The 72,089-nt window shown below is 35.7% G+C and overlaps 1 pseudogene; it reads right to left on the bottom strand.

Moving 5' to 3' along the window:
* Positions 1-21,647: 21,647 nt before the first annotated feature.
* On the bottom strand, positions 21,648-57,348 carry LOC138857041 (uncharacterized; annotated as a pseudogene).
* Positions 57,349-72,089: the final 14,741 nt, after the last annotated feature.

Here is a 72,089-nt window from a genome sequence, read left to right as displayed (position 1 = left end):
GTCTCAGCTTTAGACCAGCCCTAGCTATCCTTTGGCAAACCTCTTCCAAATTCTTAAGGTGTTCATCGAAGCTTTTACCCAACACGACGATATCGTTGAGGTATACCAAACAGGTCTTCCAGTGTAATCCTTTTAATACCTGATTCATAAGTCTCTCGAAGGTAGCAGGAACGTTACATAATCCAAAGGGCATTACGGTAAATTGCCGTAGACCATCTCCAACGCTGAAAGCCGTCTTTTCTTTGTCTTCTTCGTTTACCTTCAATTGCCAATAACCACTTTTAAAATCGAGTGTTGAGAACCATTTTGTGCCTGATAACGAGTGTAGCGTGTCATCGATTCTGGGTAGTGAATAACTGTCTTTCTTCGTAATATCATCAAGTACTACAGGTGAGCTCCATGGATTCTCTGATGGTTCTATTACGCCGCTTTCGCTCATTTCACGGAAGGTCTGTCATATAACTTCCCTTTTTGCCAGTGAAACGCTTCGAGGAGCCTGGAGAATCGGTCTTGCATCACCTGTGTTAATAAAATGTTACACAACTTTGGTTCATCCTGGTTTGGTATCGTCTTTATCAAACATGGATGAGTATCTGAAAAGAAGTTGTTTAGCCATATTTTAATGCTTTTGCTGTGGCATTTCCATATTTGTATAGGTCGTGATCCTATTCTTCATGTCAATTTTTAATCTTTGATTCGCTAGAAAATCTACTCCAATTATGACTTCATCTACGATATATGCCTCTATAAAATTGTGTAACACGGCTGCTTTCAAATTACGATCTCACACGTTAGTTTTCCGACAACATGGGTATCTTCAACAGTTGCAATACACAACTGAGTAACTGTGCCTCAGGTAATGATGTCTCTTCTTTATCAACCAGATCGGATCAAATTATGGAATGTGCTGCACCCGTATCCACAGTCAGTATGCGATTTTTGCCGTCTACACATTTGCTTGCGGGAGCTAGCCCGTCCCCTTTTCGGCTGGCTCGCTTAAGTTTAACGATTGGTTGAATTTGACATTTGCTTGATCTTCGTCGGCTTTGCGGTTACGTCCAACTGGATTATTGGACTGGTCACAGTTGCGTGCAATATGGCCACTTTTTCCGCAGTTAAAGCATTTAACCACACCATCATTTTTCTTACGCGCATCTGCAGATTTTACTAAAGCTTTTTGCATGTTGTCAATTTCTTCAAGTAATTGGTTCACCAACGCAGCGAATGTCTATGATGTATTCCACAGATTTATGTGCATAAATTAAGTGAGCTAACCTCTCAATCTCTGTAGAAAATTCCTGCAGTGACTCATTGGCTTTCTGGCAGCGATTTCGCAACTCGATTTGGAAGACCTGCTTCCTATGCTCACTCTCATACTGTCTTTCTTATGCAGTTTGGAATGGTCTGTAATATCTCCGCTGCAGATTCTTTTAATGAAGATTATTTAAAGATGCGGTTTTTTCGAATTAAAGCTTAAAAACATGGAACGGAACAGTGCCATCAAAGTATGGAGGTTTTACCTTGGCAGAAGTTGTTGACGAAATTGACCGATTTAATTGTAGCTCGCGAAGACGATCTTTCAATTCATGTATGTCAGTTTTAATTTTATTCCCTGCTCTTATAAATCTGTGACGACACTTTTGCTATTTGTGAGGTCACCTGAAATGTGTTGATATATGTGCATCTTACGCTGCGAACTGCTCTTCCAAACGCATTTCAAACGAGGATAATTGGGATTGTTGTGCCAACATTTGTGATGGCACCTATGCTATTGGTTAAGTTATATGTGCATCCTGCTCCTTAAATTGTGTAGACATTTTTGTCGACATCTGTGATATAGGTGGATCCTGCGCTTTCCCCTGTGTCGTTCTTTGCGTTGACTTTTGCGATATTCCAGCAAAAGTCATGTTCATATTCACAATCTTTGACGAGCATTGAGAATCTTCTTTTTCTTCTATCTTCGTAGTCTCTTCCTCTAATTCCAATTGAAACACATATTCGTCAACATTAATGTTTTCTGTTTCTATGGCCTCTCCATTACTCGTTTGTTGCTAAACCACGTTTTTTCAGCTCCTTTTTCAGTTGTGGCCCTTGGCATTTTAAAACAATTCTCGCTTTGGGAATTTATTTGACAACCCCACTTCTGACACCAATTGTAACGGATTTCTCGATATATCGTCTACCTTGCCACTTACTCTCGAACTCAATCACTAGATTGTTAAATTAAAGTCCCAATTTAATGTTATACACTTATCTTTTTTTATAATTCCAACAAATTTACACTTATTGCTCGCTATTCGAGTTTACAATTTATTGCTTATAGCTTAATTGCTCTTTACACAACACTCTAATTAGAGCTGTCTTTGCTGCACAATCTGGGAGCCCTTATATAGTAAAACTTTAACAAAAGTTCGCTACTTAATATTCCGCCAACTACGCATTCGCCTTCTAGTTGCTTCTGGCAATTCATCGTCGGTTCGAGTTTGTTCTATCATTCGTATTCGTCACAATATCAATGTGGAACATATCTCTAGCAGTTGATGGAATTGGGGTCACCCCAAGTGTTTGTTTTTTGAGATGCGGTCGTATTTTGTCTTAGTGCATATTTTTTATTTTATTATTCTTCATTGGCTAATCTCAGCATTTTCGGGAAATAACGAAGTATTTGCTTCACGTTTTCCCGAGCGGCGCTATGCGCACGGTTATGTTCCGTGGTGGTGACTCCGATCTGTTCATTTTTTTCGGTAATACCTATCACGAGATTTTCGCTATGCCAGAATTTTGTTGCCGGAAAATTTAGTACCCAATTATGTTGTTTACTGACTAATGTTGGTAAATCGCAATATATCGCCTTTACCGTGTCTGTATTAATTACTGGTTTGATCGTCTGGAATAGTGTTTTTATCTGCGAAATTTATAAGATGGTGTATTTTTTAGCCAAAAAGTGTAATGTTCCGTTTTAATTCAAACTTTGCTTATTTTAGAACAATCTGATTTTCAATTCAATCATCTATGTTAATGATAGTTCGCTGTGAATCGTTGCAGCGTCTGACTGACCTCATTCTCGAAAGTGTTTACATTTAGTCGGGGCAGGGCATCTGCGAAGTTTTCCTTGCCTGGTTTGTAAAATACTTTAGCATTGTGCTCATCAATGTATGATTTCCATCTTTAAATTTTTGCATTAGTGTTTTAGTCTGAAACTGCGAATGTTAGGGGTTGATGGTCAGTGAAGATATTTATTTCTTATGACCCATATAGGTAATTTCGCAATTTGCCTAAAGCCCAGACATTGGCAAACAACTTCCTTTCATTTGTGACAAAGTGCGTATCACTTTGTTGCTCGTGAAATCCTGGTAATGGGTTGGCCCCCTTGGGATATCAGTAGTTAAGTCGAGCGGCTGTTTAAAGTCTGGATGCATGAGTGTAACACCTTCTGATGCCAGATGCTTTAGACTTTCATTAAACTCGATCTCAAAATTTTTTGACTTATGCTTGCTCACCGAACCATTTTCATTTTAAGAACAGTGGTCAAAGGCCTTAAAGCCTTTAAAAAACCCTTTGTAATAGCTTGTCGTCAATAGTCCTTTGAAAAATACTTCTCGCATTTCTCAAACCAAAGGGCAACCGGCAATAATCTGATTACACACCGAGTTTAGATCTGAGGGGTTGTGAAAAATTTTGTTGTCCCTGGATTCGCTAGAATCTTGCTGGCTTGAATAATTCGTATGAGTCCATGACCGATTGTTTCCATGCCATGTACTCATCTGATCTGCCACTAAATTCAGAGGTTGATTAATCTATAAGGAGTGGGATGTTGCACACGATATCTGGGTTCTATCAGTTTGAAATGAATGATGTTTCTTGATTAAATTAAGTGCATTAAATTGCAACTAAACTTACTCCAAAACCAAAAACATTATCTTATTGAAAATCTTTCCGCACCATTTCTTCTAACGTAACCAACACCTAGTTAAAGTGAAAAATTAGTTGAATTTAATCATTTGTACATTGTGTTAAAATTTTCTGTACTTACGAGTTTAAAACCACATGCGCGCTGCCTACCTATCAGCCAGAAAAATTATCAATCAACTACTTTAAACAAGTTGTAGTATAAGAGGCGGTTTGTGTACTGAACAAAGCATACACCGAATCTAGGATGCTGCTTACAGAACATTATGTAAAGCTGCAGCTGCTCTTGAGTTGTTCTTTCAATTTTTGTAAGCCTAAAAATAAATTAAATTATTACATTTACATCAAAATTATTAAATTTGAAAAATGACTTACTTTCCATTTCTTTATTTTGATTTGTTCACTTAAAAAAAATGAAACTGTTTGACAGAAAAATGCTTTTCACCTTATGTGGTGACTTTTTTAAGCGTTTTAGGCTTCTATAGTCTTTCTTCCCCCATCGGCGTTAGTTTCAAACTTAAGATCAAACGGTTATCGAAGATCGGTAGTAAAAACCGATAAGCTATCAGGAAAATGATATATGGGTATCTCAATCTCTTTGGTATTTATTTACTACTTTCATATCATATCAAAACATATTTGTTTCCTAATATACTGGTGAGAAATGAACTGGCTATATACATGCCAATTTCATCAAATGATGCATCCGAATTTCGCCTCAATGCACTCAGCACAATTGGCAATCCAGTCCTATTGATCTATTAAAAACTGTCCTTTACTTTCTCCAAGGTTTTCGTGGTTCCAATGTACCCTCCACTCGGACCATTGTAGAGCTTGTTGAGAGCTTCACGAATCATTACTTTCGAAACAATCATTAGAGTTGGACAGTTTTGCCTATCTTAGATTATCTATACTCAAGTAAAGCAGCAGACACTAACTTTAAACTCTTCCACTGTGCCCAATACTCGTATGCCTTTACAACTGGGCTTTCTTCTTTTGTTTATTTCTACTCCATGGATTCCCGTTTCAACTGTCGACCTTCTTGCTAAGATTTTCGTAGTTCCTTCGGATCCCAATCTTGTATCGTTGTCATTGTCATTAACCGAATATCTATAACGTCTTCTCTGGCCTGAGCCTCTTTGAGCAATGTCTGCATTCCAAATTACAGGGACAGTACTCTACTGTTTCTTCAGAGTTTGGACAGCCACTTACTATTCTTTATTACACTCATTGGCTTTGTTCTTTTTTGACGTGAGTTCATAGATCCTTCAAGCTACGCTGAACAAATTTGCAACGAATCGTCAAAAATAGGTGCACAGTCAATGGAAACTAGACAATTTATGTAAACTTCTAGGAGTGTTGAGAACGACTTTGTCCCTGATAATCGAAAGTGTTATCGATTCTAGGTAGTGGATAACTGATCTTCGTTACATAACTTAACCGTCCAAAGTTCTTTACAAGTATTACAGGCGAACTCCACGGGCACACTGATGGTTCGATTACGTCTGTTTAAATGAGCTAAGCCTCAGTACCACCACTTCCTCAGGTAACCACTAATGAAACACACCACACAGGACAACACAACATACCATACACGGCACCTGTACACCTAAAAAAAAAAACGGGATCAAAGCCCACACTTCATACGTTTTCGTCTACGGCTATATTATATTAATTTGTATATAATATTTACAATATTAAACATAAATTTTTATATAGATTCTTATAGATATATCCAATTTATAATTCTTTTCTCCTTATACTATTTAATTTCTATCATATACAATATTTATACAATAATGTCTTATATAATAACAAATTTCTCATATAATTCAGATTTTCTTAATTAGATTACTTACATATTTTTCTAAAAATTGGCTTAAAAACTACTGTCAAAATTGCTATACCATTTCTTACTATATATTTAAAAAAGTAAATGAAGAACCATTGCAATAAGTCTGAAAACTTTAGTTGGAAATAGAGACACAAATACTGTCATGATAGCTGTGTACTGTCCCAAAAGTAATTGCATTAACATGGGAAGGATCCATGTTTGAAAATGCCCAATCAATTTGTGTACCGGCAGGTGTAGTTGAATATTATACACCAAGCAGGGAACTAAAGTTTTTTTCTTGGAGCAGACTTCCTATTGAATTCTTCGTAGACATTAAACAAATGTTAAAATCTCCAACAATCAGCATTTGGTTCTATAGAGCCAGCAATACTATGCTTTGCATATATTATAATGCCCCGTTTATTCCTGTTGCTTGTTTCCGTGCTATCTATCCTCAGCTCGTTAATTGGAGTAAATCCTGGTATATCAAAATTTTCGCACGGATAACACCAAGTTTCTACAAAACATAAAATATCTGAAGATAGCATCAAACAGTCGCTTTTTATATCATTAATGTGAGCATGAAGACTCTGAACATTATGGAATAAAATTTGATGTCCTGATGTTCGGGAATGCTTAAAACTGAAACTTGTTGTCAGAGCTTTATTTGTGTTAAATTTCCTCAGTTCCTTAAATACAGGATCCGATTCAGAAAATTAAAAGCAATAAAATTTCCTATGATGAATAGACCTTCTGCAGGAGTAGCTCGACTGCAAGCGACATATATTGAAGCTCTAGGCATTCTGGGTCGAGTATGAACTACAACTTTATTATATGTGGCACTCTGACTTTTATGAATAGTTATTCTCTCAGCCGGAACAACTGGAAACTGATTTCATTAAATTGAAATTTGATCATTTCTTTTATATTGAAAAGATTTTATAACTTTTTCAATTGGTGTCCAAGAACTTTCTAGAGGATGAGGCTTTTTTGATCGTGCTATCAAACCAACAGAAGGTTCCAAAAATTTAATCCACAGAATTGTTGGAAAGGAACATTGGAATTCAATATGCATAAGTTGTCCAGCTTCCCCATTAACCAAGCCATCACACGTGTTTATTTCACTGTAATCATATATTTGGCTGATGGTTTTAGTGTAAATTCAAAGGGCAGTCCCTGCGTTTAAGAAGTTTTGAAAAGTTTAACTCTTTCCAAAATATTCTCATTTTCACTTATGCCAATTCCTTTAACTGAGTCTTTTGCAGTTCAAAGGATAGCTTCAGTTGGAATTCGACTGAGCTTAAAGGCATTGAAATTATTTGTCTCTTCGTTTGACCAAAATAAATGTATGGCAACTAAAGTGCTGTATGCATCATTGGGATTAGGAGAGAATATCCACCTATCTCAAACAGGTGAGGGTTGCTTCAAATCACCAAACAAGATGATCGGTATACCACCGAAGGGGCTGTCTGTTTTGAAAATTTGTTTTAATCTCGCATCAACAGAGCTAAACATACGAGCACCTACCATCGATATTTCATCAATTATGATTAATTTTAAATCGATAAGTCTGGAATACAATGAGTTAACTGTGTCATTGCTAAGTGGCCTCAAATCGCTATTTAACTGATTAACAGGTAAAGAGAATATTGAATGAAGGGTCATTCCACCTATTCCGAATGCTGCTTTACCCGTAGGTGCGCAAAGAAGAACTTTTAAGGAACTTGGATTGGAGCCAGGTGTAGAATTTTAACGTTGGTTAAGTGCTTGATATATTGCAGATATCAAACGACTCTATCCTACACCTGTGCCGCCGCCAATGGACTCATAAAATGGGCGATTTATTTTTAGCTGGTGCGTCGAATGTGTCAAATAGGTTCTTTGCTTAGTACTTAGACTTTGAACTAAAGAAAATAATTCCTCAACTGGAATTAAAGAGGGTAGTTTAATAAATCTAATATTGCAATCAGATTCAGTGCCATTATCTGTTGAATCTTCACCATGCAAGTCCAGCAAATTTATATTTTGGTTTACTTCTGGAAGTGCCAACACTCTGAACTCATTTCCCACTATAGGTAGTTCATTTTGAGCACCTTCCCCTAAGTCTATTTCATAATAAAGACTTTCTAGAAAATTTTGAAGTTCTCTTTGCTCGAAAACATCATATATTCTTTGATTTCCCTCAATTACAATACGATGTGTTATGCAAGTCTGCTCGTTATCGTTTACAATGAGATCTTGCTGTTCATTCTGCCAAGGATAGTAAAGCATTAACATTTCGCGGAAATACTCAACTCTGGCCAATTCTGGGTTAAACCTTCTATACCGAATAATGCAAGGTTTGGTACGTTTCTTTACAAAACCACTACCGTCTTTAAGAGGCATGACAACCCCGCTTTCTGGTAAATTATCGTTTTCCCTCTCTTCTCCCTCTCTAAGCAAAGAGTTTCTAACTGATCGGATCTTTAAACATAACGGTCTAAAGTACCGGCTACGAATATTTCAGTCGAACCTGAAGGAAGGTTCTGAAGTTCTGCTCTAGGTTTCACCATTCGAACACGTTCCTCAGGTCGAGAGGTATTTATAAATATTTCTGCATTACGTGCTTCCGAAAGATGGAGCCCAATGCAGCAATATACTGCTTCTTGTGCAGATATTTCTGTGCCTGATATAAATTTGTGACCTATATGTTTAAGTTTTTGCTTAACAGTATAATTTCCAGCATTTACCTCTGATATAGCTTCATTGAAGAGCCAAGAAATTCCTCTGTTAGACTTGTTAATATAATTAATTATATATGAACAGCAAGCATATGCATCCAGTATATATTGGATATCCATATTTGCTCTATGAAGTTCCAAAATCTGAGGATTATAAGCGTTTATAAAACGATCCTGTAATTTTCTTTTTAGAAAAATTTTGGGTTTTGTTAAACTTGACCGAAGGGCTAACAAATAGTCATCAAAAGACATATTTATTCTACTATCAGACAGGAAGTGTTCAAAATCGTTTAAAATAGAAATGTCTTCTGTAGTCATATTTGAATTTAAAACGTTTTGAATTTTGAAAAAGTTTTCCTTGTGTCTTTCTGAATTTTCACTTGTTTCTGTAAGAGGTAACAATATTTGCGTTAAAGGCATTGGTGGATATGGTATACCAAAACGACAAAACTGTTGTCCTCTTATTTCTCTAGTACAAGACCGACTTTGGTTATGCTTTTGATAACCCAATACATATCTAAGTGGCTAACCGTACCATCTGTATAATATAATTGTCAATAAAACTAATGACATCAGGGAATGTCTGAGGATCTTGAAGGTTGATCCTGGGAGCATTATTAAGCCAATACATGTCATGTACATGCGGGGAACCTCTCTGTTGAAACTCCACTCTCCAGTAGAAATTTGTGACTAAATGCTCTCCAAAAATACCGGCATTATCTATATTATAGCGGTAGTCAAAATATATGACCGAGTTAAGCGATAGATATCTTGGGTTGTTAAACTGTTGGCTTCCTCTTCCGAAATATCTTTAGAATCAACAGTTTTAGAGAGGATGACCAAAAGCTCAACCCACTGAGATTCTGCAGCCGCTAAAATGATAAAGAAGGTTGGAAGCCCAAATTGGCGAATCATAGCGATTGCCTTTTTCTTCTCAACTTCCCAGTGCGCAGGAGAAGATCTAACGCCTTTCAAAACCTTGTAACCATCATCGTGTTAAATCAAGTTTTGAACAATGTTTTCGTTTAATAGATTTTGGGCCGTAACTCGGCTAATTTTTTAATGGTATACGCTCTTTTGTCAAAACGGCGAATTTCAGGACGTATTATTTTGCTATATGTTTCAGCACAGGTACGTTTCTGCCAAACGTATATTGTTCCAAATGACAACTCTTCTGAATTATTATCTTGAATTATGTATTTGTCCATCACCTGGCGCTATAACAAAACGGTTATAGTCTAAGTTTTCTAACGGAATATCATGATAAGTTTGTTTCGCATAAAACCAATCGTGAATCCACTGCAGATGCAACAAACGGAACTTCTTCTTGGTTATTAAATTCTGAAATCCAGTTCTTATTAATATGTATATTGTACTCACGATACAGAGGGGTATGTTCTAGGAATTGCAAAGCTTCCATAATCTTTGCGGGGCGTATGGTATCGATCATGTAATCATGATTGTACTGCAAACGCCTTCTTAAGTGAATTTGTATCACATGAGCCTCATCAAAGAAGCTTGGTAGAGGTGTCACAATATTGTTAACAGAAATTGGTATATTAACAACAGCACCTTTGAGCAAACTCTGCCCTTGATATCCTTATGGACGGATTGTCAGTAAAGGCAATCTAGTGATTATGAGACGTTCTTCAATTGGGGTTAAGTTTTTCAAAAAATCCGGTATAAGGAAAGTCTAGATCGTTAGCTAAACGTACTTGTGGAACGATCTTTTTAACAATCGCATTTTGCAAGTAGCACAAATATTGTAATTTCCATCTTCCGAAGGAAATTTTTGCATTAAATAGAAGGCGGATACAGAATTCGGGTGATCTTGCGCAATAGTTTTGAAATTTAATTTGCGAACTTGGTGTGAAAACCATAATCCGCCGCAGCAAATACATATTTCAGTAGGGCCCCCTATATATATTTTGGAAATAAATGTTTTTGAAATCTGTTAAATTGCCACTATAATCATTTTCTATAACATTAATTTCTCTCGTTAATCGGATTCGTTGGGACTGTCTTTCGTTTTCAATTTGCCTATTGACCAGGTTATCTCTACAAAGGCGAACTTGACTTTGTCTAAGACGTCTCTGATTCAAAATTTCTTTCCTTATACCCCTCCTACTAAGCTCTCGACGTTGTGTTTCTCTATCACGCTCCTCTCTCCTTATTTCAGGATTTCTTCTTGCATGTTCTCTTTGCATTTGGTCACGATTGCCCTCTAAACTCCTATACTCAGGATTTCTTGCGCGAAATTCTCTATGATCCCTAATGTTCCTACTTTGCTCATCATAGCGTACCTCGGGAGTTTCTCGACGAGATCTATGACCTCGAGTATTTCTTATTTATTCTATTTTATTTAAAACTTGTTCAACAGATCGAACCTCGGGGTCTTCGCGCCGAGATCTATGACCTCGCGTATTTCTTATTTGCTCTTCAGAGCGGATTTGGGGACTTAGACGTCTTGCCCTATGTTGAACAGTATTTAAATTTTATTCAAAAGGCTGTACCTCGAGATTTTCCCGCCTGGTTCTATGTTGATTTGTATTGATAATTTGTTCGGACAGGCATACATCGGAATCTAATCTACGATTAGCGTGACTTACAGTATCTTGTGACTGCTCACTATCTCTATATAAATAGTTTGCACGAAGAACTCTCATACGTCTTCTATTCTGAAGACGACTTTGTAATACAGATTTTCTACTTAATCTAAGCATGATTAATAAATAACAAAAGGCTTAATATATAAAATACTTATATATAATACTTATATAATTCCGTCCGTCCGGGTCTGAAAAGTTAGATCCTAGGTGCTGCTCTCTTTCACTGTAATTGAATCCTTGCGGTGTATAGGTACTATGGTATACTGGTGCACATATGTATATGTGTTTGCTCGCCACCGTATATAATACGGTTTTGCTTCCCACTGTATATAACGATAGTTTAAACACTATATAACTATTGTAATACACTGAAATTAGTTTGAATACAGCACTTTGCTGGTCAAGAAATCTAGTGTAACTGAAACAACAAACACAGTGTACTGATATAATAGTTTTATTATGGTATATTTTTGTACACACAGCTTACGTACTTTTGTATATCTATATATTACATAGATATTCACTAACATAATAATACAGATTATATAGATATATTTATATTTTAGAAATTAGTAGTATATTTCATTGTATTGAAATTAAGTGCTCAGAAAACCCCTACGTAAATTGCTTTTGTCTAGCGCTTTTTAAAACAGGGATCTATGGTACCTATTTTGAAAGGTGTGCTCATGAAGGCCAAATTAACAATAACTTACATATAATTAAGTATGGTACACACATATGTAGAGCAAGTATGTATATTTTCTTCTTTCTGTCTTAATATCTAAACAAAAAGTACTTAAATGTAATTTTCTTGAGTTGACAGTTCACCTCATGACCTTCATATTAAAATGTGTCGCAAAACTGAAATAATAGATAATAGAATTTTAACCGATGGGGTCGCAGTTTATCTATTACCACATTAAAAGGATCTTTAGCCTTTTTGATACTACACTACTAATATTTATCTCACGCGATTTTTTTTAGAAAGATATTTTTGCTCTGTACAAAGTCCAGTACTCTAAGAAACTTTTTTACATTGCTGTCTGGTAAATTTTGTTATAAGTTCAACATGATGGCTGAGAGAATATACTTATCCACTGATTCTCACCAAATATTAGAAGAAATATATGTATATAGAAATCTATATCTATCTCGATTAGTTTTAGGTGATACAAACAACCGTTTGGTTAACAAAACTATACTCTGTTGCAACATGTTGCGAAAGTATAAAAATGTTGCGAAATAATTCAACATTTACTATTCGATTATAATTTAGTATCGTATTAACTTATGTTATTGATCATAGATTTACTATTTTAGATAGATACTATCTTTTCTCCGAAATGTTAACTTTAACAAAAAGAAGCTATTTAACTCAAACATGGTATATGTGATACAAACTGAACCAAAGGGGTTAGATTTAATATGTGGGGTATATGAGGTTGCTGTTGTACGAAAGGAGCGGAAATCAGTGTATTAGGGTTATAAGGTTTAAACAAAGGTCTAGACCAATTTCATTCAGATGCAGCGATTTCACACATTTTCGGCATTAAACTGTTGTATATCTAATATTTTACGTTTATATAAAGCCAAACGGAAGTTTGAATTTTTTACATAAAGTATGTTGGAGCTAGGATCAATATATACCTGATAATGGGTACTCGGGCGGAACCAAGAATTTTATACTCTTGTAATTCGCAAGAATCAAAGGCCAAAGAATTTTATATTCTTGTAATTCGCAAGAATCAAAGGCCTCAAAGTTGAGAAAGAATTAAACATCCATTATTAAATAAAATCGTGATTAAATTGCAATCAAATTTGGTATCCTCTTGACTTATATTAAAGACCATAAACTTTGTCTCAGTTTTATTGCTGTAAGTATGGAGTATGAATGTGATATTAACTCCATCAAAGTGGCTAAGTTTTATATTATAAGCTTGTCTGGAAAACGTCAACCAGAGAATCGGAATTAATTATATGAAGGTGTGAGGTTTAGATCATAGTATATACTATTTTCATTCTAACTCAGCGTCAAACCACATAATTTTTAAGAAAACTTATCCACTTAATTACATTCAAATATCACATTTTGATCTACCGGAACGGTTCAAAGTCAAGAGGAAAGACGGAAATCATATATAGGTATATTGGGGATAGAGAAAGATATTAGTTTTTACATTGCTCAGATATACTCGAGTAAAGAGAACATATTTTGAAGCAATTTTATCTATAAAAAAAATTTTAATACTCACTGACCGAGATACGAGAAGTAATATAAGTAGTATATGGAAGTAGAGGGTAGCATTAACCCAATTTTATCAATTTTTGCCAATACTATATACTACTAACATGCCACAAACTAATAAAATGCTCCCACTGTTTCATTAAGGTACCTCACATACCATCACCAATCAAATGGAGTAAAGTCAGACGAATGTTCGAAAATCTTGATATTAGTTACATGGGGGCCAGGTAAAATTTTCACTCGATTTCATCCATTTTAGGCACAAAAATACCTTGTTAGGAGTAAAACACGCTCTCTCATTTTCATTGAGATAACTCACATATGCGGCATAAAGTCACGCCGAAGTTCAAAAATAATTATATTAGATATATGAGGGCTACAAGAACTATTGGTCCGATTCAACCCATTTTTGAAACAAAGACATACTATTATCGATAGTTTCTTTTATTTATTCTATTATATGAATTTCAATTATATATCTTACACAATGACCGATATTTTCGGTAGAAGGTCAACTAACTAACGAATAACAAGTAAGGATGGGCTAAGTTCGGATGTAACCGAACATTTTATACTCTCGCAAAGTCTAAGTATACTCGTTTTAGGTTTCTTTGTGGATCTTGCTGCCTTGTTCTATGTTGACCGATATATTCGGTAGAAGGTCAAATATAGGCACTGGGGTCCACATATTTAGTACTTAGGGGCTTGAACAGTTTTGGTTCGATTTAGACAATTTTTGGTCACAAGGTGGCATACTTTAAACGTATTATTCACGCAAAGTTATACCCCGATATAATCATTGTTTCTTGATATGCATAGTGGTAAGTGAAAGAATCAGATGGAATTGAAAATGGTGTTATATGGGAAATAGGCGTGGTTGTCATACGATTTCGCCCATTTTCGCACTATAATATAGATATATGAAAAGAACGTTATGCACCGAATTTGGTTGAAATCGGTTAAGCAGATCCCAAGATATGGGGTTTCACCTAAAAGTGGGCTGTGCCACGCCCGCTGTCTAATTTTGAACGCGGTTCCTATAAAGTCATCTCATATCATCCCAGAGATAAAATTTAATGTCTCTGGCGTGTTTAGTACTTGATTTATCGCGCTTTTAGTAGTTTTTAACAGTACCGTTATATGGGGAGTGGGCGGAGTTGCCACCCGATTTCAACTATTTTCACACTGTCAATAGAAGTGCTAGAAACAGTTGCTTCCAGTGAAGTTTGTTATTATAGCAGTGGTCCGATTACGCCCATCTGCAACACCAACCGTCTCACGGTACCAAGAAATATGTCTACCAAGTTTCATACAGATATCTAAATTTTTACTCAAGTTAGAGCTCGCACGGACGGACGGATGGACAGACGGACGGACAGACAGTCACCCGGATTTCAACTCGTCTCTTCATCCTGATCATTGATATATACATAACCCTATTTCTAACTCGATTAGTTTTAGGTGATACAAACAACCGTTGGGTGAACAAAACTATTATACTCTGTAGCAACAGGTTGCGAGAGTATAACAAAACAAAAACAAAGGGGTTTCCCTTTCTAATATTTCCCAGCAATACCCCTTATGTTCGGAAAAAAAAACAATAAGCAGGATTGCATAAACTAAGTAAGCAAAGGTACAAGTATAAATCAAAATTCTTTATAAATATTTTCACTATACATATCAACATATACGTATATGTATACATACCAAAAACATTAACAAAGTGCATAATAAATATAAAACATTGCTAACTTATTACAAATTGACAAACAGACTATATCCAAAGTGCATACGGGAGAATACCATAATATGCACTTCGCTTTCGTGCTTTCTTCGCTGTGCGAACATATATACATACGTATATATACACGTTTATGTAAACAAACGGCAATTAATATACCTGTAACTTTATACCCTAATTTGGGAGCTAGCAAAGTTATTTAATATTCATTTAAAAAATAGAAACAATTATCATAAATTTCGAAAATTATCAAACGGCGATAAAACAAATATTATAATAAATTAAGAAAATATAATTTAAAATCGGAATAAATAATAAAAATATACGCAATTAAATAAAAAACAGTATTATTGACTCTACATACACGTTGTTAAACTATAACATTCGCCAAAAATTATCATTTATCACTTCATATATTGTACATAAATCAGTTTACACTGAGAAAAATTCAATTCGTTTTAACAAATATTTTAACATAACAAAAATGGTTAATGACGACAAAACTCAAATTACACCTGCAGAAGCTACACGCACAAGACAGTCATCAAAATAGTAAATCAATGAACACGCAAAATAAAGTTGCGTACATCGCGCATCAATACCTATGGTAGATCAAAATCTATATCGACTAAAACCAAAATCGCTTCTTACACTTAACATTCTGCGCCCTCGGCTACTCTACCAGCAAGCCGAAATACTATCAACATTTACCGTACCACCACTCCCTCTGGTAACCACTGGCGCACTCTAATGAAACACACCACACTTGAGAACATTCCCAGGTTCTCACCACCCGATGAAACCACACAGGACAACACAAAATACCATACACGGCACCTGTACACCTAACAAAAAGGACGGGATCATCGCCCACACTTTATTCGTTTTCGTCTACGGGCCTGAGCGCCACATCAACCTTAAACATTCGAATCTGAGCCACGTCAACTTCTTTTTTTTCCGAGTACGACTTTCAACGATCCTTTTCCGAATTCCCTTTGGATTGGATTGGATAAATTTAAATTTGTTTCGGTTGAAATGATTAGTGAATTTAAATGATTAACTCAATAAAAAGAAAAGAGTGTACACAACAATCACAAGCGCATTTTCCTTCAAGATGTTCGTAGTTCTAATTCATAAAAGCTCACAAAGGGCGGTTAGTGTTCCCCAATGTATTAGATACAAATTGTTCAACGTCGCTTTCACTCATTTCACGTAAAGTCTGGCTTACAACTTCACGATTTATTAGTGGAACGCTACCAGGATCCTGGCGGATTGGTCTTGCATCACTTGTTCTAATAAAATTTTTCACTACTTTGATTTGGTTTGGAATCGTCCATGGATTTTTTCTCAGACTTGTTTCGCAATTTATCAGGGCATCAATCCTAATATTGTTCCTTCCGAAAGTGTACGAAAGTACTTTTACTGTATTGTCTTTTCATAGTCAAGAGTTTTCCTATAAGTAAGCTTGGTGTAGATTCTTTTTCTCTAGTTGTAGTACAGAACTTTGTCCCAACTAATAGTCTTACCTCTTTATTTACCAAATCAGATCGAATCATGAAATATGACGCCCTCGCATCCACAGTCAGTATTTTTTAGCCAACATGACTCTATAAAACGTGCTGCTTGCTCTTTCAACTGTGAGGACACCTGCGTCGAAATTCACGTTGACATCTGCTACAATGCCAAGATCGTGTTCGTGTTCGTAATCTTTGATAACATAGAGTCTCTTCTTTTTATACTCTCGCAACTTGTTGCTACAGAGTATAATAGTTTTGTTCAACCGTTGTATCACCTAAAACTAATCGAGTTAAATATAGGGTTATATACTTGATATAAAATATGATGATATATAAATGATCAGGATGAAGACACGAGTTGTAATCCGTGTGACTGTCTGTCCGTCTGTGCAAGCTATAACTTGAGTAAAAATTGAGATATCTTTATGAAACTTGGTACACATGTTTCTAGGTACCGTAAGGCGGTTGGTATTGCAGATGGGCCTAATTGTACCACTGCCAAGCCCACAAAACGCCATTAATCAAAAACAAATAAATTGCCATAACTAAGCTCCACAACAAGATACAAAACTCTTATTTGGTATATAGGAGCACATTAGGGAGGGTCATCTGCAGTAAAATATTAAAAGCGCGATAAATCAAGCACTAAACAAGTTAGATACATTAAATTTTATCTCTGAGATGGTATATTGCGAGAGTATAAAATGTTCGGTTACATCCGAACTTAGCCCATCCTTACTTGTTATTCGTTGTCTTTTCCGCTAATTCCAATCAGAAAACATATTGGGCAAAAATAGTTGTTTCTGCTTTAATGTCCTTTCGTAACCTGATTGCAATTGGGATTTTACTTCATTTGTTGCCAACCTACGTTGTTCCAGTTCCTTTCTTAATTATTGAATGTGCAGTCTATTGAACTAAGCTGTTTTAAAAATAATTTTTTATAGGACTTAATATATTAAATTCACTTCTGACACAAATTGTAACGGATTTACCAGATAAATAGTCTTTGTTGATATTTTACCTTGATATCAGTCGATTATTAAATAAAAGTCATAATTTTATAGTTATACACTTCGCTCATTATCAAAACATCGCCACACGAACACTCTGGCAACTACAGATTTCTTTGCCTATTGACAAATTATCGTTGATTCTGTTTTGTTGTGGCATTTGTGTTCGCCACAGAATGCTGGTTTTTTGAAATCATTTGAAGAGCATCTGTAATGTAATTTTTCTGTTGTAAGCGAGCTCAGGCCTGTATAGCAGCTCTGTTATCGGAGTGGATGCATACCTCCCTAACAGAAGAAGCACTTTGAAGAAGTACCTCTGCAGTCTGAAACAAGAGTTGATTGAAATCTCCCGATAGAAGACTCCCGCTACTACGTTCGCGTTAAGCTTGCATTCATCCGTGAAAAACTGTCTGAGTATCATTTACAACGACTCCGCCCCATCCACATATCTTTCGGAGGTATGAGTGCGAAGAAGATGCCGCTAGCAGTAGGTTCCGTGGCGAGAGAGGATTTCACAATGTGCTTCTCTGGGATCCTTAATTTGTCCAGTTTCCCCTAGTCTGTTGGTGTTGTACGCAATGCACCATTGATGTCAATGAAAGCCCCTAGCAGAACAAGGTCCTCACTAAACAAAAAAGTACGTGTGGCACTCGGGGACTGCCGCGGTAAAACTATTGCATAGCATTTTTTGTCAACTTATGCAATTATATTATAATTATTTTATTAATTAATTTTATTTATTATGCAGTATTTCTTTTTCTTTGATATTAATTAAAGTTCAAAAACATTGAATGTTACTTGTGTTTTCGAAGGCACCTTTGTGTTGGGAAGTGTCTCAAATAAACCCTGGGCCGCAATATTCAATATTTCTTTCAAAAATATACCTAAAACCATAAAACAACATGAAGAGTTCAAAGAGCCCCAATCCTATGGCTATTTGAGAGATCTAAATAAAAAACTATACAAATTCTCCGTTAACTCTTAGAGAAAAGAAAACTAAGAAAGTAAATGCTGAACCGGTTGACTTATTAAAAAAAATTAAAAAGGATTTGATACTTAAATAGGAAACATCCTAATAAGATTATTGATATTTTAAGCGTACTCCCCGAACATGCGTTTGCATACAAGCCTCTTTTCGTGACGATGACAAAAGCGTAAATTGAACAACTTTCTAACGTTCCTTCTGGAAGGGAAAAGTGTCTACCCCGCAAACCTGCAAACACAGAAAAAATTTACAAATTTGGCAACATAGTTCTTGTTGATTTAAAATATTTTACAATTCAAAAATATTATATATAATATTTCGCATGAATAAAAAAATTGTCTCTTAAATGTTATTATTTTTAAATCACCCTGCTGTCTCTTCAATTGCTTTGTTTCGCTTGAAATATGCGAAATACGATACGCCTAAAAGTATACAAACACTGAGCGCATAAGCATCACTTCCGTTACGGAATTTGTTGATTTAGTCCCCGAGCTCAAAACCTGCCATAGAAGCTATGCAATAGCTTAAATAAACCATAGAACAATATTGGCGCGAATACGGTTTTGTAAAGCCAAAGCACAACTTTTGATAAGAGACCCACCGCTTCCTAATAGCTCTTATATAAGGCACCTAATACCTTTTCTCCCTCTCCTCAATATTTCAGGATAACTTTCTATCAAAGATGAGCCCCAAGTGCTTAATTTTATCGACAGAGTGAAGTCGAGAGCCCAAATAAAGGAAGAGTTGCATCCGGGATTTTATACCTCTTGGTAAATCAAACAAGTTCAGTTTCATTTGTATTGACAGATAAGCCCCTTCTTTCCACCCAGCTGGCTACCACATTGTACCTTTGTGTTAACTTGTAAATGGTATCCAGTAATTTTCTTTTAACCATGAGAGCAACATCATCGGCATAACCTATATCCCCACAACAGCCTTTCCAGTTCTTTAAATAGGTAATTTAACACTTAGATCCAGAGTGAAAGAGACAGAACCCAATCTTGCGTGGTGCACGCACACTGCCCCACTCCGCCCCAATAGTGCTGTCGCAGAAAATACAATATATAATATGCTTGAGATTCGTTTCGACCACAAACCTATCCAAGGCTCTAAAGACTACTTCCGACCGCACATTTTGAATGCTCGACATTCTTATCAATCGTAATGGCTTTGAGCACTGAGTCCCAACCTAGCACGACCGGAAGAGCTGATCGAAGCTTCCTGAAGTAAAAGTATTTCAAGTATCAAGTATAATATTTCAAATTTTTTTCCATGGTAAAATGCCTCAGACAAACCTTTCGCATCGCAAACAAACAGCTGCCAAACCTACATTAGTTAACATATAGAGATAAAACTTCGCATGAATATAAAAAATGTTATATCACTTTGGAAAAAAATGTATCGATTCGGCATGCGTGTGCTGTTTTAATGGACCCATCCGCTATGGACATACATTGTAAAATCCTTTTATAAAGAAATCACAGATAAGCAGGGAAACTGCCGACTAAGCAAACTATTATAATTCACACAATTCTTTAGCCAGCTTGGTAGCAAAGACATATGGAGATAAAATTTCACATAACATAAACAAAAGCTGGACCAACCTAGGAAAAACATAACGCACATAATATGAGCACGTACAAAACGCTCAATTGTTGTTTTGCGGGGAAGATATCATGGTTTTTTAATTTATAAGGAAAATAAGGTTAAATTAGTGCAAGTTAATTAAAAACACAAGAATGCATGGTTTTTTAAAAAAAGTTGAAGGTGAAACCTTTTAAAAATTGTGAGCATTAAATTCCACATTTTTGGAAAATTACTAGATTTAATGTATTAAAGTTTTTAATATTTATTGAATCTTGTTTAAAGTCTAACAATAAGTACTAAATCTATTTTAAACTAAAATAGCTCAAGTTTATGGTTGAGCCCTTTTGCTAATACATTGCTCTTTAGAAGACTGGCAAATCTCTATTTCTCGTGCGGGTTTGATAACAAGATTGTAGCATGGCATTAGCTAAGGGATTTCGATGTTCCCGAAGTTTAAGTTCGTATTTCTTTCTACTGCCTCCTACTTCTTTCTTTGCGATAGGAATACCAAAATCTTTGTAAATGTTTTCATTTCGAATGTACCATGGTGAACCCATTATGGCTTAATGTTAATGTTAGCTGCACAGGTAGTGCTCCATAATTGAATTGTATACATCCATATCGGCTTCTATACCACGTTGTATAGCAAAACTTTGTCAAGGCTAAATCCAGATTTTTTTTTAAAAAGCCAGTTTAAACTTGCTGTTCTTACTTTCGTGCTAGTTATTTTGCTTGAAATGTGTTTTGTCCAAGTGAGCCTTCTATCGAAGTGAATGCCAGGATGAGTAACATCTTTTTCTTGTGGTTATAAGATGTTATTAAACATATTTTTGAATTTGGCAAAAATGTAACATGCTAGTTGGCTAGGCAATCTTCCACAAAAACTAATATCTACTTTAGTATTTTTGGCACACTGATGGGGAACTTTCACTAGTTTTACAAAACAAAAGCTACAGGAGCAAAATGACCGAGGAATCGAAGTCTGTCTTGAATATGAGGTAATTATTTTTGATAAGGATTAATACCAAGGTACAAATATAAATTTTACAGAGGCAAAATTTTTATTATTATTTTCTAAATAAATAAACGCTTATTCTGACATAACTATTGTATAATAGTTAGACATATGCTGTCACTATATTTTTGTAGATAATTATTGTATAAGTTCTGCAAAGTCGTAGGACATTATTTTGTTCTACAACCAATAGTATTCGCAGCGCACACGATGAAAGGAATTTTTTAGGATGTTTTATACATTGGGTTACATTATTGGCGTTTTAGTAAGGATACCTAACTTATTTTTACACTGGAGATAATGTATCTTCCCAACGGTGAAGGAATTTTTAAAATCTATCAAATAGTTTCGGAGCCTTATGAATTCAAACAAACAATCAATTAAATTTTTCCTCTTTATAATAATATAGTACAGATAATGTGATATATGTATATAATAAGGAACTGTGATATTTATTTTTATTTTTTAATTTAACTTAAGAATAGTCCCTAAAAGGTGGCACTAACCAATTTATAGCTGGTTAAGCTGAGGCACACAAAATAAAAGCATTATTTGTAAATAAATTTTCAAAACCTGACTGGCCATTTCTGCGAAGAACTCTGCTGTCATTGAGGGAACCAGATTCGCAACAAGTTACATCTGTGAACCTTTTATCCGTATCCATTATTGCTCGAAATTATTTTCCGTATTTTCTCTGTGTCTATGTCTCAGTCTATGCTACCGATGATATCTGGTAAACCACTCCTTGCGTCCTTTTCTTTTTATTGCAATTACTTCGGCCCATTGTGGCCATTTGATGTACTCGTGGCCTATAGTTATATAACATTTAAATTTCTGAATATTATGTAAATATTTCTTTAAAACCGAGTGCTGTTGCAACCATGAAAGGAATTTCAAAATGAAAAGGAATGTCGAATTGCGTAGTAGCGAGCTATTACGAAAAAGAACACAGAGCGTACCACCCGAGTCCCTTTGTCTTTTCTCTTCGTTCCCTCGCCTACGAAAACCGGGTTGGGCGGTAAAAAGAGTGCTCGTCAGAACATGCACATACATGGCTCATGACGTTTAGACAGTTTTGCGTGTTCACAATGTATGTTTTGTGAACTGTTTTCTCCACAATAATCAAACTGTCTGTAGGTAAGCTAACCACAACTAGGTGAAAACGGTTCTGTCCGTTAAAGCTATCATCCAATTAAGCTACCAGCGGTTGAAAATAAACTTAACCGAATATTGGGAAAACGGTCCTTAAGATGATTCGTTTGGTATTTTGAACTGTCAAACAGATCGTTGGGGCCAAAAATAAAATTTCTTTAATTTCTTCAGTGCTGCCAATCTGTTTGAGCAGCTGGCCAAGCTGAAGGCTGTTAATAAACATTGAACTCGCTTATGCTTTGATAAATATCTCTCTCTGAGTTTACTCTGTAATCAGTATTAATGTGGCTACGGATATATTTTTATACTTTAACCAGTTGATGTTATGGGTCTAAATCCACTTTGGTGATACAACGAAGAGTTGTTCGTGATGTATCTATATTTTTGTTTACAGGCTTGGAGCTCTGGTTAATGATTTCAGTAACTTCGCTGCGCGGAATATTTAGCATGTGGTTAGGACGAGCTTAAATTTCAAACGACAACTTCGATTTCAGGTCTTTATATACAGGACAACACCTATGACCAGCGGCGAGATTTCCTCTACAGTTTCTACATTTTTTGCACTTGTCCGCTGGTTTTGTGGGACAATATTTTATTTTTATGTTAATGTATGGGCCAATGACAAAATGAAGTAATGTTCCTTTTTTAATTGTACTCTCACTGTCGATACTGTTTTTGGTCGCTGTCCGTGCTTGCACGCTTGTTGGCGCCTTCATATTTGTTGTTGCTCGATTGCTGTTTAATTCATAATGTTGATTCTGTTGACAGTGTCTTCTGTTTCGCTTCGCCTCATGCATTTTTGTCACCGTTTGATTTTTTTGTTGCTAGGAGTTGTTTTTGCTTGCTTGACGAAACTGAAACATGCATTCACGAAATGCCTTCGGCCTTGTTGGTGAGGGTGATCATTTTTCTTTCCAAGATTATATACTTATCTCAAGTATAGTGTTTGGAACAGATTCAAATCACCAATAAAATAACAGGCAAGGAAAGTTTGTACCGGCGATCTAGCAAGTGGAGCTAGATGAAACCCCACAAAAATTCATGATATCATTTATTTGTTTCTCACTTGAATTACTAATACAAGTTTTAAAGTTCATAAATAGCTACACAAAAATATTCCACAGTAGATACGGTTCTGATTAAAGTCCTAATGAATTATTATTGTTTTTAAATATACATAGATTAGATCATACAACAAAAAGTGGGAATATCGTATCAACGTATCATTAAAAATTCGAAATTGAGTTGTTTACTGATTACGATGCACAACTGAATTCCCTTTGGACGAAAATGACGGACTGCAAAGCATGGTAACGCTGCACTATCCAAACCCTCTTTTCGGTATCCCAAGCAATCATGTAAAAAAAAATTAAATAACAATCTGCCAAATAAAAATAAAAAGTAATTCGATTACTTACACAGAAAACAAGTTATTACGGTTTGTTTTTGTAACACGATTTGTGAGCCACTCTGTACATAACTTTGGTTTGAGCTAACCTCTTTAGGTTGTAGATAAGTATATACATTGCCAAATGCAGACAATATCGAGTAAAAATCGTTCATCCATCATCATGTATAAAGGAGTAGCTGTTAGTTTCGTCAAATCGGTCATAGGAACTTTAGCAAAGGCTGGATCACGGTATCATACGACCCAAGCTGAGGATCAGCCTGACAGGGGCTCTTAAATAGGCCAGTCTCGAACGGAACTTACGGATACCTGGCGCCCTCTGTAACAAGATAATCGTACTTGCATAGAGGGGGCTATGGTCGTTGGTCCAGAATATGATGCTTTCGCTCGAAAGTAGCCAGCACAAAGACGTGACCTAAGCTTGGTCTAGGTGCAAGGGCTGTAATTAACCCTAGAGCCGATGCTTAGCTGGAATTACATTTTTTAATCTTGAAATGGCAGTCGAAGATAAATAATAAGTTCGCATTTGTTTATGTTAGTGAATTGAGAATGAATTAAGATTCGAATAAATAAATTAACTGTTTTTTTCTTTTATTACAAAATGTGTTGAATGTTTTCATTACAACTCATCCACGACCGTGATAGCATTGGAAAATAAAATGCGCACTTAGCTGTGAATCCGCTAAACCATCTCCAGCAACATCAACATCGTCATCAACCATTCCTCTTCAACCAAATAACTAATAAATAAATAACAGGTACTACGAAAATAAAATTAAAATTAAGAAACAAAAGCTACAGAAGCAAAATGACCGAGGAATCGAAGTCTGTCTTGAATATGAGGTAATTAATTTTTATATATATATAGGTACAAATAGAGATTTTACAGAGGCAAAATTTTTATAATTATTTTCTAAATAAATAAACGCTTATTCTGACATAACTTTTGTATAATAGTTAGACATATGCTGTCACTATATTTTTGTAGATAATTATTGTATAAGTTCTGCAAAGTCGTAGGACATTATTTTGTTCTACAACCAATAGTATTCGCAGCGCACACGATGAAGGGAATTTTTTAGGTTGTTTTATACATTGGGTTACATTATTGGCGTTTTAGTAAGGATACCTAACTTATTTACACTGGAGATAATGTATCTTCCCAACGGTGAAAGAGTTTTTAAAATCTGTCAAATAGTTTCGGGGCCTTATGAATTCAAACAAACAATCAATTAAATGTTTCCTCTTTATAATAATATAAGATATAAGATAATGTGATATATGTATATAATAAGGAACTGTGTTATTTATTTTTATTTTTTAATTTAACTTAAGAATAGTCCCTAAAAGGTGGCACTAACCAATTTATAGCTGGTTAAGCTGAGGCACACAAAATAAAAGCATTATTTGTAAATAAATTTTCAAAACCTGACTGGCCTTTTCTGCGAAGAACTCTGCTGTCATTGAGGGAACCAGATTCGCAACAAGTTACATCTGTGAACCTTTTATCCGTATCCATTATTGCTCGAAATTATTTTCCGTATTTTCTCTGTGTCTATGTCTCAGTCTATGCTACCGATGATATCTGGTCAACCACTCCTTGCGTCCTTTTCTTCTTATTGCAATTACTTCGGCCCATTGTGGCCATTTGACGTACTCGTGGCCTATAGTTATAAGCCAACAAGCCGTCGACTATAGTCCAAGCGGTTGACGAAGACACACAAAACTAATTACCAAGTTGCTGAAACGTGACGGTGTTACTAATGTACCATATATAAATATACACCTATTTTCTTGGTGGTACAGTTTCTCTTCCAACAGAATTTGTTTTGGACCCAGTGCTGTTTGCATGTATCTCCGTAAGTGAAGTATTCGAATAACATTTTATAGTCTAAAAAATTGAAATATATGTGTCCATAAATTCCAAATAAAATCAGAATATGAAATGTCCGCTGTAAAATTGATAAGAGGTATTATTACATATTATGCATATTTGCATTCATATATACATATAATAACATTTAAATTTCTGAATATTATGTAAATATTTCTTTAAAACCGAGTGCTGTTGCAACCATGAAAGGAATTTCAAAATGAAAATCAATGTCGAATTGCGTAGTAGCGAGCTATTACGAAAAAGAACACAGAGCGTACCAGCCGAGTCCCTTTGTCTTTCCTCTTCGTTCCCTCGCCTACGAAAACCGGGTTGGGCGGTAAAAAGATTGCTCGTCTGAACATGCACATACATGGCTCATGACGTTTAGACAGTTTTGCGTGTTCACAATGTATGTTTTGTGAACTGTTTTCTCCACAATAATCAAACTGTCTGTAGGTAAGCTAACAACAACTAGGTGAAAACGGGTTCGTCCGTTAAAGCTATCATCCAATTAAGCTACCAACGGTTGAAAATAAACTTAACCGAGTATAGGGAAAACGGTCCTTAAGATGATTCGTTTGGTATTTTGAACTGTCAAACAGATTGTTGCGGCCAAAAATAAAATTTTCTTCAGTGCTGCCAATCTGTTTGAGCAGCTGGCCAAGCTGAAGACTGTTAATAAACATTGAACTCGCTTATGCTTTGATCAATATCTCTCTCTGAGTTTACTCTGTAATCAGTATTAATGTGGCTACGGATATATTTTTATACTTTAACCAGTTGATGTTATGGGTCTAAATCCACTCTGGTGATACAACCAGAGAACGTAAATGAATAGAGAAGGAGCAAATGTTAGCTGTACTAAAATGTTAATTACGATAAGGGAACATCGAAAACGCGCAAGCTCGAAAATAAAATGTCACCATCCTATCAAGCGGCGCAACGAACTACACCACTCTAGAAGCAAAATGTATACACAAACATATGCACAGATGTTCTTTGCTATGCGCATAAACAAAAATTGAAATAATAAAAACGAAAGTAATTGACTTCTGACAAGAAAATATAAATAATAAGGGAAATAATATGAAAATAAAATTAAAATATCATTTAATAAAAAATAGTTATAAAAATAAAAAAAAGGAGTAAATAAAAATATCTGATAGGATTTGAACTTAGGCAAAATATTTCACATTGCAATAAAGAAGTGTGCTATACAAGCAGTACCACAGACAATATTTAAGCCACTTTGTCTAATCTTTGAACTCAAAAAGCTTTTGTTGTTTACTTGCTTCAAATGTTCATATGTCTGTATGTGAATATTCTTGAAATTTCCTTCCTTCATTCGCATGTCCAAATATATTTGCATATATGCACATATGTATGTACCTCAATATGTCTTTCGCAAAAAATCAAACATTCGCGCAAGTGACAAAAAAACGTAGACGCCATCATCGGCCAATAATATCCAAGCAAACTCGCGGCATACTTTCTAAGTATTTCATATTACAACGACAACAAATTCATTCATAAGGAACGTGCGCTGCTTCAAAGAAAAGTGCGTTAGTTCATAACTCTGCGCCGCGCTATTTTTTCTGTGCGCCTGGTAAACCACATTTGGTTTTCATATAGAATTCCTACCGCAAATGCGTGAAAATAAAAATGAATGAAATTGAATTTGAATGTCTTCAGTAAAATTGAAGAATCAGCAAAATTTCAATTTTACAATTTGTATCACTGAAAATCCTACCATCCCCCTCTCATTTATATGTTGCCCACAAGCTGCTTCCTCATAACATTTGCTAAAAATCAGAAATTGAAGAATTTGTCTGGTGTTCCCTTCAGAAAGGAGAATTGGCAACATGACCTCTTAGCGATTTGAAATATTGTTTTATTGCCATTCATATGAAATCATTAACTACTTCTTTATATTCTAAGCACACTGCATATAGTACTTTTATATGTTTACTTATTATCATTATTTCATAGTTTGTCGATTTAGCCCATTTTATCTAAATACGACGCTATGAAAATGCAGCCCAATCGGTAATCGCAATATTTCAAAAGAGCATAAGTCAACTTTCAATAGCAAACTACTGTAAAAAGGATAAACGAGACAACATAGCCGACCGACATTGTCGCAAAATTGTCGATTCAAACAAATTTTGTCAACTCCGCGACGATTCACACAATTTGGTGTCAATATGTATGCGATCTCATATATGTATGTATGTATATACATATGTATGTTTGTGGACAAAGTCGTCATTTGGTTTTTTTCTACAACACAATGTCCGCGCGAACTCGCCGATATTTCGTTGACTTGCCACCATACACAAAGGCGTTTCAACTGAGGGCTCATAGTAATTATTATGTTGCTTAATTTCTATTGAAAAATACTGATGCATAACGGCTAATTTTCGTAATACAATAATAATATACGTAAAAATATAAATACACATAAATTCACACTTATATTTATATTTTAAAATAAATTCGATTAAAAAAAATGTATCTGAAATAATTATGTGGCAGTGCGCCCCTGACCCCTTCTTGCTTGCGATCGTTCAACTTGCTTCTCGCAAAAAGCAAAAAGTAAAGACAAGAGTCATTGTATGTGTGATTATCACATTTGTGTAAATACGCATAATAAGGGAATATGCAATAAACCCAAACATATGAACATATTTTCCCGATATGTTTCAATTATATCAGGAAGTAAAATATACTATTTAAGTATTTGAATTGAGATATGCTAAGCCGCTTAGCCACCGTTTTATTGTTATCCTTTGCTCAATAAGCAATTGCTCATGCAACGCACATACATAAGTTAAAAACTAGTTTATTAAATGTTTATTTTATTATGAATTCTAGGGTTTTTACCGATAATACAGATTTTTAATTCAGAAAGCTTTTCATAATTATAATTTTGTCATATCATAGAAATTGAAAACATAAATCTAAATAGGTGTGCGCAACGATTTTTCATTTAGGAATATTCGTTGTGTCTATTTATAAAATTTCGCACATTGTGTGGTGTATTTTTCTTTTTCGAAGTTATATTTTTCGATGTTCCCTCATCTGGAATTACAAATTAGTACTCAAATAGATTTCAATTAACATGTGCTCCTTCTCTATTCATTTACGTTCTCTGATACAACGAAGAGTTGTTCGTGCATTTCAAATGATCAGAAGTCAGTACATGTATCACCATTTATAAGCGATATATCTATATTTTTGTTTACAGGCTTGGAGCTCTGGTCAATGATTTCAGTAATTTCGCTGCGCGGAATATTTAGCATGTGGTTAGGACGAGCTTAAATTTCAAGCGACAACTTCGATTTCAAGTCTTTATATACAGGACAACCCCTATGACCAGCAGCGTGATTTCCCTTACAGTTTCTACATTTTTTGCACTTGTCCGCTGGTTTTGTGGGACAATATTTTATTATACTCTCGCAACCTGTTGCTACGGAGTATAATAGTTTTGTCCACCTAACGGTTGTATATATATAAATGATCAGGATGAAGAGACGAGTTGAAATCCGGGTGACTGTCTGTCCTTCCGCCCTTTGTCCGTCCGTCCGTCCGTGCGAGCTCTAACTTGAGTAAAAATTTAGATATCTTTATAAAACTTGGAAGACATATTTCTTGGCACCGTGAGACGGTTGGTATTGCAGATGGGCGTAATCGGACCACTGCCACGCCCACAAAACGCCATTAATCAAAAACCAATAAATTGCCATAACTAAGCTCCGCAATAAGATACAAGACTGTGATTTAGTACACAGGATCACATTAGGGAGGGGCATCTGCAGCTAAATTTTTTTTTAAGTGGGCGTGGTCCCGCCCCTAATAGGTTTAATGTGCATATCTCCTAAACCGCTGATGCTATAATAACAACACTCACTGGAAGCAAATGTTTTTAGAACCTCTACGTACAGTGTGAAAATAGTTGAAATCGGGTGACAACTCCGCCCACTCCCCATATAACGGTACTGTTAAAAACTACTAGAAGCGCGATAAATCAAGCACTAAACACGCCATAGATATTAAATTTTATCTCTGGGATGGTATGAGATGACTTTATAGGAACCGCGTTCAAAATTAGACAGTGGGCGTGGCACAGCCCACTTTTAGGTGAAAACCCATATCTTGAGATCTGCTTAACCGATTTCAACCAAATTTGGCACATAACATTCTTTCTTTATGTCTATGTCATAGTACAATCGAAATCGGGTTACAACCACGCCTACTTCCCATATCTGATTATTTCACTTTCCACTATGCAAATCAGGCAACAATGACTGTATCGGGATAAAACTTTGCGTGAATAATACGTTTAAAGTATACCACCTTGTGGCCAAAAATTGTCTAAATCGAACCAAAACTGTTTAAGCCCCTAAGTACTAAATATGTCGACCCCAGTGCCTATAGTTGACCTTCTACCGAAAATATCTGTCAATCCACAAAGAAATCTCAAACGAGTATACTATTTGACTTTGCGAGAGTATAAAATGTTCGGTTACATCCGAACTTTGCCCTTCCTTACTTGTTTTTATGTTAATGTGGCGGCCAATGACAAACTGAAGTTATGTATCTTTTTTAATTGTACTCTCACTTTCGATACTGTTTTTCTTCGCTGTCCGTGCTTGCACGCTTGTTGGCGCCTTCATATTTGTTGTTGCTCGATTGCTGTTTAATTCATAATGTTGATTCTGTTGACAGTGTCTTCTGTTTCGCTTCGCCTCATGCATTTTTGTCACCGTTTGATTTTTTTGTTGCTAGGAGTTGTTTTTGCTTGCTTGACGAAACTGAAACATGCATTCACGAAATGCCTTCGGCCTTGTTGGTGAGGGTGATCATTTTTCTTTCCAAGATTATATACTTCTTTCAAGTATAGTGTTTGGAACAGATTCAAATCACCAATAAAATAACAGGCAAAGAAAGTTTGTACCGGCGATCTAGCAAGTGGAGCTAGATGAAATTCCACAAAAATTCATGATATCATTTATTTGTTTCTCACTTGAATTACTAATACAGTGTTAAAAGTTATAGTTTTAAAGTTCATAAATAGCTATCCGGTTCTGATTAAAGTCCTAATGAATTATTATTGTTTTTAAATATGCATAGATTAGATCATACAACAAAAAGTGGGAATATCGTATCAACGTATCATTAAAGATTCGAAATTTGAGTTTTTTACTGATTACGATTCACAACTGAATTCGCTTTGGACGAAAATGACGGACTGCAAAGCATGGTAAAGCTGCACTATTCAAACCCTCTTTTCGGTATCCCAAGCAATCATGTAAAAAAAAAAATTAAATAACAATCTGCCAAATAAAAATAAAAAGTAAATCGATTACTTGACCAGAAAACAAGTTATTACGGTTTGTTTTTGTAACACGATTTGTGAGCCACCCTGTACATAACTTTGGTTTGAGCTAACCTCTTTAGGTTGTAGATAAGTATATACATTGCCAAATGCAGACAACATCGAGTAAAAATCGTTCATCCATCATCATGTATAAAGGAGTAGGTGTTAGTTTTGTCAAATCGGTCATAGGAACTTTAGCAAAGGCTGGATCACGGTATCATACGACCCAAGCTGAGGATCAGCCTGACAGGGGCTCTTAAATAGGCCAGTCTCGAACGGAACTTACGGATACCTGGCGCCCTCTGTAACAAGATAATCGTACTTGCATAGAGGGGGCTATGGTCGTTGGTCCAGAATATGATGCTTTCGCTCGAAAGTAGCCAGCACAAAGACGTGACCTAAGCTTGGTCTAGGTGCAAGGGCTGTAACTAACCCTAGAGCCGATGCTTTAGCTGGAATTACATTTTTTAATCTTGAAATGGCAGTCGAAGATAAATCATAAGTTCGCATTTGTTTATGTTTGTGAATTGAGAATGAATTAAGATTCGAATAAATAAATTAACTGTTTTTTTTCTTTTATTACAAAATGTGTTGAATGTTTTAATTAGAACTCATCCACGACCGTGATAGCATTGGAAAATAAAATGCGCACTTAGCTGTGAATCCGCTAAACCATCTCCAGCAACATCAACATCGTCATCAACCACTCCTCTTCAACCAAATAACTAATAAATAAATAACAGGTACTACGAAAATAAAATTAAAATTAAGAAACAAAAGCTACTGAAGCAAAATGACCGAGGTAATTAATTTTGATATATATATAGGTACAAATAGAGATTTTACAGAGGCAAAATTTTTATTATTATTTTCTAAATAAATAAACGCTTATTCTGACATAACTTTTGTATAATAGTTAGACATATGCTGTCACTATATTTTTGTAGATAATTATTGTATAAGTTCTGCAAAGTCGTAGGACATTATTTTGTTCTACAACCAATAGTATTCGCAGCACACACGATGAAGGGAATTTTTTAGGTTGTTTTATACATTGGGTTACATTATTGGCGTTTTAGTAAGGATACCTAACTTATTTTTACACTGGAGATAATGTATCTTCCCAACGGTGAAGGAATTTTTAAAATCTGTCAAATAGTTTTGGAGCCTTATGAATTCAAACAAACAATCAATTAAATGTTTCCTCTTTATATTAATATAGTATAGATAATGTGATATATGTATAGGTATAATAAGGAACCGTGTTATTTATTTTTATTTTTTAATTTAACTTAAGAATAGTCCCTAAAAGGTGGCACTAACCAATTTATAGCAGGTTAAGCTGAATCACACAAAATAAAAGCATTATTTGTAAATAAATTTTCAAAACCTGTTTGGCCTTTTCTGCGAAGAACTCTGCTGTCATTGAGGGAACCAGATTCGCAACAAGTTACATCTGTGAACCTTTTACCCGTATCCATTATTGCTCGAAATTATTTTCCGTATTTTCTCTGTGTATATGTCTCAGTCTATGCTACCGATGATATCTGGTAAACCAATTACTTCGGCCCATTGTGGCCATTTGATGTACTCGTGGCCTATAGTTATAGGCCAACAAGCCGTCGACTATAGTCCAAGCGGTTGACGAAGACACACAAAACTAATTACCAAGTTGATGAAACGTGACGGTGTTACTAATGTACCATATATAAATATACACCTATTTTCTTGGTGGTACAATTTCTCTTCCAACAGAATTTGTTTTGGACACAGTGCTATTTGCATATATCTCCGTAAGTGAAGTATTCGAATAACATTTTATAGTCTAAAAAATTGAAATATATGTGTCCATAAATTCCAATTAAAATCAGAACATGAAATGTCCGCTGTAAAATTGATAAGAGAAATCAGCTGCATTGACGCAGTACTATTATTACATATTATGCATATTTGCATTCATATATACATATAATAACATTTAAATTTCTGAATATTATGTAAATATTTCTTTAAAACCGAGTGCTGTTGCAACCATGAAAGGAATTTCAAAATGAAAAGGAATGTCGAATTGCGTAGTAGCGAGCTATTACGAAAAAGAACACAGAGCGTACCAGCCGAGTCCCTTTGTCTTTCCTCTTCGTTCCCTCGCCTACGAAAACCGGGTTGCGCGGTAAAAAGAGTGCTCGTCTGAACATGCACATACATGGCTCATGATGTTTAGACAGTTTTGCGTGTTCACAATGTATGTTTTGTGAACTGTTTTCTCCACAATAATCAAACTGTCTGTAGGTAAGCTAACAACAACTAGGTGAAAACGGTTCTGTCCGTTAAAGCTATCATCCAATTAAGCTACCAACGGTTGAAAATAAACTTAACCGAGTATTGGGAAAACGGTCCTTAAGATGATTCGTTTGGTATTTTGAACTGTCAAACAGATTGTTGCGGCCAAAAATAAAATTTTCTTCACTGCTGCCAATCTGTTTGAGCAGCTGGCCAAGCTGAAGACTGGTAATAAACATTGAACTCGCTTATGCTTTGATAAATATCTCTCTCTGAGTTTACTCTGTAATCAGTATTAATGTGGCTACGGATATATTTTTATACTTTAACCAGTTGATGTTATGGGTCTAAATCCACTTTGGTGTTACAACGAAGAGTTGTTTGTGATATATCTATATTTTTGTTTACAGGCTTGGAGCTCTGGTTAATGATTTCAGTAACTTCGCTGCGCGGAATATTTAGCATGTGGTTAGGACGAGCTTAAATTTCAAACGACAACTTCGATTTCAGGTCTTTATATACAGGACAACCCCTATAACCAGCGGCGAGATTTCCTCTACAGTTTCTACATTGCTAGGAGTTGTTTTTGCTTGCTTGACGAAACTGAAACATGCATTCACGAAATGCCTTCGGCCTTGTTGGTGAGGGTGATCATTTTTCTTTCCAAGATTATATACTTCTCTCAAGTATAGTGTTTGGAACAGATTCAAATCACCAATAAAATAACAGGCAAAGAAAGTTTGTACCGGCGATCTAGCAAGTGGAGCTAGATGAAACCACACAAAAATTCATGATATTATTTATTTGTTTCTCACTTGAATTACTAATATAAGTTTTAAAGTTCATAAATAGCTATCCGGTTCTGATTAAAGTCCTAATGAATTATTATTGTTTTTAAATATGCATAGATTAGATCATACAACAAAAAGTGGGAATATCGTATCAACGTATCATTAAAAATTCGAAATTTGAGTTTTTTACTGATTACGATTCACAACTGAATTCCTTTTGGACGAAAATGACGGACTGCAAAGCATGGTAACGCTGCACTATCCAAACCCTCTTTTCGGTATCCCAAGCAATCATGTAAAAAAAAAATAAATAACAATCTGCCAAATAAAAAAAAAAAAGTAAATCAATTACTTACACAGAAAACAAGCTATTACGGTTTGTTTTTGTAACACGATTTGTGAGCCACCCTGTACATAACTTTGGTTTGAGCTAACCTCTTTAGGCTGTAGATAAGTATATACATTGCCAAATGCAGACAATATCGAGTAAAAATCGTTCATCCATCATCATGTATAAAGGAGTAGCTGTTATTTTCGTCAAATCGGTCATAGGAACTTTAGCAAAGGCTGGATCACGGTATCATACGACCCAAGCTGAGGATCAGCTTGACAGGGGCTCATAAATAGGCCAGTCTCGAACGGAACTTACGGATACCTGGCGCCCTCTGTAACAAGATAATCGTACTTGCATAGAGGGGGCTATGGTCGTTGGTCCAGAATATGATGCTTTCGCTCGAAAGTAGCCAGCACAAAGACGTGACCTAAGCTTGGTCTAGGTGCAAGGGCTGTAACTAACCCTAGAGCCGATGCTTTAGCTGGAATTACATTTTTTAATCTTGAAATGGCAGTCGAAGATAAATCATAAGTTCGCATTTGTTTATGTTTGTGAATTGAGAATGAATTAAGATTCGAATAAATAAATTAACTGTTTTTTTCTTTTATTACAAAATGTGTTGAATGTTTTCATTACAACTCATCCACGACCGTGATAGCATTGGAAAATAAAATGCGCACTTAGCTGTGAATCCGCTAAACCATCTCCAGCAACATCAACATCGTCATCAACCACTCCTCTTCAACCAAATAACTAATAAATAAATAACAGGTACTACGAAAATAAAATTAAAATTAAGAAACAAAAGCTACAGAAGCAAAATGACCGAGGAATCGAAGTCTGTCTTGAATATGAGGTAATTAATTTTGATATATATATAGGTACAAATAGAGATTTTACAGAGGCAAAATTTTTATAATTATTTTCTAAATAAATAAACGCTTATTCTGACATAACTATTGTATAATAGTTAGACATATGCTGTCACTATATTTTTGTAGATAATTATTGTATAAGTTCTGCAAAGTCGTAGGACATTATTTTGTTCTACAACCAATAGTATTCGCAGCGCACACGATGAAGGGAATTTTTTAGGATGTTTTATACATTGGGTTACATTATTGGCGTTTTAGTAAGGATACCTAACTTATTTACACTGGAGATAATGTATCTTCCCAACGGTGAAAGAATTTTTAGAATCTGTCAAATAGTTTCGGAGCCTTATGAATTCAAACAAACAATCAATTAAATGTTTCCTCTTTATAATAATATAGTATAGATAATGTGATATATGTATAGGTATAATAAGGAACTGTGTTATTTATTTTTATTTTTTAATTTCACTTAAGAATAGTCCCTAAAAGGTGGCACTAACCAATTTATAGCAGGTTAAGCTGAATCACACAAAATAAAAGCATTATTTGTAAATAAATTTTCAAAACCTGACTGGCCTTTTCTGAGAAGAACTCTGCTGTCATTGAGGGAACCAGATTCGCAACAAGTTACATCTGTGAACCTTTTATCCGTATCCATTATTGCTCGAAATTATTTTCCGTATTTTGTCTGTGTCTATGTCTCAGTCTATGCTACCGATGATATCTGGTAAACCACTCCTTGCGTCCTTTTCTTTTTATTGCAATTACTTCGGCCCATTGTGGCCATTTGATGTACTCGTGGCCTATAGTTATAAGCCAACAAGCCGTCGACTATAGTCCAAGCGGTTGACGAAGACACACAAAACTAATTACCAAGTTGCTGAAACGTGACGGTGTTACTAATGTACCATATATAAATATACACCTATTTTCTTGGTGGTACAGTTTCTTTTCCAACAGAATTTGTTTTGGACACAGTGCTATTTGCATGTATCTCCGTAAGTGAAGTATTCGAATAACATTTTATAGTCTAAAAAATTGAAATATATGTGTCCATAAATTCCAATTAAAATCAGAACATGAAATGTCCGCTGTAAAATTGATAAGAGAAATCAGCTGCATTGACGCAGTACTATTATTACATATTATGCATATTTGCATTCATATATACATATAATAACATTTAAATTTCTGAATATTATGTAAATATTTCTTTAAAACCGAGTGCTGTTGCAACCATGAAAGGAATTTCAAAATGAAAAGGAATGTCGAATTGCGTAGTAGCGAGCTATTACGAAAAAGAACACAGAGCGTACCAGCCGAGTCCCTTTGTCTTTCCTCTTCGTTCCCTCGCCTACGAAAACCGGGTTGCGCGGTAAAAAGAGTGCTCGTCTGAACATGCACATACATGGCTCATGACGTTTAGACAGTTTTGCGTGTTCACAATGTATGTTTTGTGAACTGTTTTCTCCACAATAATCAAACTGTCTGTAGGTAAGCTAACAACAACTAGGTGAAAACGGTTCTGTCCGTTAAAGCTATCATCCAATTAAGCTACCAACGGTTGAAAATAAACTTAACCGAGTATTGGGAAAACGGTCCTTAAGATGATTCGTTTGGTATTTTGAACTGTCAAACAGATTGTTGCGGCCAAAAATAAAATTTTCTTCAGTGCTGCCAATCTGTTTGAGCAGCTGGCCAAGCTGAAGACTGTTAATAAACATTGAACTCGCTTATGCTTTGATCAATATCTCTCTCTGAGTTTACTCTGTAATCAGTATTAATGTGGCTACGGATATATTTTTATACTTTAACCAGTTCATGTTATGGGTCTAAATCCACTTTGGTGATACAACCAGAGAACGTAAATGAATAGAGAAGGAGCAAATGTTAGCTGTACTAAAATGTTAATTACGATGAGGAAACATCGAAAACGCGCAAGCTCGAAAATACAATGTCACCATCCTATCAAGCGGCGCAACGAACTACACCACTCTAGAAGCAAAATGTATACACATACATATGCATAGATGTTCTTTGCTATGCGCATAAACAAAAATTGAAATAATAAAAACGAAAGTAATTGACTTCTGACAAGAAAATATAAATAATAAGGGAAATAATATGAAAATAGAATTAAAATATCATTTAATAAAAAATAGTTATAAAAATAAAAAAAAGGAGTAAATAAAAATATCTGATAGGATTTGAACTTAGGCAAAATATTTCACATTGCAATAAAGAAGTGTGCTATACAAGCAGCACCACAGACAATATGTAAGCCACTTTGTCTAACCTTTGAACTCAGACAGCTTTTGTTGTTTACTTGCTTCAAATGTTCATATGTCTGTATGTGAATATTCTTGAAATTTCCTTCCTTCATTCGCATGTCCAAATATATTTGCATATATGTACATATGTATGTACCTCAATATGTCTTTCGCAAAAAATCAAACATTCGCGCAAGTGACAAAAAAACGTAGACGCCATCACCGGCCCATAATATCCAAGCAAACTCGCGGCATACTTTCTAAGTATTTCATATTACAACGACAACAAATTCATTCATAAAGAACGTGCGCTGCTTCAAAGAAAAGTGCGTTGGTTCATAACTCTGCGCCGCGCTGTTTTTTCTGTGCGCCTGGTAAGCCACATTTGGTTTTCATATAGAATCCCTACCGCAAATGCGTGAAAATAAAAATGAATGAAATTGAATTTGAATGTCTTCAGTAAAATTGAAGAATCAGCAAAATTTCAATTTTACAATTTGTATCACTGAAAATCCTACCATCCCCCTCTCATTTATATGTTGCCCACGAGCTGCTTCCTCATAACATTTGCTAAAAATCAGAAATTGAAGAATTTGTCTGGTGTTCCCTTCAGAAAGGAGAATTGGCAACATGACCTCTTAGCGATTTGAAATATTGTTTTATTGCCATTCATATGAAATCATTAACTACTTCTATATATTCTAAGCACACTGCATATAGTACTTTTATATGTTTACTTATGATCATTATTTCATAGTTTGTCGATTTAGCCCATTTTATCTAAATACGACGCTATGAAAATGCAGCCCAATCGGTAATCGCAATATTTCAAAAGAGCATAAGTCAACTTTCAATAGCAAACTACTGCAAAAAGGATAAACGAGACAACATAGCCGACCGACATTGTCGCAAAATTGTCGATTCAAACAAATTTTGTCAACTCCGCGACAATTCACACAATTTGGTGTCAATATGTATGCGAAGTCATATATGTATGTATGTATGTATATACATATGTATGTTTGTGGACAAAGTCGTCATTTGGTTTTTTTCTACAACACAATGTCCGCGCGAACTCGCCGATATTTCGTTGACTTGCCACCATACACAAAGGCGTTTCAACTGAGGGCTCATAGTAATTATTATGTTGCTTAATTTCTATTGAAAAATACTGATGCATAACGGCTAATTTTCGTAATACAATAATAATATACGTAAAAATATAAATACACATAAATTCACACTTATATTTATATTTTAAAATAAATTCGATTAAAAAAAATGTATCTGAAATAATTATGTGGCAGTGCGCCCCTGACCCCTTCTTGCTTGCGATCGTTCAACTTGCTTCTCGCAAAAAGCAAAAAGTAAAGACAAGAGTCATTGTATGTGTGATTATCACATTTGTGTAAATACGCATAATAAGGGAATATGCAATAAACCCAAACATATGAACATATTTTCCCGATATGTTTCAATTATATCAGGAAGTAAAATATACTATTTAAGTATTTGAATTGAGATATGCTAAGCCGCTTAGCCACCGTTTTATTGTTATCCTTTGCTCAATAAGCAATTGCTCATGCAACGCACATACATAAGTTAAAAACTAGTTTATTAAATGTTTATTTTATTATCAATTCTGGGGTTTTTACCGATAATACAGATTTTTAATTCAGAAAGCTTTTCATAATTATAATTTTGTCATATCATAGAAATTGAAAACATAAATCTAAATAGGTATGCGCAACGATTTTTCATTTAGGAATATTCGTTGTGTCTATTTATAAAATTTCGCACATTGTGTGGTGTATTTTTCTTTTTCGAAGTTATATTTTTCGATGTTCCCTCATCTGGAATTACAAATTAGTACTCAAATAGATTTCAATTAACATGTGCTCCTTCTCTATTCATTTACGTTCTCTGATACAACGAAGAGTTGTTCGTGCATTTCAAATGATCAGAAGTCAGTACATGTATCACCATTTATAAGCGATATATCTATATTTTTGTTTACAGGCTTGGAGCTCTGGTCAATGATTTCAGTAATTTCGCTGCGCGGAATATTTAGCATGTGGTTAGGACGAGCTTAAATTTCAAGCGACAACTTCGATTTCAAGTCTTTATATACAGGACAACCCCTATGACCAGCAGCGTGATTTCCCCTACAGTTTCTACATTTTTTGCACTTGTCCGCTGGTTTTGTGGGACAATATTTTATTATACTCTCGCAACCTGTTGCTACGGAGTATAATAGTTTTGTCCACCTAACGGTTGTTTGTATCACCTAAAACTAATCGAGTTAGATATAGGGTTATATATATATAAATGATCAGGATGAAGAGACGAGTTGAAATCCGGGTGACTGTCTGTCCTTCCGTTCGTCTGTCTGTCCGTCCGTCCGTGCGAGCTCTAACTTGAGTAAAAATTTAGATATCTTTATGAAACTTGGAGGACATATTTCTTGGTACCGTGAGACGGTTGGTATTGCAGATGGGCGTAATCGGACCACTGCCACGCCCACAAAACGCCATTAATCAAAAACCAATAAATTGCCATAACTAAGCTCCGCAATAAGATACAAGACTGTGATTTAGTACACAGGATCACATTAGGGAGGGGCATCTGCAGCTAATAGGTTTAATGTGCATATCTCCTAAACCGCTGATGCTATAATAACAACACTCACTGGAAGCAAATGTTTTTAGAACCTCTACGTACAGTGTGAAAATAGTTGAAATCGGGTGACAACTCCGCCCACTCCCCATATAACGGTACTGTTAAAAACTACTAAAAGCGCGATAAATCAAGCACTAAACACGCCATAGATATTAAATTGTATCTCTGGGATGGTATGAGATGACTTTAAAGGAACCGCGTTCAAAATTAGACAGTGGGCGTGGCACAGCCCACTTTTAGGTGAAAACCCATATCTTGAGATCTGCTTAACCGATTTCAACCATTTGGTACATAACATTCTTTTTTTATGTCTATGTCATAGTACAATGGGCGAAATAGGGTTACAACCACGCCTACTTCCCATATCTGATTATTTCACTTTCCACTATGCAAATCAGGCAACAATGACTGTATCGACTGTATGTAAAACTTTGCGTGAATAATACGTTTAAAGTATACCACCTTGTGGCCAAAAATTGTCTAAATCGAACCAAAACTGTTTAAGCCCCTAAGTACTAAATATGTCGACCCCAGTGCCTATAGTTGACCTTCTACCGAAAATATCAGTCAATCCACAAAGAAATCTCAAACGAGTATACTATTTGACTTTGCGAGAGTATAAAATGTTCGGTTACATCCGAACTTAGCCCTTCCTTACTTGTTTTTATGTTAATGGTGGGGCCAATGACAAACTCAAGTTATGTTCCTTTTTTAATTGTACTCTCACTTTCGATACTGTTTTTCTTCGCTGTCCGTGCTTGCACGCTTGTTGGCGCCTTCATATTTGTTGTTGCTTGATTGCTATTTAATGCTGATTCTGTTGACAGTGTCTTCTGTTTCGGTTCGCCTCATGCATCTTGCTAGGAGTTGTTTTTGCTTGCTTGACCAAACAGAAACATGCATTCATGAAATGCCTTTGTGAAAAGTATAGCATGAATTCAAACCTACCATGGCCAACATTAATTATGCTATAATTATTCTTACTCTCACTCTCTCTATGTAAAGACGTTATTATACATACTTAATGATTTTGAAGTATTGTTCCATTATAAAGATTGTACTTTTCTTCTTTATTATTCAGTGCTAAATAAACTACCGCAGAAACTGTTCATGAATCGGAGTGATTTTCTTAAAACATTATTAGTTGTTCCTCAGTAATATTATATAAAATATAAAAAATTACTTGCGTTAGCGATTAAGGAATTAAATAGCGGGCGGTTGTTAACCATAGCGAAAATGGATAATGTGTTTAGAGCCACATGGCGAACCCAGCTGACGAAGTTGTGCAATGCTGCTACAGACTTTTTGAAAACCTATGAAGATGCACAAGTTGCAGATGTCGAAAACCCTGAAAAGTTGGAAGCTGATATTAACCTCTATGTTCAGCGGATAAAGAATGCTCACATGAATTTACAAAAGGCTGACCAGGCTATTAGTGTATCAATTAAACCGGAAGATTATCAGAAAGAAAGTGATGCAATAATTGAGTATGACGATAAGGCAATTTGCACTATTGCAAAATTAGAACATTTTCTTAGAACGAAGTTTACACCTAGGGCCTCTAACGATGAAGCAAATAACGCAACCAGACTCATCAACGTTGGTACCAGTAACATAAGCGAATTTAGTGGCGTTAAATTAAAATCCTTTGAGCTCAAAAAGTGAGATGGAAAATTTGAAAACTGGCTTCCCTTTTGGGAACAATTTAAGAGCGCAGTTCATGATAATCGTAAAGTATCAAAGGCTGCAAAATTGAACTTTCTTTCTGAATCTTTGGAGGGTAAGGCGGCAGCATCAATAGCGGGGTTTACACCTACAGAAGCGTGTTACGATGAAGCCATTAACCTACTTTTAGAGGAATATGGAAATCAAGAAAAAATTATAGAACGGTTTGTACAAAAGCTTATGTGCTTAAATAAAGTACATTGCAATAGCGATGTCAATGGTCTTCGTCGTCTTTACAATGAAGTTAGTTCAACAATTCGATCGCTAACGGCTTTAAAAGTTTCACCTTCACAATATGACCTTATGGTAAAATCAATTTTATTAGGTGCAATACCAGCACAGCTTCGTACAATGTATCATAAAACATCAAGTACAGCTGCTCATTCGAGTACAATAGTAGGTGACGAAGAAGGAGACAACAGAGATAAAAGTTTAAAGAATTTACTTGATTTTATCAAAATAGAAGTAGAAGCGTTGGAAAAAGCAGAAATGTCTGAGAGGCGTATTTCGAAGAGAGATGTGCAAACGAATTACGGTACAGCAACTGGTTTATTCATTAGCGACAATAACACAAACAAAAATTGTATTTTTTTGCAAAAGAAATAATCACACCACCAAAGATTGCAAAGCACAGTTACCTATTGAGGAGAAAAAAGGAATTTTGATGAGAGAAGCGAGATGTTTTCGATGTACAAGAAAAAATCACAACTCTAAATTTTGTAAAGCTAACTGGATTAAATGTGACTCTTGCAGAGGTAGGCATATTACTTCGATGTGTGAAAGGGCAACAAGTAATGCTAAAACTAATAACGTCACCGTTGGTCGAAGCAGCGAAACAAAGCAGCAGAAGTCACAGGACAATTCAAAAGATGATAGCAGCGGAGCAGCAGCGTTAAATACATTAGAGGCAGAACAAAACGTCATATATTTGTCAGCAACACAAACAATAAAAAAAGAGTTTTGTCCAGAATCGTGATGAACAACGGTAGTCAGAGAACTTACGTCAGTGAACATTTGGTGAGCGAGTTAAACTTACGATATTGTGGAACAGCAAAAATTAAAATAATTCCCTTTGGTGAAAAAGAAGAAAACATTAAAACTGACATATTTAAGCGGGTTGAAATAATAATAAAAAACCAATATGATGATAAAATGATCTCAATAAATGCGACAGTCGTGCCAAAAATTTGTGGCAATGTTTTGCCTGAGCCTAAAATTAAAAATAAAATATTAAATAAGATATTTAATAATTTGGCCGATGTTGTCAGCTGCAATGTTACAATTATCGATGGTATTAATTTATTGATTGGTCAAGATTATTACTGGCAATTTTATAAACAAGGTTGCAAAGTTATTTCAAAGAATCTCTTGCCATTAACACATTTTTTGGTTGGACATTACAAGGTGCTAACAATAATAGCGATAGTGCTCATTGTGTTTTTCAAATTCGAGAAGCTTTAGAAGAAGGTTTCAAAATAGACAAATTCTGGGACTTAGAGTCAATTGGCATAACAAGTTATGCTGCAAATAGCGAAAGAGAAATTATTAACGAAACAATTAATAAAATAATTTTAAATAACAATCGTTATGAAGTGTCGTTGCCGTGGCGTGATAATAACACTACGCTAAATGATAATAAGCGAATTGCGATGAGTCGGTTACGTAGCCTAACGTTAAAATTAATGAATAACGCCGAAAAAATAATTGAATATGATGCCAGTATTCGCGATCTATTAGAGAGTGGTATTGCCGAGAAAATTCCAGTTTGCAATATTAATAATCGTGTTTATTACATGCCGCATAGACCAGTGTACAGAGAAGATAAAGCGACAACAAAAATGCGATCATCCAGCGAACCAGGCACAGCATCTTTAAATGACCTTTTAAGCATTGGTGAAAATATGGTTGCAGACTTGTTATCAATGTTGTTAAGTTTCCGTTCCAATAAAGTTGCTATTACCTCAGATATTGAAAAAGCTTTCTTACAGATTTCCTTATCAGAAAACGAGCGAGATGTCCACAGATTTCTTTGGTTTGAAGATACACCAAACAAGCTAGATGAACTGTCACCAATTGTAGAATATAGGATGACAAGAGTAAGCTTTGGAGTAGCAAGCAGTCCTTTCCTTTTGACAGCGACAATTCAAAAACACTTATCAAATTGTATTTATATATAATATTTGTAAGAAATTAAAAAAGTCCTTTTATGTAGACGATATGGTCATCAGCGAAACATCAGTTGAATCGACAATAACTACAATGAAAAGTGCAGTAGAAATTATGGCGAAGGCGAATTTTAAGTTACGTAAATGGAATTCAAATGATTCAGAGGTAAGAAAGCACTTTCATTCTGATGGGATTGAGAGACCATTATCGCAAAAAATACTTGGCATAAATTGGTGCACAGTAAGCGACACTATTAATGTCGACTTGAAAAATTTAATCGAAGAGAAAATACCACGAGCAACAAAACGAAACGTATTACAAACAATGGCAAGAATTTATGATCCTCTTGGTATGCTTGGTCCGTTTACTGTAAGAATCAAGATCTTATTACAAAGGATTTGGAAAGAACGTATTAATTGGGATCTGAGTTTAAGTGGATATTTATTGAGCGAATTTCAAATGTGGCATGAGGAGTTGTCCATTTTAAAAGAATATTCAATACAGCGGTGTCTATCAGCAAATGCAGGTAGTGTAGAAATCCATATATTTGCAGACGCAAGCCCCTTGGCCTACGGAGCAGTTGCTTATTCACGGCAGACAACAGGTAACGGAGAATGTTTTACAAATTTTATTTGTTCCAAAAATCGAGTACGCCCTATCGATAAAACCACAAGAAATGACGAGTTATCACTGCCAAAATTGGAGCTCACAGCGGCATTGATGGCTGCCCGATTAAAAAAATTTCTTGAAGGTTCACTAGACTTCACAGTAAGCGCATTTTGGCTTTGGACAGACTCTACCATAGCGCTAAACTGGATAAATGGTAATGGTAAACGTATTCCATATATCAAGGCAAGAGTCAACGAAATAAATCAGCTTAGCAATATATATGAATGGCAGCATTGTGATGGTAAATCGAATCCAGCAGATTTTTTAACGAGAGGTCTAACAGCTAAGCAATTGTCAGAAAGTAACGTGTGGAAAGCGGGTCCAATGTGGTTAGCAAGAAGTAACGAACATTGGCCAAGCGAATACAATTTTAAATCTTCAATGAGTTTGCTTGCATCGATTGAAGGCGAATCAGTGACCCATCACCCATTTTAAATTTTGAACAATTCAGCAAATTCAAAAGGTTGTTACGCGTCACAGCTTATGTACTACGTTTTATTAAAAATTGTAAAAATAAATTGTTAGCAAAATGCGACAATTTAACTGCAGTCAACAATATTGAAGAGTTATCCTACAGTGAAATACAACAAGCGGAATATTATTGTATCAAATATTTTCAAAAATCACACTACGAAGCAGAATATGCAGATCTAGTGAAACATAGAAAGGTCTCAGCACAGTATAAATTAGTATGTTTAAACCCAATTTTAATCAACGGTGTTATGCGACTTCAAGGGCGATTATCAAACTCAGCTTTCAGCGATTATTCCTGCAACCCCATAATTTTACCTAAGAAATGTCATCTCAGCGTAATGTTAATAAATGGAGCGCATCACGCGGCAATGCACGGCGGTGTTAATGCTGTTTTGGCACTCTTGCGAAAACGTTTTTGGATTGTAAAAGGACGACAATTAATAAAAAATATACTTAGCCGGTGTGTGGTCTGCAAGCGACTTCATGGTAAAAGCGCATCAGAGCCATGGACAACCTTACCAGTAGAGCGTATCAAAACCACAAGGCCCTTCGAAACAACAGGCATCGACTTCGCAGGTCCTCTTTACATAAAAAGCGATGGTGAAGTAACTGAACGAAAAAGTTACATTATGTTGTTTACTTGTGCTGCAATTCGTGCTGTACATTTGGAGTTAGTTAAAGTTATGACGGTTTAAAGTTGCATAAATGCTTTACGACGTTTTATGTCAAGATTTGGTCCTCCAGAAACTATCATATCCGATAACGCAAAAACATTCAAGCGAGCTGATTTAGAGCTGAAAAAGCTAGAGCAATTGTTGAAGCATCGTAAGATCCAACAAATAACTGCACATAAAGGCATCACCTGGAAATATATACCCGAAAGAGCAGCATGGTGGGGCGGCTTTTGGGAGCGATTAGTCCGCAGCGTCAAGGATTGCATAAAGGCAGCGGTTAGTAAAAGTATTTTGACTTTTGATGAAATACGAACTTTTTTGTCAGAAGCTGAAGCAGTCATAAACGCTAGGCCACTGACTTACATTACCAGTGATCATAACGATCTAGAGCCATTAACTCCGGCTCATTTTCTAACTAATCAAAAAGCTATTTTTATTCCAAAAGACTTTCAAACAGATCAGTCATCTATCGCAAAATGTTGGGACTTAAGGCAAATAATAATTAGGCGATATTACAAAAGATGGCAATCTGAGTATTTGCAACAATTGCGTACAATTCATCACAATAAGAGCAGCCCAATTCGAAGCATCGAAGTTGGAGATGTTGTTTTAGTACACGAAGATTTGAAATCAAGACTTCTTTAGAAATTAGCTGTAGTCGATTCCGTATTCCATGGCAGAGATGGTCACGTCCGAGCTTGTAATGTCCGATTAGGAAATAACGTATTTCTAAAGAGACCTATTCAATTACTGTATCCATTGGAAGTATCATCTGGCATGGCCGGGCCGAGGATGTAAAAAATATAGCATGAATTCAAACCTACCATGGCCAACATTAATTATGCTATAATTATTCTTACTCTCACTCTCTCTATGTAAAGACGTTATTATACATACTTAATGATTTTGAAGTATTGTTCCATTATAAAGATTGTACTTTTCTTCTTTATTATTCAGTGCTAAATAAACTACCGCAGAAACTGTTCATGAATCGGAGTGATTTTCTTAAAACATTATTAGATTTTTTACAGCCTTTGGCCTTGTTGGTGACGGTGCGCAGTATTCAATATGGCTATAAATTTTTTCACTTTGTTTTGTTTATTTTTGCTATCATTACTGTTTAAACACTATTTAGTTTGGGTTTTTACACCTCCTTAGCTTATGTTAATTTATTTGACTTATTACTTTTTGTTTTGTTTTTTTTTGGATTTAGAATTGCATTCAACGAGCGATTTAAAAAACAAGTCCGTGCACTTTGAAAGTTCCTTGCACTAATGGTAATGTTCGAATAGAGAAATTGAAACTATGTCAAAAAAGCAAGAAGCTTTAAAGGCTTTGGAGACGTTCCACAAGTTTTTTGAATGCTCGGCGGTTTGCTATAACACTATATGTGATAAAATATATGAACTCGAAAAGCATCATAGTATAAAATTAGAGACACAAAAAAAGTTGACTGATTTTTTAAAAAGAATTTGCCTGTTACTTGCTTCTTTGTATTTATGCGTTTTAATAATAACTTTGTAATCACTCTTATAAATTATTCTTTATCATGTTTACAACTATATATTTTGAATATCATTGATAAACCTCTGTAAGTGAGACAAACCTCTTCTGTATCTCTATAAGCTAGAAACTCGCATTAGAGAGTTTTAGTGAAAGCATTAGTGAGAAACCACTAAAAGCGTGAAAAAAATCATGGACTCTTGAACTCTCTCTTAACTAGGTTTGTCTATATATATAACTCAATATCTATCCCGATTAGTTTTAGATAATACGAACAACCGTTAAGTGAATAAAACTATTATACTTTCAGTTATATGGGAGCAAGTTTCGCCCAATTTTAACCATTTTAGGCACAAAGATACACTGTTGTTAGAAAAACGTGCTCTCTCAATGCCATTAAAATGACTAGCGCACTGACCGATATACATATGTGGTACAAAGTCAACTGGCAGTTCGAAAATCTTTATATTAGGTATATCGACGCTAAGGGAAGTATTGATCCGATTCAATCCATTTTTGACACAATGTATATTATTATCAAAGAAATATTTTCTCGAATTTCAAATATAAATCTCACAGATTTCGGCAAGGGTCCACACGTTTGGCGTCTGGGTTATAATCCGATTTCATCTATTTTCGCACTGTTGGTAGGGGTCTTAAAGAATTCTAAGCGAATTTAATTGTTGTAGCTTTAGTGGTTTAGGAGTTATGTACATTAAACTTATTAGATGGCGGTGTCACGGTCATTATTTCAAAATGTTTAGCTCACAGGTGCCCCTTGCTAGTGCGATTTCCTGTATCAAATTATATCTTCATTTTCTGTTTAGTTAGCATTTTATAGGATCTCGATTAATGGCGTTTTGTGGGCGGCAGTGGTACAATTATGCCAATCTAAGAACTCGTCCTCACTTTTTTGACGGACAGACATCCAGATTTCTACTCACCTCGTCAACCTTATTATTTATATACATATATATAACTTAATATCTAACTCGCTTATATTTAGATGATACAAACAACTGTATGGTGAACAAACCTATTATACTAACAAAGCTCCGCAATAAGATACAAGATTGTTGTTTGGTACACAGGATCACATTAGGGAGGGGCATCTGCAGTTAAAACTTTTTTTTTTAAAGTGGGCGTGGTCCCGCCTCTAATAGGTTTAATGTGCATATCTCCTAAGCCGCTAATGCTATAATAACAAAATTCACTAGAAGCAAATGTTTTTAGCACTTCTATGGACGGTGTGAAAATAGTTGAAATCGGGTGGCAACTCCGCCCACTCCCCATATAACGGTACTGTTAAAAACTACTAAAAGCGCGATAAATCAAGCACTAAACACGCCAGAGACATTAAATTTTATCTCTGAGATGGTATAAATTGGCTTTATAGGAACCGCGTTCAAAATTATTCAGTGGGTGAGGCACAGCCCACTTTTAGGTGAAAATCCATATCTTGAGATCTGCTCAACCGATTTCAACCAAATTCGGTGCATAACGTTCTTTTCATGTCTCTACGTCATAGTGTGAAAATGGGCGAAATCGGACTACAACCACGCTTACTTCCCATGTAACACCATTTTCAATTCCATCTGATTCTTTCACTTTCCACTATGCAAATCAGGAACCATGACTATATCGGGGTAAAACTTTTCGTGAATAATGCAATTAAAGTATGCCACCTTGCGGCCAAAAATTGTCTAAATCGAAGCAAAACTGTTCAAATCCCTAAGTACTAAATATGTGGACCCCAGTGCCTATAGTTGACCTTCTACCGAAAATATCAGTCAATCCACAAAGAAATCTCAAACGAGTATACCATTTGACTTTGCGAGAGTATAAAATGTTCGGTTACATCCGAACTTAGCCCTTCCTTACTTGTTTTAAATTGTTAATAAATTCATCCTTAGGGATGTCATGACATCCGTAAATTCCAGTTACCTTTAAATTTAAATTATTGTTAATACTTATACATGTAGAGAGAAAATTGCAACGCCCGATAGTATCTACGGATGTGGAGTGGAGCTCAACCGATTTCAACCAAATTCGGTGCATCACGTTCTTATCATGTTTCTATGTCATAGTGCGAAAATGGGCGAAATCGGACTACAACCACGCTTACTTCCCATGTAACACCATTTTCAGTTCCATCTGATTCTTTCACTTTCCACTATGCAAATCAGGTAACAATGATTATATCGGGGTAAAACTTTGCGTGAATAATGCAATTAAAGTATGCCACCTTGCGGCCAAAAATTGTCTAAATCGAACCAAAACTGTTCAAACCCCTAAGTACTAAATATATGGACCCCATTGCCTATAGTTGACCTTCTACCGAAAATATCAGTCAATCCACAAAGAAATCTCAAACGAGTATACCATTTGACTTTGCGAGAGTATAAAATGTTCGGTTACATCCGAACTTAGCCTACTGGTTGCACTTTATAATGTAAAAAAAATGTGTACAAACGAATTAGTGAAGTGTTAGTGGATATAAAAGTAGAAAATATTATATAAGTGTATAACTCATTCGAAATGGGAAAAATGCGTACTTTAAATAGTTGAAATATTCAACTTTAAACGTAAATATCTCGAAAACTATAAGTTTCCCGCGGCTATATCTATATATTATATATTCTTGATCTGGAGCATCTCCTCTATCCGCCCATACCCATTTTATCTCCGAAAGCGTGGGACGTTATACTAAAGTTTTCCCCGTCTAAGTCAATAGTGTCCTTCTCTGACTCGATGTCAGCGATTGATTGATGATATCATTTTCGTGGTCGCCCTCCCTGCGCCGTGCACACAAACGTTGGTCGACCTATACTGAGTGAAGTGTTATCCGCGCCTATTTTACAATTAATTACGTATACCTATTCTTAGTCACTATACCCAACCGTGCTATCTGTATTGTTACTTCTAACGATTACGTCCATTTTATTTTCGTTTTCAATGTCTTGTCATTTTGGTGTTCAAAGTTTTCAAATGTCCCATCAAAACCAGATTTGTCAATAATCTTAACATTACGGCTTATTATAGCCTTAAATTCGCTTGAATAACCAACGAATATACACTGCTCCGCGAGCGAATCAATCTTTCCTTTTTGCAGGAATTTTATTAAGTACAAACGCTTTCGTACAAAATATTTTCATATATTCCACTGTCGGATTTTGCTTGCTCCATACTCAGTAAGGCCTATTATTCGGTGTTCTTGTTACACAAATAATTTGAATATAACATGCCGCATTCAGCGCTTCAGCCCTAAATGATGAAGACGCACCCGCATGCTCGATCATACAACTCGTTATCTATCGGACCATGGTACCTTCATACTGTTTTGCTGCGGAGTATACGGTGTCGAAAGACGGCGGTTAATTCCAAACTCATTTAAAAATTATCAAATTTATCGTTACATTATTTGTGGCCGCTGTCATCGTTGTTTCACTTAATCGTCATTGTTCATAATCACGGCTTCGTTCTTTTCGAATTATATAGTGTAACCCTTGTCGGTAATTTTAGCAACCGCTATCAAATTCGTACGCGAGTCAGCTACTTGCAAACCGTTTTCTAAGTCCACATCGATTTGTTTTCGGCAAACGTTTACTGTAGTCCGCACTTTACCAACACCACTTATTTTTGTTGAACAATTATACTATACTTAATTCGTCATTTATTTGCTTGACACTTCGCACTCATACTATGAGATCATGAGCCATCTCATATTTTCTGCAGGGTTCATTGTATTTAATGTCACTTTCGCCTTTTGTTGTGCTTCTTCTCTCACACCCATGTTTTGCTTTGTGGTTTGATATGGCAGTTACTCGCGAAATATCCCGCTTTACCGCCTTGATAGCACTTTTTGTTTGCTTTGAATTCGCCAAATTTCGATCAACGTACGGTCGATTTTGTTTATGTTATTCTTTATTTAAAGTTCATTGTTGTTTTCTACTTTGTCTTCTTTTGATTTTCGCGACTTGTGTTTTTTGCGTATTTTTACACCAAGTACGTCGGGCTACGGCAGTTCGTCTCGCTTTACAATTGCGCACCTAAATGTCTCATACAACGCCTTCAGACTGTACAACAACAAAATTGCCATATTCGCGACGCCTTATTATTTTGGCTTCGTAACTGCAGCTAAGAAAGCGTTGAGATATTCTTGAACTTTATCGTCTGCTGACATGCGCGACAATTCTACACGTAGTGTCGGACCTTTACATTGAAATATCAATTCGACCAAACTTAACGAGCACTGCTGCACTCTGAAATCAGCCCTAGCTCTAATGGTGCTATCGCCAATGTGAAATTCGCTGGTGCCTTTTGATCAGCAATTTTCCACGCACGGATCATTGCATATCGTTTTAATTAAAATAGCCGGCATTTCTAATTTTCTTTCTCCTCCTTTAGCCATTATGCTTAAAGATCAATTGAAATTTTTACCGAAAAATAAACTTAACTTTATTTTACGCAATCGTCTACAGTCTTATGGGTCCTGGGCCCATAACCCTATATTCGGAGTATATAAGTATTAATGACTGACTTTATTGAATGTGTACAAAAACATTAAAATGTATTATCATTCAGCAAAAGTAAAGTGTAACCGAACATTTTGGACTCTTGCTACTTGCAAAGATCAAAGGAAGGGCGAAGTTCGGGTGTAGTCGAAAATGTATACTCTAGCAAAGTAAAGTGGTTTATGAGATTTCCGTATACATATACTATTAGTTATAATTATAAGTAGGAAGTGTTGCCTCAGTTATTTACATTCACAGTGAAATTTATTAGAGCAGTTTGAACACTAATTTTACTCGTACTTGAGGTTTGTTGTATACGCTTACTCAATATAGAGGAATATGAAAGTAAATCGTTGTTTGACAAAGAAGAAAAAATGTATTTCTTGTATCAATATTATTGCAATAGGTACTTCCTGAAGTTGTGCTACGAAATAACTGACAGAAAAAGCAGAATTTCTGTATAGAACCAGAATATTAACATTGAAACATTTCTGATTGAACAGTTACAAAACTGTTTCTAAAACTTTGCGGCTTGGATAAGTTTTGTTTACAACCTTTCGTTCCATAGAGCCAGCAATTTTATGTTTTTAATATATTATTATGCCCCGCTTGTTTCTGTTGCTTGGCTCCGTGTTATCTATCCCCAGCTGATTTATTGAAGTAAATCCTCAAAGTTCTTAGGATCTATGAAACAAAATTTGATGTTCGAGAAATCATAACATTGAAACTTGTCGTCAGAACTTTAGTTGTGTTAAATTCCATCAGTTCCCTAAATACAGCATCCGATTTTTGTTAGGAGGAATAAAATTTCTTATAATGAAAGGACCTTCTGCAGTAGTAGCTCGACTGCAGGCGACATACAAACATATAATATATTGAAGCTCTAGGTGTTTAAATGAGTTTAAACTCCCTCCTCCAAGTACACCACTCTACTCGGGAAAAACTGGCACAGCATTCGATTACGACGGCGATCCGGCATGTCATTTCATTTCATCCTGTACTGATTCGTCCGTTTGACTTTTCCATACATTTTTACTTCCAAATTTCATTGTAAAACGTAAAATAACAATAATTAGCTTTTTACATTAATTTAATTTAACAAGTAACAAGTGCATTTTTTCTTGCTATATTAAGTTCAGTAATGAGTGCAATATTAAAATTCAATTAAAGTGGAACAAAACGCCCAGGCTCATAAACATACATATAAAATATATTTACATGATGTACAGAAAGTCCCTGGATGGAATACCAAGTGGGCGTATTGAGTATATGAAATATTTATTATACGAAAATGTATCATATGTATGTACAAATTATAGGTATATATAATTATATAAAACCTGTAATACCAAATCCGTTTAATAATTTAATACGGTTACCAAACTGATTCAATTTTCGGGTTTAATTTACGCGAAAACCGAAAGCAGTTTAGTATGATATAAGCACATACGAAAAATCAAATATCTAATTATTTAATGCCTATCTACTAGCTTACCTTTGTGTATTCAAACACACCAATTAACAAACACAAAAAACAAAGTCAAGTACATATATACATTTTTCCAGCAATACCCCTTATGTTTAAAAAAAAATATAAAACGATAAGCAAAATTGCATAAACTAAGTAAGCAAAGGCACAAGTATAAATCGAAATTCTAATATAAAAAACAAAAACAGAGGAAAAAATAAATGCATATTTCCTTAATGCTTACATCTTCTATACCTTCTATATATTCTTCATGTCTATATATTATATAAGTTAACTTTTTTATTTATTAATTTGTTTTTTAAAAATAAGCGGATTCGCGTCCGTGGTCTTTATTATTTTGATGTTATTTTAAGACTAAATACAATTAATTTCTTTACTCTAAATTAAACCTAAGTCTGTACCATGTCATGTTACAGCGTCAGCAGTCGATCGGACGCGCGTGTGGAGTCGTCAACTTAATATCGCTGATGCAGCGTCAGTAATTGGTCGGTTTCGGTTCAAGTTACTGACCGATGGTGAGAATTGGCTGACCGTGTGAACTGCCGTGTTAACTCCTCCCCTCTTAATTATGATCGTCCTCGATCATCAATAGAAAGGTAAATCGGTGAATTTTATATGATTTGGAAAATTGTTAATTGCTACCGGCGGAAAAACTCCTTGATTAATATTTGGCGTTTTTGTCTCTTTTTCGATATACTTTATTTTAATATTTCTTCTTCGGAACAAGGTTAGTAATATAATGGTGGTGATTAAAGCTACCGATGTCAGACTGCCAATAGATAACGTAGCTTTCTTGAAGAAATTTATTCGTTTGATGTTAGTTAGGTGTAACTCTTTTAGAGCTCCCAATGATAGTAATTCGATCCGTACTTTTTCCCGTGGGGCTGGTTGCGAAATTGCGGGAATTGCTTCAATTGATTTTGCTTCGATATTGCCAAATATTTGATTGTTAATTTTGATTGTTGTGTTGTAGAATATTACAACATGCATTCCATTTACTTCTTGAGTTGTCCCATCTGCTTCTATCTTTCCATTGAATTGATTTAGTAGTATTATTCCTGTTTTGGTTTCTTCTACTGTTGGCACGTGATTCCCGCTTGTTAATGTACATGTGGAATTTAAACTATTTACTATTCTACTTATACATTCATCATTACTTAAATCTATTAAATTTGCTTCTTTACAATCATTTTAAATTCAGTATATTTTATTTCTTCCTTTTAGAATTTCTTTCTAATCGGTTTTAATTATAACATTATTTTCTTTTTTAACCGGTCTTATAATTATTCTTTTAAATGTTTATATATTGTTAATGGAATTTTTATCATGTACAAGATAGTTATTTCTTTGTTTAATACATTTATTTTTGAAAATGTGAGTGCTTCTTCGGCATTTTTTCTTCTTTTAGTTTTCTTATGGAAAGTTTAATTTCGTCATTGCTTAAAATTATTGAATTTACTATATTCTTCTTTGCCCATTGAATGGCATACTTTATATTAATTAATTCCTCTTTTATCAATCCCATTCTTTTCTGTAGATTTATCATGATTTCTGTTATAGTTTTTATTACTCATTGCATAGGTTTAGGGTTGGTGATCTGTGAAAATTATTACGTTGGGTGAACCATACAAATAAATTCTGAAACTATTAAGTGCCCATATTATCGCCAGCATTTCTTTTTCATTTGCTGCGTAATTTTCTTCGGCTTTACGCGTTTTTCAGTCCGGATGGGAGTAGTGTAAACTAATATTTGTCATTATTGACAGAAAATGATGTTTTCTCAATGTCGGATTCTTTTAAAGGAATTTGGTGGAATCCGCTTTTTAGATCCAATACGGAAAACTATTTATTATTCCCTAATTGCGCAATGATTTCATTTATTTCGGGTATGGGGAATTTGTCGGAAATAGTGACATTATTTGATTTCCTATAATCAATTCCGAGTCTAAATTTTTTTTCGCCGGACGCGCCTAGTTTTTTTTTGGACAACCCACACAAGTGAGTTGTATGGAGAACGTGATCGTCTTATTATCCCATCTTTGAGTAAGGTTTGGATTTCCTTAGTGACAAACTCTCTCATGCCAATAGGATATGGATAATATCTAGTGTAAACGGGTGTATTTGAAGAAGTTCTGATTTCGCCTACTACGGTGGTAGTGTAAGTCAGTCTTTCATTTGGATCGGAAAATAACTAAGAATATTTATTTGCAAGTTTATGAATATGAAATTTCTGAGAAGGTGTCATATGTTCTGTTCTAACGTCAATATTATTTACCGTAGGAGAAAGTTTCTGCTTGATATTTATTTCTTTACCATTACCGAACCTAATTATGTTATCACGTATTTGAGACTATCGTTTCCGATAATACCATCAAAAGATTTCAGTCCTGGTAGAATGAAAAATTTTAAATTTGAATTATCTATGTGGGCTAGATTAAGTATGGTATGATGGGTAATTTGGATTGTTCCTGCTATGGAATTTGAAAAAAAAGTTTCTTCATTCGGAATGCGTTTTGCTAAAAGCTCTGGTTGTATGTAATTTTTGCTTGATCCTGTATCTACAAGTATTTTTAAAAATTGTCCGTTCTTCGTTCTAAATTCTATATATGGCCACGAAGAACTTTTCATCCTAAAAAATTAACACCTATGTAGTCGGGTTGGTTATGTTCGGATTGTTCTCGGACTAGTTGTTCAATCTGTTCATTGTCTAGCATTGTTTTGTATTCTTGTACGGTGGAATTCAAATTCTGTTCGTCATGTTGGTATTGTTGATCATATGTATATTGTTGGTCGTATGTGGCTTGTTGGAAGTGGGGACCTTCCGTACCGGTTTCTATAGAAACTTCCTCTGTTGTTTGAAAGGCACTTGTTGAGATAAATTTTACGGTCATGCTTGGTTATTGGGTGCATTTCTATTCATGTAGTTAACCACTTTTGAATGTAGAGAGCGGTCTACATCCATTATCTCTGGACGTGGGAGTCCGAAAGGTCGTGGGTGTTGTGGCCTAGCAGGAGGTTGATATGTTGGCCGAAAATTTGGAGAATTGCGATGAGTAAAAGTATGCTGTGGCCGTTGCTGCGGCATGAAGTTTTGTTTAGGTAAATATGATTTTGGAATATAAGCCAATTGTGGATATAAATCGTTGATTACTTTCCAAGGTGAAAAATGTGGCTTAAAATCTTGGGTTTTCTTAATCTAGGAATTATTATTGATTTTCCAACTTAAGGCATAAGTGAAGGGCTTTAGGGAGGTCTACGGGTTCCCTCATGCCAAGGAGTCTTGGCAAATCACCATTAAGTCCTCGAATAAAAGTGTCAAGGGCTTTGTCACGTTAAATGCATGGATTTAGCACTGTTTTCCATGCAACCAAGTTTACTAAGAGTAAGATATACGTGGGAATATACCCTTTGGTAGAATTCCTGAACGGTGTAGCTACCCTGAACTAATGATGTCATTTGGTACCCTAAGGTACCTACGTCCCTTTTATCCGCGTAATGGAGAGTAAGATATTTTGAAATAGCCTTCCACTCTAAAGGTGTCTTATATGATTCAAGAGCCATGTCTGGGTTGCCCCGATTTTGTTTCTTACAACGTTGAGGATACCATAGTATTTTGGCGATCCTCTTTGAGGTTCGTATATTTCTGGTATTCGGTCTACGCTCTTCCATGAGTTGAATTCGCCTGGATTCTCGGAACATTCGCGAAAACATCTTACCACATCGGGGATTTTGTCTAGTTCGCTAATGCCGTTTGTTAATGTGGGGTGTATGGTGACGTCCGGTGTGTTTGAAAAGTTTGCATTCGGATTAAGGGCGGCCAGAACTAGGTTCCGTCCCTCTTGTCTTAAAATATTTGTGACTACGCCACCTATAATGTTTATTAATTGTTCTAGATTGATTTTCGGATTGGTTGGCATATTTTGTTAGATATTTGCAATGATTTTATTTTATTTTGGTTAGGTGTCCTTATACTCTGGAGGGTCCCTTTGGTGGTGAATCGCAGAGTTGGACTGTAGGTATTTAAAACCGGAGGGTCCCCCGTTAGGTGGTGAGTCGCGGTTCTTTTTTATTCTTGTAAGTTATTGGCTGTACGAGCATTTTTTTTATTTTGATTTGTAATTTATAATTCTCTGGAGGGTCTCTTGGGTGGTGAATCGCAGAAATTTTTTTTTTATAAGCTGGAAGTGGTGAATTGCAGCTACTATTTTTATTTTTTTATTGACTGTACGAGCCTGTTATTACTTATATGTATTATTTAGGGATAGTAAGTATACAAGTTTTAAATTTAATTAATAGTAATTCACAAAACAGAATACATTTTAAATTCCAAAAATTTTTTTTTAAATATTTTTTCTTATTCAGTTTCCTTCTTACTTTTTTTATTTAAATGCTTAGAAAATTTTAACAGAATACTTTTTAAATTCCTAAAATTTTTCCTTTAAATATTTTTCCTTTTACAGTTTTTCTCTTACTTTGTTTAATTTAAATGCTTAGAAAATTTCTTAATATTAGGTGCTTACCCATTACTAGCCTCCTGGCGCATGGGGTGTTTCTTGGTACAGTAAGACGGTTGGTATTGCAGATGGGCGTAATCGGACCACTGCCACACCCACAAAACGCCATTAATCAAAAACAAATAAATTGTCATAACTAAGCTCCGCAATAAGATACAAGACTGTTATTTGGTACACGAGATCACATTAGGGAGGGGCATCTGCAGTTAAAATTTTTTTTTTTTAATTGGGGGGTGGTCCCGCCCGTAATAGGTTTAATGTGCATATCTCCTAAACTACTAACGCTATAATAACAAAATTCACTGGAAGCAAATGTTTTTAGCACCTCTACATACGGAGTGAAAATGGGTGAAATTGGGTGACAACCCCGCCCACTACCCATGTAACGGTACTGTTAAAAACTACTAAAAGCGCGATAAATCAAGCACTAAACACGCCAGAGACATTAAATTTTAACTCAGAGATGGTATGAGATGACTTTATAGGAACCGCGTTCAAAATTAAACAGTGGGCGTGACACCACCCCCTTTTAGGTGAAAACCCATATCTTGGGATCTTTTTAACCGATTTCAACCAAATGTGGTACATAACATTCTTTTTATATTTCTATGTTATGGTACGAATATGGGTGAAATCGGATTACAACCACGCCTATTTTCCATATGACACCATTTTGAATTCCACTTGATTCTTTCACTTTCCACTATGCAAATCAAGCAACAATGATTATATCGGCATAAAACTTTGCGTGAATAATACGTTTAAAGTATGCCACCTTGGGTATAAAAATTATCTAAATTGAATCAAAATTGTTCAAGCCCCTAGGTACTGAATATGTGGACTCTAGTGCCTATAGTTGACTTTTTACCGAAAATAACGGTCAACATAGAACAAGGCGGCAAGATCCACAGGGAAATCTCAAACGAGTATACTATTTGACTTTGCGAGAGTATAAAATGTTCGGTTACATCCGAACTTAGCCCTTCCTTACTTGTTTATTTTTATTTAATTTAGTTCGCGTCAGATAAACACGCCCGAGACATTAAATTTTATCTCTGGAATGGTATGAGATGACTTTATAGGAACCGCGTTCAAAATTAGTCAGTGGGCGTGACACCGCCCTCTTTTAGGTGAAACCCCATATGTTGGGATCTTTTTAACCGATTTCAACCAAATTTGGTACATAACATTCTTTTTATATTTCTATGTAATGGTGCGAATGGGCGTAATCGGATTACAACCACGCCTATTTTCCATATGACACCATTTTAAATTCCACTTGATTCTTTCACTTTCCACTATGCAAATCAAGCAACAATGATTATATCGGCGGAAAACTTTGCGTGAATAATACGTTTAAAGTATGCCACCTTGGGACTAAAAGTTATCTAAATTGAACCAAAACTGTTCAAGCCCCTAGGTACTGAATATGTGGACTCCAGTGCCTATAGTTGACGTTTTACCGAAAATAACGGTCAACATAGAACAAGGCGGCAAGATCCACAGAGAAATCTCAAACGAGTATACCATTTGACTTTGCGAGAGTATAAAATGTTCGGTTACTTCCGAACCTAGTCCTTCCTTACTTGTTTGAAATGCGTCCATCCTCCCCTCCTGAGATCGAAATAAGGGGTTTTGCTAACCTAGCATAATCCCTTATGAAGCGGCGATAATAGCCGGAAAGGCCAAGGAAAGATCTTAAGTCTTTCAAAGTTTTTGGACGTGGGAATTTTTGTATAGCTTCAATTTTTGAAGGGTTAGTTTTTACACCATTTGGTGAAATGATGAAGCCTAGAAATTCGCCTTCATATCGGAAGAATTCGCATTTGTCAAGTTGCACTTTCATATATGCTTTTTTGAGAGTGCGAATTATTTGTTCAATATTTTGGAGTCGGCTTTCTTCGCTTTCACCGAAAACTATTATGTCATCGATGTAGACATAGCAGATTTTACCTATATAGTTTCTTAGAACATCATCTAAGGCCCTTTGAAATATTGAAGGCACATTTTTCAGCCTGAATGGAAGTCGTGTAAACTCATATTTGCCATTATTGACATAAAATGCTGTTTTCTCAATGTCTGATTCTTTTAAAGGAATTTGCTGGAATCCGCTTTTTAGATCCAATACGGAAAAGTATTTATTATTCCCTAATTGCGCAATGATTTCATATATTTCGTGTATGGGGTATTTGTCGGAAATAGTGACATTATTTAATTTCCTATAATCAATTACGAGTCTAAATTTTTTTTCGCCGGAAGCGTCTAGTTTTTTTGGACAACCCACACAAGTGAGTATATGGAGAACGTGATGGTCTTATTATCCCATCTTTGAGTAAGGTTTAGATTTCCTTAGTGACAAACTCTCTCATGCCAATAGGATATGGATAATATCTAGTGTAAACCTACTACGGTGGTAGTGTAAGTCAGTCTTTCATTTGGATCGGAAAATAACTGAGAATATTTATTTGCAAGTTTATGAATATGAAATTTCTGAGAAGGTGTCATATGTTCTGTTCTAACGTCAATATTGTTTACCGTAGGAGAAAGTTTCTGCTTGATATTTATTTCTTTACCATTACCGAACCTAATTATGTTATCACGTATTTGAGACTATCGTTTCCGATAATACCATCAAAAGATTTCAGTCCTGGTAGACTGAAAAATTTTAAATTCGAATTATCTATGTGGGCTAGATTAAGTATGGTATGATGGGTAATTTGGATTGTTCCTGCTATGGAATTTGCAGAAAAAGTTTCTTCATTCGGAATGGGGTTTGCTAAAAGCTCTGGTTGTATGTAATTTTTGCTTGATCCTGTATCTATAAGTATTTTTACAAATTTTCAGTTCCTCGTTCTAAATTCTATATATGGCAACGAAGAACTTTTCATCCTAAAAAATTAACACCTATGTAGTCGGGTTGGTTATGTTCGGATTGTTCTTGGACTAGTTGTTCAATCTGTCCATTGTCTAGCATTGTTTTGTATTCTTGTACGGTGGAATTCAAATTCTGTTCGTCATGTTGGTATTGTTGATCATATGTATATTGTTGGTCGTATGTGGCTTGTTGGAAGTGTGGACCTTCCGTACCGGTTTCTATCGAAAGTTCCTCTGTTGTTTGAAAGGCACTTGTTGAGATAAATTTTACGGTCATGCTTGGTTATTGGGTGCATTTCTATTAATGTAGTTAACCACTTTTGAATGTAGAGAGCGGGCTACATCCATTGGCTCTGGGCGTGGGAGTCCGAAAGGTCGTGGGTGTTGTGGCCTAGCAGGAGGTTGATATGTTGGCCGAAAATTTGGAGAATTTCGATGATTAAAAGTATGCTGTGGCCGTTGCTGCGGCATGAAGTTCTGTTTAGGTAAATATGATTTAGGAATATAAGCCAATTGTGGATAGAACTCGTTGGTTACTTTCCAAGGTGGAAAAATCGGCTTAAAGTCTTGGGCTTTCGTAATATAGGAATTATTATTGATTTTCCAATATAAGGCATAAGTGAAGGGTTTTAGGGAGGTCTACGGGTTCCCTCATACCAAGGAGTCTTGGCAAATCACCATTAAGTCCTCGAATAAAAGTGTCAAAGGCTTTGTCACGATATGTTCGTGTAAGTAAATGCACTGATTTCCATGCAACCAAATTTATTAAGAATAAGAGATAGGTGGAAATATACCCCTTGGTAGAATTCCTGAACAATGTAGCTACCCTAAACTAAAGATGTCATTTGGTACTCTAAGGTACCTACGTCCCTTTTATCCGCGTAATGGAAAGTAAGACATTTTGAAATAGCCTTCCACTCTAAAGGTGTCTTATATGATTCAAGAGCAATGTCTGCGTTGCCCCGATTTTGTTTCTTACAACGTTGAGGATACCATAGTATTTTGGCGATCCTCTTTGAGGTTCGTATATTTCTGGTATTCGGTCTACGCTTTTCCATGAGTTGAATTCGCCTGGATTCTCGGAAAATTCGCGAAAGCATCTTACCACATCGGGGATTTTGTCTAGTTCGCTAATGTCGTTTGTTAATGTGGGGTCTATGGTGACGTTCGGTGTGTTTGAAAAGTTTGCATTGGGATTAAGGGCGGCCAGAACTAGGTTCCGTCCCTCTTGTCTTAAAACATTTGTGACTACGCCACCTATATATGTTTGTCAATTGTTCTAGATTGATTTTCGGATTGTTTGGCATATTTTGTTAGATATTTGCAATGATTTTATTTTATTTTGGTTAGGTGTCCTTATACTCTGGAGGGTCCCTTTGGTGGTGAATCGCAGAGTTGGACTGTAGGTATTTAGAACCGGAGGGTCCCCCGTTAGGTGGTGAATCGCGGTTCTTTTTTGTTCTTTGGAGGGTCTCTTGGGTGGTGAATCGCAGAGAATTTTATTTTTATAAGTTTTTTAATAACCGTACGAGCCTGTTATTATTTATATGTATTATTTAGGGTAAGTAAGTATACAAGTTTTAAATTTTAATTTAATTAATAGTAATTCGCAAAACAGCAACACTTTTTAAATTCATAAAATTTTTCCTTTAAATATTTTTTCTTTTACAGTTTTTCTCTTACTTTGTTTTATTTAAATGCTTAGAAAATTTCTTAATATTAGGTGCTTACCCATTACTAGCCTCCTGGCGCATGGGGTGTCCTCCCGTTTGTTCTTTACTACTAAGGCTCCCTCGTTGCGCACGTCTAGAGAGTGCGTTTTCTTCCTACTGGATCCTACCGTGTGGTTGACGATTCAGCTCGTTTGGTCCGGGTGCCCTGGTGTCTTTATTCTCGGCTGTCCTTCCACGGGCGATTCGGATATTATCACAACACGATTCTAACACCGCACTTAGACGCAAACTCCAGCTGGTCCCTGCTCGGGCGCCAGTTAAGTATTTTATTTATTAATTTGCTTTTGAAAAATAACCATAACATATACATGTTTCTTGGTACAGTAAGACGGTTGGTATTGCAGATGGGCGTAATCGGACCACTGCCACACCCACAAAACGCCATTAATCAAAAACAAATAAATTGTCACAACTAAGCTCCGCAATAAGATACAAGACTGTTATTTGGTACACGAGATCACATTAGGGAGGGGCATCTGCACCTACCCTAATAGGTTTATTGTGCATATCTCCTAAACTACTAAAGCTATAATAACAAAATTCACTGGAAGCAAATGTTTTTAGCACCACTACATACGGTGTGAAAATGGGTAAAATCGGGTGACAACCCCGCCCACTCCCCATGTAAAGGTACTGTTAAAACTACTAAAAGCGCGATAAATCAAGCACTAAACACGCCAGAGACATTAAAATTTAACTCAGAGATGGTATGAGATGACTTTATAGGAACCGCGTTCAAAATTAGACAGTGGGCGTGACACCGTCCACTTTTAGGTGAAAACCCATATCTTGAGATTTTTTAACAAATTTCAACCAAATTTGGTACATAACATTCTTGTTATATTTCTATGCTATAGTGCGAAAATGGGCGAAATCGGATTACAACCACGCCTATTTTCCATATGACACCATTTTCAATTCCATCTGATTCTTTCACTTTCCACTATGCATATCAAGCAACAATGATTATATCGGCGTAAAACGTTGCGTGAATAATACGTTTAAAGTATGCCACCTTGTGACTTAAAATTATCTAAATTGAACCAAAACTGTTCAAGCCCCTAGGTACTGAATATGTGGACTCCAGTGCCTATAGTTGACTTTTTACCTTCCTTACTTGTTAGAAATGCGTCCATCCTCCCCTCCTAAGAGCGAAATAAGGGGTTTTGCTAACTCAGCATAATCCCTTATGAAGCGGCGATAATAGCCGGAAAGGCCGGGGAAAGATCTTAAGTCTTTCAAAGTTTTTTGACGTAGGAATTTTTGTATAGCTTCAATTTTTGAAGGGTTTGTTTTTACACCATTTGGTGAAATGATGAAGCCTAGAAATTCGCCTTCATATCGGAAGAATTCGCATTTGTCAAGTTGCACTTTCATATATGCTTTTTTGAGAGTGCGAATTATTTGTTCAATATTTTGGAGTCGGCTTTCTTCGCTTTCACCGAAAACTATTATGTCATCGATGTAGACATAGCAGATTTTACCTATATAGTTTCTTAGAACATCATCTAAGGCCCTTTGAAATATTGAAGGCACATTTTTCAGCCTGAATGGAAGTCGTGTAAACTCATATTTGCCATTATTGACAGAAAATGCTGTTTTCTCAATGTCTGATTCTTTTAAAGGAATTTAATGGAATCCGCTTTTTAGATCCAATACGGAAAAGTATTTATTATTCCCTAATTGCGCAATGATTTCATATATTTCGGGTATGGGGTATTTGTCGGAAATAGTGTTATTATTTAATTTCCTATAATCAATTACGAGTCTAAATTTTTTTTCGCCGGAAGCGTCTAGTTTTTTTGGGACAACCCACACAAGTGAGTTCTATGGAGAACGTGATGGTCTTATTATCCCATCTTTGAGTAAGGTTTGGATTTCCTTAGTGACAAACTCTCTCATGCCAATCGGATATGGATAATATCTAGTGTAAACGGGTGTATTTGAAGAAGTTCTGATTTCGCCTACTACGGTGGTAGTGTAAGTCAATCTTTCATTTGGATCGGAAAATAACTGAGAATATTTATTTGCAAGTTTATGAATATGAAATTTCTGAGAAGGTGTCATATGTTCTGTTCTAACGTCAATATAATTTACCGTAGGAGAAAGTTTCTGCTTGATATTTATTTCTTTACCATTACCGAACCTAATTATGTTATCACGTATTTGAGACTATCGTTTCCGATAATACCATCAAAAGATTTCAGTCCTGGTAGAATGAAAAATTTTAAATTCGAATTATCTATGTGGGCTAGATTAAGTATGGTATGATGGGTAATTTGGATTGTTCCTGCTATGTGTTTTATGAATTTGCAGAAAAAGTTTCTTCATTCGGAATGGGTTTTGCTAAAAGCTCTGGTTGTATGTAATTTTTGCTTGATCCTGTATCTATAAGTATTTTTAAGAATTTTCCGTTCTTCGTTCTAAATTCTATATATGGCAACGAAGAACTTTTCATCCTAAAAAATTAACACCTATGTAGTCGGGTTGGTTATGTTCGGATTGTTCTTGGACTAGTTGTTCAATCTGTCCATTGTCTAGCATTGTTTTGTATTCTTGTACGGTGGAATTCAAATTCTGTTCGTCGTGTTGGTATTGTTGATCATATGTATATTGTTGGTCGTATGTGGCTTGTTGGAAGTGTGGACCTTCCGTACCGGTTTCTATCGAAAGTTCCTCTGTTGTTTGAAAGGCACTTGTTGAGATAAATTTTACGGTCATGCTTGGTCATTGGGTGCATTTCTATTAATGTAGTTAACCACTTTTGAATGTAGAGAGCGGGCTACATCCATTGGCTCTGGACGTGGGAGTCCGAAAGGTCGTGGGTGTTGTGGCCTAGCAGGAGGTTGATATGTTGGGCGAAAATTTGGAGAATTGCGATGATTAAAAGTATGCTGTGGTCGTTGCTGCGGCATGAAGTTCTGTTTAGGTAAATATGATTTAGGAATATAAGCCAATTGTGGATAGAACTCGTTGGTTATTTTCCAAGGTGGAAAAGATGGCTTAAAGTCTTGGGCTTTCTTAATATAGGAATTATTATTGATTTTCCAACATAAGGCATAAGTGAAGGGCTTTAGGGAGGTATACGGGTTCCCTCATACCAAGGAGTCTTGGCAAATCACCATTAAGTCTTCGAATAAAAGTGTCAAGGGCTTTGTCACGATATGTTCGTGTAAGTAAATGCATGGATTCAGCACTGATTTTCATGCAACCAAGTTTATTAAGAATAAGAGATAGGTGGGAATATACTATTTGGTAGAATTCCTGAACGATGTAGCTACCCTAAACTAATGATGTCATTTGGTACTCTAAGGTACCTACATCCCTTTTATCCGCGTAATGGAGAGTAAGACATTTTGAAATAGCCTTCCACTCTAAAGGTGTCTTATATGATTCAAGAGCAATGTCTGCGTTGCTCCGATTTTGTTGCTTACAACGTTGAGGATACCATAGTATTTTGGCGATCCTCTTTGAGGTTCGTATATTTCTGGTATTCGGTCTACGCTCTTCCATGAGTGGAATTCGCCTGGATTCTCGGAAAATTCGCGAAAGCATCTTACCACATCGGGGATTTTGTCTATTTCGCTAATGTCGTTTGTTAATGTGGGGTCTATGGTGACGTCCGGTGTGTTTGAAAAGTTTGCATTCGGATTAAGGGCGGCCAGAACTAGGTTCCGTCCCTCTTGTCTTAAAATATTTGTGACTACGCCACCTATAATGTTTATCAATTGTTCTAGATTGATTTTCGGATTGGTTGGCATATTTTGTTAGATATTTGCAATGATTTTATTTTATTTTGGTTAGGTGTCCTTATACTCTGGAGGGTCCCTTTGGTGGTGAATCGCAGAGTTGGACTGTAGGTATTTAGAACCGGAGGGTCCCCCGTTTGGTGGTGAATCGCGGTTCTTTTTTATTCTTGTAAGTTATTGGCTGTACGAGCCTTTTTTTATTTTGATTTGTAATTTATAATTCTCTGGAGGGTCCCTTGGATGTGGCGAAATCGCAGCTTCTATTTTTATTTTTTTTATTAACTGTACGAGCCTGTTATTATTTATATGTATTATTTAGGGTTAGTAAGTATACAAGTTTTAAATTTTAATTTAATTAATAGTAATTCGCAAAACAGCAACACTTTTTAAATTCATAAAATTTTTCCTTTAAATATTTTTTCTTTTACAGTTTTTCTCTTACTTTGTTTTATTTAAATGCTTAGAAAATTTCTTAATATTAGGTGCTTACCCATTACTAGCCTCCTGGCGCATGGGGTGTCCTCCCGTTTGTTCTTTACTACTAAGGCTCCCTCGTTGCGCACGTCTAGAGGGTGCGTTTTCTTCCTACTGGATCCTACCGTGTGGTTGACGATTCAGCTCGTTTGGTCCGGGTGCCCTGGTGTCTTTATTCTCGGCTGTCCTTCCACGGGCGATTCGGATATTATCACAACACGATTCTAACACCGCACTTAGACGCAAACTCCAGCTGGTCCCTGCTCGGGCGCCAGTTAAGTTTTTTATTTATTAATTTGTTTTTTAAAAATAAGCGGACTCGCGTCAACGGTCTTTATTATTTTAATGTTATTTTAAGACTAAATACAATTAATTTCTTAACTCTAAATTAAACCTGAGTCCGTACCGGGTCACGTTACCTAAAGTTACGGCGTCAGCAGTCGATCGGACGCGCGTGTGGAGTCGTCAACTTAATATCGCTGATGCAGCGTCAGCAATTGGTCGGTTTCGGTTCAAGTTACTGACCGATGGTGAGAATTGGCTGACCGTGTTAACTGCTGTGTTAACTTATATTCTTGATATACATATTTACAAACCAAAACATATATACAAAGTGCAAATTAACTTCTTTCGTTTAGGAAGTGTTAAAAAAATATATAGTTTTTTGATGGATAACTGCTCTCTTTATTTAAATTAACTCTTATTTATACAATTTTCTTATTTGCTTAGTTCTTACAATAAGTGTCAGTTACAATATTCGCTTTTTACTTCTTTTGGAACAAGTGAGGATTTCATTTTGTTGAAGGCTTCTAGTGTTGCGTTATTGAGTATTATCTGCTTTTTACTGAGATATCTTTATAAAACTTGGTACACATGTTTCTTGGTACAGTAAGACGGTTGGTATTGCAGATGGGCGTAATCGGACCACTGCCACACCCACAAAACGCCATTAATCAAAAACAAATAAACTGTCATAACTAAGCTCCGCAATAAGATACAAGACTTATTTGGTACACGAGATCACATTAACGAGGGGCATTTGCAGTTAAAATTTTTTTTAAGTGGGCGTGGTCCGGCCCCTAATAGGTTTAATGTGCATATCTCCTAAACTACTAAAGCTATAATAACAAAATTCACTCGAAGCAAATGTTTTTAGCACCTCTACATACTGTGTGAAAATGGGTGAAATCGGGAGACAACCCCGCCCCTAGGTACTGAATATGTGGACTGCAGTGCCTATAGTTGACTTTTTACCTTCCTTACTTGTTTGAAATGCGTCCATCCTCCCCTCCTAAGAGCGAAATAAGGGGTTTTGCTAACTTAGCATAATCCCTTATGAAGCGGCGATAATAGCCGGAAAGGCCAAGGAAAGATCTTAAGTCTTTCAAAGTTTTTTGACGTAGGAATTTTTGTATAGCTTCAATTTTTGAAGGGTTAGGTTTTACACCATTTGGTGAAATGATGAAGCCTAGAAATTCGACTTCATATCGGAAGAATTCGCATTTGTCATATTGCACTTTCATATTTGCTTTTTTGAGAGTGCGAAATATAGTTTCAATATTTTGGAGATGGCTTTCTTCGTTTTCACCGAAAACTATTATGTCATCTATGTAGACATAGCAGATTTTACCTATATAGTTTCTTAGAACATCATCTAAGGCCCTTTGAAATATTAAAGGCGCATTTTTCAGCCTGAATGGAAGTCGTGTAAACTCATATTTGCCATTATTGACAGAAAATGCTATTTTCTCAATGTCTGATTCTTTTAAAGGAATTTAATGGAATCCGCTTTTTAGATCCAATACGGAAAAGTATTTATTATTCCCTAATTGCGCAATGATTTCATATATTTCGGGTATGGGGTATTTGTCGGAAATAGTGACATTATTTAATTTCCTATAATCAATTACGAGTCTAAATTTTTTTCTCCGGAAGCGTCTAGTTTTTTTGGGACAACCCACACAAGTGAGTTGTATGGAGAATATGATTGTCTTATTATCCCATCTTTGAGTAAGGTTTAGATTTCCTTAGTGACAAACTCTCTCATGCCAACAGGATATGGATAATATCTAGTGTAAATGGGTGTATTTGAAGAAGTTCTGATTTCGCCTACTACGGTGGTAGTGTAAGTCAGTCTTTCATTTGGATCGGAAAATAACTGAGAATATTTATTTGCAAGTTTATGAATATGAAATTTCTAAGAAGGTGTCATATGTTCTGTTCTAACGTCAATATAATTTACCGTAGGAGAAAGTTTCTGCTTGATATTTATTTCTTTACCATTACCGAACCTAATTATGTTATCACGTATTTGAGACTATCGTTTCCGATAATACCATCAAAAGATTTCAGTCCTGGTAGAATGAAAAATTTTAAATTCGAATTATCTATGTGGGCTAGATTAAGTATGGTATGATGGGTAATTTGGATTGTTCCTGCTATGTGTTTTATGAATTTGCAGAAAAAGTTTCTTCATTCGGAATGGGTTTTGCTAAAAGCTCTGGTTGTATGTAATTTTTGCTTGATCCTGTATCTATAAGTATTATTAAAAATTTTCCGTTCTTCGTTCTAAATTCTATATATGGCAATGAAGAACTTTTCATCCTAATAAATTAACACTTATGTAGTCGGGTTGGTTATGTTCGGATTGTTCTCGGACTAGTTGTTCAATCTGTTCATTGTCTAGCATTGTTTTGTATTCTTGTACGGTGGAATTCAAATTCTCAAATTCTGTTCGTCATGTTGGTATTGTTGTTCATATATATATTGTTGGTCGTATGTGGCTTGTTGGAAGTGTGGACCTTCCTTACCGGTTTTGTATAGAAAGTTCCTCTGTTGTTTGAGAGGCACTTGTTGAGATAAATTTTACGGTCATGCTTGGTTATTAGGTGCATTTCTATTCATGTAGTTAACCACTTTTGAATGTAGAGAGCGGTCTACATCCATTGGCTCTGTACGTAGGAGTCCGAAAGGTCGTGGGTGTTGTGGCCTAGCAGGAGGTTGATATGTTGGCCGAAAATTTGGAGAATTGCGATGATTAAAAGTATGCTGTGGCCGTTGCTGCGGCATGAAGTTCTGTTTAGGTAAATATGATTTAGGAATATAAGCCAATTGTGGATGGAACTCGTTGGTTACTTTCCAAGGTGGAAAAGATGGCTTAAAGTCTTGGGCTTTCGTAACATAGGAATTATTATTGATTTTCCAACTTAAGGCATAAGTGAAGGGCTTGAGGGAGGTCTACGGGTTCCCTCATACCAAGGAGTCTTGGCAAATCACCATTAAGTCTTCAAATAAAAGTGTCAAGGGCTTTGTCACGATATGTTCGTGTAAGTAAATGCATGGATTCAGCACTGATTTCCATGCAACCAAATTTATTAAGAATAAGAGATAGGTGGGAATATACCCTTTGGTAGAATTCCTGAACAATGTAGCTACCCTGACCTAATGATGTCATATGGTACTCTAAGGTACCTACGTCCCTTTTATCCGCGTAATGGAGAGTAAGACATTTTGAAATAGCCTTCCACTCTTAAGGTGTCTTATATGACTCAAGAGCAATGTCTGTGTTGCCCCGATTCTTGGATTCTCGATCTCTGGATTCTCGGAAAATTCGCGAAGGCATCTTACCACATTGGGGATTTTGTCTAGATCGCTAATGTCGTTTGTTAATGTGGGGTCTATGGTGACGTCCGGTGTGTTTGGAAAGTTTGCATTCGGATTAAGGGCGGCCAGAACTAGGTTCCGTCCCTCTTGTCTTAAAATATTTGTGACTACGCCACCTATAATGTTTGTCAATTGTTCTAGATTGATTTTCGGATTGGTTGGCATATTTTGTTAGATATTTGCAATGATTTTATTTTATTTTGGTTAGGTGTCCTTATGCTCTGGAGGGTCCCTTTGGTGGTTGAAACGCAGAGTTGGACTGTAGGTATTTAGAACCGGAGGGTCCCTCGTTAGGTGGTGAATCGCGGTTCTTTTTTATTGTTGTAAGTTATTGGCTGTACGAACATTTTTTTTATTTTGATTTGTAATTTATAATTCTCTGGAGGGTCCCTTGAGTGGTGAATCGCATAGAATTTTATTTTTATAAGCTTGAGGTGACGAAATCACAGCTTCTATTTTTATTTTTTTTATTAACTGTACGAGCCTGTTATTATTTATATGTATTATTTATGGTTAGTAAGTATACAAGTTTTAAATTTTAATTTAATTAATAGTAATTCGCAAAACAGCAACACTTTTTAAATTCATAAAATTTTTCCTTTAAGTATTTCTTCTTTTACAGTTTTCTCTTACTTTGTTTTATTTAAATGCTTAGAAAATTTCTTAATATTAGGTGCTTACCCATTACTAGCCTCCTGGCGCATGGGGTGTCCTCCCGTTTGTTTTTTACTACTAAGGCTCCCTCGTTGCGCACGTATAGAGGGTGCGTTTTCTTCCTACTGGATTCTACCGTGTGGTTCACGATGGTGTCTTTATTCTCGGCTGCCCTTCCACGGGCGATTCGGATATTATCACAACACGATTCTAACACCGCACTTAGACTCAAACTTCAGCTGGTCCCTGCTCGGGCACCAGTTAAGTTTTTTAACTTCCCGCTAAGAAAATTTAAAATTTTCTAAAAATCGGGAAGATATTGGTTTCACCCCATTTTGCAAAAATCGAGTTCTCAACAGATCTCGACGTTTTGAGGGTCGAGGAAGCTTCCTCGAACATTTCTACGTTGATGTCCGTATGTCTCTATGTATGTGTGGATGTATGTGTGTGTGTGTGGATGTATGTGACCCTCTTATAACTTTTAAACGGCTCAACCGATTTGAATAAACTAAACGGCATTCCAAAGGGTTTCATTGCACTTGAATTTCGTGTAAGTTTTTTTCGAATTTCTTCCAAACGACTTGACCGATCGACACTAAAAACTAATCAGTTCTAAACCTTAAAAAAACACATCGTTTGCCGCAAACCGGGTCAAAATCGGTTAATTTACTTGCTAGATATCGAAAACGAAAAATTTCGAAGAGCTCAAAAGCAGTGAAAAAAGCGAAATTTGAACGTTAGCGTATGAAATTAGAGGGAAGTTGCAGGGATGGCCCTTGAGGTCAACCGTTTTCCACATTTTTATTTATTAACTTGTTTTTTAAAAATAAGCGGACTCGCGCCCACGGTCTTTATTATTTTAATGTTATTTTAAGACTAAATACAATTAATTTCTTAACTCTAAATTAAACCTGAGTCCGTACCGGGTCACGTTGCCTAAAGTGACGGCGTCAGCAGTCGATCGGACGCGCGTGTGGAGTCGTCAACTTAATATCGC

The sequence above is a fragment of the Bactrocera oleae genome, chromosome 4 (genome assembly GCF_042242935.1).
Source record: "Bactrocera oleae isolate idBacOlea1 chromosome 4, idBacOlea1, whole genome shotgun sequence".
NCBI lineage: Eukaryota > Metazoa > Arthropoda > Insecta > Diptera > Tephritidae > Bactrocera > Bactrocera oleae.
Note: the sequence above shows the minus strand (reverse complement) of the source record. Positions and strands in the feature narration are given on the sequence as shown.